General features: G+C 40.8%; 4 protein-coding genes across 5 annotated transcripts in view; all 4 read left to right on the top strand.

Moving 5' to 3' along the window:
• Positions 1-1,322: 1,322 nt before the first annotated feature.
• On the top strand, positions 1,323-21,167 carry LOC119745177. Its single transcript, XM_038221401.1, has 12 exons — positions 1,323-1,514; positions 14,173-14,320; positions 14,471-14,607; positions 15,024-15,159; positions 15,810-15,905; positions 16,371-16,501; positions 16,902-17,008; positions 18,127-18,283; positions 18,705-18,809; positions 19,690-19,848; positions 20,265-20,360; positions 20,967-21,167. The coding sequence occupies exons 1-12, from the start codon at positions 1,323-1,325 to the stop codon at positions 21,036-21,038; spliced, it is 1,536 nt and encodes a 511-aa protein (XP_038077329.1). The 3' UTR covers positions 21,039-21,167.
• Positions 21,168-25,188: 4,021 nt separating this feature from the next.
• On the top strand, positions 25,189-39,741 carry LOC119744868 (uncharacterized protein YqhO-like). 2 transcript variants are annotated; one of them, XM_038221050.1, is made up of 12 exons: positions 25,189-25,492; positions 32,372-32,519; positions 32,701-32,837; positions 33,265-33,400; positions 34,313-34,408; positions 34,868-34,998; positions 35,431-35,537; positions 36,613-36,769; positions 37,194-37,298; positions 38,182-38,340; positions 38,757-38,852; positions 39,469-39,741. In XM_038221050.1, exons 1-12 carry the CDS (start codon positions 25,262-25,264, stop codon positions 39,538-39,540), a joined length of 1,575 nt encoding a protein of 524 aa, XP_038076978.1. In that variant the 5' UTR covers positions 25,189-25,261; the 3' UTR covers positions 39,541-39,741. The 2 variants fall into 2 exon arrangements, with proteins under 2 accessions (XP_038076978.1, XP_038076977.1); XM_038221049.1 differs by lacking the exons at positions 25,189-25,492; positions 38,182-38,340; positions 38,757-38,852; positions 39,469-39,741 and adding an exon at positions 29,660-30,138 and having other exon boundaries at positions 37,194-37,403.
• A 7,741-nt stretch (positions 39,742-47,482) lies between these two features.
• On the top strand, positions 47,483-52,672 carry LOC119744871. The gene is made up of 3 exons (XM_038221056.1): positions 47,483-47,698; positions 51,277-51,424; positions 51,854-52,672. Exons 1-3 carry the CDS (start codon positions 47,510-47,512, stop codon positions 51,886-51,888), a joined length of 372 nt encoding a protein of 123 aa, XP_038076984.1. The 5' UTR covers positions 47,483-47,509; the 3' UTR covers positions 51,889-52,672.
• Positions 52,673-62,787: 10,115 nt separating this feature from the next.
• LOC119744870 (uncharacterized protein YqhO-like) overlaps positions 62,788-72,089 on the top strand; it is a 13,053-nt gene continuing 3,751 nt past the window's right edge. Inside the window, 7 exon segments of the mRNA XM_038221054.1 lie at positions 62,788-63,069; positions 69,024-69,171; positions 69,325-69,461; positions 69,840-69,975; positions 70,627-70,722; positions 71,188-71,318; positions 71,713-71,819. Coding sequence (XP_038076982.1) covers positions 62,878-63,069; positions 69,024-69,171; positions 69,325-69,461; positions 69,840-69,975; positions 70,627-70,722; positions 71,188-71,318; positions 71,713-71,819 — 947 coding nt within the window. The 5' untranslated portion in view covers positions 62,788-62,877.

A 72,089-nucleotide genomic window follows, 5' to 3' on the forward strand; every position in this document is an offset into this window, starting at 1 on the left:
AATTTCGAAGGACGAACTATATATATGTGTTCGTGACGCACCCTGTCAGCATTATGAGCCGCCTGTATTGGACGTATACATAGCGTACTTGCAGCGCAGATGCAACGCACGCTGGACGGCGAGCGGCGGAAATGCGGCGGGAATACGCTCAGAAGTGCGTGAAGCATGCGGTCGGCATAAGTCGGGTGCGTCCGGAATACGCTCGGCATGCGCACTTCATACTGACCTATTCGCAGCCCGAAAAATAATGTTGTGCACTGCATACGGAACTCATACGCATCTCATACGCAATGGATGCGCTGAATTCGTTACTTGTACGCTAGATGTGCGTTGCACATAAGTCAAAGTGATCAAAACATTTCGACGTTAATTGAGCGTACGGCTGCGTATTGAAAATTTTTGATAAGGAACTCATAAGAAATTAGGATACGCAAAGGTGTGACAGGGGCTTTACGTTACAGCTGCGCTGTCTGAAATTTCACTGTAAAAACTACAAGTAGGCCTAAAAACACATACGTACCTGAAAAATACGGCTAATCTCATGTCTTCCTCTCTTAAAGAAAGGCGTTTAGTCACTCTGCACAAAACAAAGTTGTCAATTCCATACAATTCTTCACACACACACAAAAACAGCACAAAGGTGACTATGATAGACAAAGTAAAGTAGGGGGCCTAAAGAGAGCAAATACAGCAAGTACAGTAAACATGTGCATGCCCGTCATAATCCATGGTCGCGCATGAGTTCCCGCCATGCCCCGTGGACAGGTTTTTTTTCAAAGGAAACAGCCGCGAGACACTTTCTGACGAACTCGGCCGCACTCAGGTTTCCTTGGGCTTAAACTAGTAACAGGTTTCGTTTTTGCTTTTCCTGTTACCCTTTTTTCATTTTTGTTTTGGCAAAGAAAACGTTGTCTTAGTTTTTAGTTGTTTGTGTTTCAGTGAAACAAAATGAAACAGATATGAGTGTGCTGCGTTTATTTACATAATGTTAACTATATACAAAGGAAAACAATTGATGATTTTGTTTTATACGCATCAAAAACGAAATGCTGTAACTCGATGCGTTGTCCCTTTTTCTGAACACAGACTCAAAAATGGTGTACGGTAGAGAGTCCGTGTACATACCGTCCAATCAGTTACCATAGTGTGACGTCATAGCAATGGTTTATTGTTCCGAAACAGCGAGCATGCACAATTGGCCTAGATGTAGTAAAAACGAACCTTTCGACGGTGGCACCCTCATCTATCCCGCATTGTGCGTGTTGGATTTTGGACACGTCAGCTGTATTTTACTCTTGCAATCAACTTCAAACACTGTCAATATGGGCCAGTCAAGTTCAAAGTACGGGGAAATTGCCAGTTTGGCAGTCTCTCCAACTTCTTCCTCGGCCCCTGACTCACCGATTCTCACGGCTGAACAGAAGGAGGAACTCGGAGGATATGACTTCCCCTATGATGGTATCGTGTTGGAGGGCGGAGGGAACAAGGGCCTATCAGCAACTGGGGCGATTCGGGTCAGTATGTGTTTTTCGGTTGTGCCTATATATACGTTTGATCGCATTCAGATATTGTAACCATTGCAACCAAGTGTGATTCCCGTAATCCCGCTCCATTTGCATTGGCGTAGCCAGCAGGGGGAAGGGGGTACTTAACCCCCTCCCCTCATTTCTTTGAACGGATATTCTTTGAACTGATTGAGCAATTTTAGTATTTTTTTTTTCATCTAAAAGTAGCTCATGAAATTGGCTTTCCAGTCATTATTTTTGGTGCTACATTTGTTTTTTTAATATATGAACTAGAATTTTGGGGTTTGGATTCTGCTTTTTTGACTCACCCTGTACAACCATGGGTCCTAAACGTGACATTGCTTAGTTAAACGTGTATTTACTAAATTAAAATAACCACATGCACAAAGCACGCACCATAATAGTCCGAACATTTTGTGTATTGGAGTCCCAAAACTTAAGGCATGAAAACCTGCAATGCAAGAAAATAGACTAGCACCTGAAACAACCTGTCCAACATCGCTTCAATACTGCATAAATCAACTGTCGGCTGACTGTGCCAAAGCAAATATCTAGGATGTCGGTTACTAGGTCACTATTTATACACATTTCTCCATAGTCAGGCACCAGACTAATGACAATGAATGAAGAATTCAGTCTTGTCAAACAATTATTGGCCCATGGATGGACATGTAGAAGTCTAGTCTTTAACCTCATTTTGAAATCAATTGACCTCCCTCTCTTGTGCAAGCCACTGCCAAATATTGAAGAAAATCTCCTTTACAAATGTATGAGTCTTAAAACGTGGTTGGTGAAATACTGAGGACCCTTTCTTTGCCGAATGCCAGTTTTGGAGAAGTTTGCTGGCTGAAGAGTGAGTGAAGTTGGCCTGATCTTCTTTTGCATCGTTTTTGAGCACTCAAGGTCCCAGTCTGGCACCATTAGGTTGTTTATCCTCCTAGCAAACCTAAACTTTACGTAACTGTCACTTATGCTTGTGACATTGCACTGCCGCTGGAACAAACTTTTGTCAGGGGGTGCTGGAATGTATAAAGGACGGACAAAATTAATACGAAAACGGAGCGCAAAGCCCTTACGTCGTGGCTCAATTTCGAATATGGATGCTCTGTGGTGCAATCTGAGGCGATTCTTGGCCACTTTCATTTGACTTTTTTAGCAAAAGTTTTTTGCGATTATCAAACAATGTATTTTATTATTTTGTTTAGAGATACTGTACGTTGCTCTTAAAACGTTTAACTTGACTGAAAAGTGGAGAACCCTGTATTTTCATCTCTATTTTTGGTTCCATTTAATTCTGCAAAAAGAATTATATAATTACGCATGACATCGCATGTAAATATTATTGTTGCAAGGCTGCTTTCTTACATTTAGTACATTCCGTCGTGTATGTTTTGTTTATTTTCCGAGCCCTTACGGCGTGGGGCCACATTCCAGCACCCCAATCCAAATAGTTGGGGGTGCTGCTGCACCCACAGCAACCCCCGTTCCCGCGGGCTTGAATATCGTATGTAGGCTAGGTGTACCTCGTGTACATGTAGGCAACACGTAGATAATTATGGGCCTGAAATGTGCTAGGCCTACCCAGGCGCGGTTCTAGAACCAATATTTGGGGGGGGGGGGGCTAGCACGGTGGATCCGAACGGGGGAGACCGTTCGCATGTACATCACAATCCTTCTTTTTGCTAATGCAATTTTTTTTTTACGGAATTTATTTTGGGGGGGCTAGACAAAATTTGGGGGAGCCCCCCCCCCCCCCATAGAACCGCGCCTGGTCCTACCCCCATCATGCGACAATTAGCATTCTGAATAAACTCATACATAAAAGTTATCTCAGCTTCTTAACTATATGGGAAACACGAAAACCGATTTCTTACCCAAATGTGTACCACTCAGGTCCGACAGCCCCCATTCGCTCAACAAATCTTCCACTGCCGTGACTAATATCGCGAACCAAAAATGCCCACAACACTTCACTGCAATGTTAACAAAAAGTGCCCTCTCTAGTGTAAAATTTCCCAACATTGTGGGGACAAAGTTATTTTGCTCAACATTTTAGTAAGTTTATCAAACTATTAAATAGATACCCAATAAATGGACAACGTTTACCCAAATCATAGAAATTATAATTTGACCAATGTTGGTCAACTGCAAATTGCATCCATTTGTTGCGGTGAAATTGTCCAACAACTGCCGAAATGAAGTTGCCCAGCTTTCATTTATCCAGCATTTTTTGTAGTGTACAACATACGTATTTTGGAAATTACCCGACGTGCTGCAATATTGTAGGCCATTTTTTTTCGCTTGTAAATGTGCCATAGGCATAGACAGCAATATTTTGTAAAGATTGCCCTTTTTCCATTCAAATGCCCTTTTTTTCACCAGCGCTTATTTGTAAAGATATTTGAAAAGAGTGCAATGCTTTTGTTAACAAGTGCCTTTTTCTCCGAACAAGTGCCATTGCGCACGTGTTGACCTGAAAAGCCCCATTTAGGCTATTGTCAGTTGTAACAATCACATCCGTGCTGAAATGTAGACAGTTTTTTCCCGGACACTTGGCCTCCGGGTTGTGCACACTAAGGTAGTGTGAATAGGCCTAAGCCTACACAAGTTCAACCCTGCACGCCATCCTTTTTTTCTCGTAACCATAACTGTAAACCATTTCACAAATTGTCTGTCTGAATCTTTAATAGCCTATACAACATTTATTTTTAGCTGCACCACCGGGATCGTGAATCAAGCGCTGTCAAACCAAAAGGACATAAGTCATTCGCATTATTGTTAAACCTAAACTGCGAGGGAAATTTCAGCAGTTTCTGAATCTTTAATAGCCTATACAATATTTATTTTTAGCTGCACCACCGGGATCGTGAATCAAGTGCTGTCAAACCAAAAGGACATAAGTCATTTGCATTATTGTTAAACCTAAACTGCGAGGGAAATTTCAGCAGTTTCTGAATCTTTAATAGCCTATACAATATTTATTTTTAGCTGCACCACCGGGATCGTGAATCAAGTGCTGTCAAACCAAAAGGACATAAGTCATTCGCATTATTGTTAAACCTAAACTGCGAGGGGAATTTCAGGCGACGACTTTCTTTGATCTCATTTGCAGTTGGCTAGGCCACAAAAAAAGTCTCCGGTTTATGGTATGCGCGTGCGTCGCTGTAGCCATGCGCGTCGGCAAAATGAAAAAGGTTTTTTTTTCAATGAAAGATGATGTCTCAAAACCGCCAAACTCACTGGTTTGACTGGAATCCTGCTGCTGCACATTTTTAACTTAAAGAATAAGCTTTATGTGGCCTCTCTGAACTCCCAATCCCATATAGGCCTATTTGTACTCAGTTTAGTCGAGCACCATTTGAAGTCATCAGCCGACATTTGAAGCAAAAAAGTCGGGTAAAAACAAAAAAAAAGCCGCGTCACCGCAAGCTCCATACCAGAAACAGGAGACTTTTTGGGGGGGCCTTACATGCGATTGTATTGATGAAAGGATTTGCTAACAATTGAAAAACTACCACTTTCTTGTCACTTCCAACGAAAACAAGTTTTACGATCTTGTATGTATTGTTGCAACACATAATGTGCAAGAGAACAAGATGAGCTGAATTTCCACTGCATGTTTCCTTTAAAGTCTTGTTGGCATTTTAAAGTTTGTCTGTAATATGATTCTCACTAAACTCAATAGCTTCCAATGACATTCAAGGACAGCTATAAAAATGGGCTACGTTTGTAACACATGCATAACTTCTGAAAGCATTGGTAAATTTTTGTGATTCATTTTTTTCTTTAAATGAGTGGAAGAACATGCTCTTAAAGACATGCTTGATTGGTGTTGATTGTTTGCTTAGAAAACAAAGACAAGTTAATCTTTAATCGACTCTACGAGCAAGAACTCTGAAATGGGATAAAATGTCTTGGCATGTGTTTTTTTAATGTTCAACCAATTAGTTGCGGGTGCCCGCAACATGCGGGTCCACTAAGGGAACTCTAAGGGTGCTTCGTGAATACCACTTAACGCAAGTCTTACGTGCCCTTAACATCCACTTACGGGTCCCCGCAACGCAAACATTTACGGGTGCTTTGTGAATAAGCACCCTGATCCGGCAATTTGGCAAAAGGTGGATCAGATCCCCCAATTGGTGGATCAAGTGGGAACGGGGTACGCAGGCGTTTATGGTAAACATACATGTTTATATATAAACACAGTGCATGTTACCAAAGTGGCCTGAATAGTAGGATGTATTTTTTAGAGATGTGTGATGGAAACACAAGACCGATTTTTTTTATGATAGGAACACACATTGCAAATGTACTTTTTGAATTATGAAAATTTGTGTAAAAAAGGAGAAAGATTGCAAATTGCAAAGACTAAACAATTAATGAATTGGAGAAGTGCTGGCTATGCGCTGAAACATGTATTTTGATGGTCCTTCTGAGGGAAAATTATTTAATATACCAAGTGTTGCAGTTTGCTCTGAGTGCTGCACTTTTCTCTATATCGATTGTGATTAAATGTATTCACACGTGTTCGTTTTAAGTTTTTTTCTGTTGTTTTAAAAAATAAAATAATAATTATGTTACAGTTGTGTCAGTCAAACTTGATATTATTGCCGAAATCAATGTAAATAAAATTGTCTCTTTAATTAGGCCTATATCTCGGGACAAGGCTTTCCATTGAATTTGTGTTTTCGTGATTTTCATTGTAATTGCAGGGAGTCAAAAAGGGAAGTCAGTTGCATTTTCTCCTTTTTTTTGGGGGGGGGGATGAAGTTTATAGTTAACATGTAAATTCAGTATGTGTTTGGTCATCCGTGGGCCATGGGGTACATCCGTGTCGAAGATTGGGGGTGGATATGACCCCAAATCCTCCACTTGTGGAAATTCGGGGGCGAAAGGGGGGAGGCTGGACACACCAGAGGACGTTAGGGGGCTCTGTTCATGGAATATATAGATTTTCCCAGCCAATTTCCTGAAATGTTCATTCACTTCCGAAAATCGGTCATTCATTTTCATCTGAAATTGAGAATCGCTCTGAACACGCGTTTCATGCATTTTCGCTATCAGAGCATTCGATTTCATTTCCATTCAATCAATTAAGCACATTTCGTTTATGCTCATTCAGATTCGTTTACAAGACTTCCTTTTCGCTTTTAGAGGGCGATTTCAAAAATAAGTCATTTTATTTCACTTTTAGTTTCATGTTATGTGATGCAATCTGCTAAGTTTGAATGAGAAAAACGCACTTTATATTGCACATTCACGAAATTGTATTCCAGAACTCTGCGCGAAAAGGTATGCTCGCGTAAATGAATGCACAGGTAACGTAATTGGCCGTCTGTTTCTCAAAACCGAATGCACGGACAATGAAAACGATTGAACTTTCGTTGAATTGAAATGGGATTAAAGACGTGCATTCAAATTCAGACGAAAATGAATGACCGATTTTCAGAAGTGAATGAACATTTTAGGAAATTGGCCGGGAAAACCTATTATGGGCGCTATTTTGCTTATGTCGCACAAGGAACTCCTTGTCAAAAGTGCATATGAACAGTACAAACATAACTCCTTCAAAGTTACCCCCCAAAAAAGCTTTGAAACAACTAGTGGCGACTGCTAGTGTCCAAACAAGCTGTTTAACATGATAAGCAAGTAAAAAGTGGAACTTACTGCAAGAAAATAAAGAAAAGTTTGATATATATTTGTACACAAAGCTGTAGAGACACTTTTGTTCTGCTTTGAATGACATCACGCTTTGGCTCATGAATATGGAACTGTTCAATAGCATAAAAATTGAAATGTTGAAATTTCTCCCTTTTACTACTACAAAAGAAGGTTGAAAGTCATAGTAACATGGCAAGAAAGCTGTTTTTTTTATCTATTTAAGTAATACAAATTTTTTTGCAGGTTCCCTTTAATAATTGAACTCAAGACAGAAACCACTGTCAGAATGTGTGCATTCAGTATATAAGAAACAAGTTAGCTCTTTTTTTTAAAAATATTGATGGTGATTTTTGTATCCTTTCCCATGCTCTCGTTCATTCAGTGGAGGTGGGAAAGTCCACATTTCATTGTACTCAATGGGTGTTCAGTTTGCATCACGTGATGAGTGGTAAACAAGTTTGTGATCGTTTTATTGAAATAGACATAACTTAGGATTAGACTGTGCAATTTAAGTGAAATATTCACACTTAAAATCCCATAAGATGTACTTCGTCCCATAAAAAAGGGCGGCAGTTGCTTCCCAAAAGTGGAGGACATACCTATTACGGCATGGAGCGGGCCCCGAATTTTTGTTTGGATTCTAGATGGTTGCTCTGTGGTGCGATCTGAGTCAATTTCTGAGCACTCAAACCACTTTTGTGAGCAAAAGATAATGTTTTAAACATCATTTTTTGAGTTTGGAGTCATTGATCAGCTACTATAGAATCATTATGTAGCTACAATTTTTATTCGGGGATAGAAAAGTGTGTGTGTGGGGGGGGGGGGGGCAACGATATGACATCCGCCACTTAAAAAAAAGTGGGGGGGGAGGACTTGTCTCCCACCGATTGACGCCCGTGAAAATGGAACGCGCCAAATATTTTGAACACATTTTTCAAATTCGTTCACTTTCTTTTTAACTCATCCTATAGTTGGTTCAACCGGTCACGGAAGATGAACCGGCACGTCGATTCAGTTCGTAGATCCAAAATACATGCCAAGAGTGCCGCCATTGTGACAATCGAGATGATCCACGCAAGTTGTGGTGTGCTTGCGGGACGTCTGGATGTCCCGCAAATGTACGGGTGGTTTACGGGCACACGAAGGGGGCTTCGTGAATAACGCGCAAGTGCTTAAGTGAGGGTTGCGGGGAAGTTGCGCGCCCGCAAGCATTTACGGGTGCTTTGTGAATAAGGACCCAGATCCCCCAATTGGTGGATCAGATCCGGCAATTGTGTGTAGTGGGAACGCTAACCGTTATAAGGTGGATCAGGATCAGATCCACCTTTTCTGATCCACCTCTGGACCAGGGTCCTTATTCACAAAGCACCCGTAAATGCTTGCGGGCGCGCAACTTCCCCGCAACCCTCACTTAAGCACTTGCGGGTTATTCACGAAGCCCCCTTAAATCTGTGTGTGCCCGTAAACCACCCGTAAATTTGCGGGACCTCCAGACGTCCCGCAAGCACACCACAACTTGCGTGGATCATCTCGATTGTCACAATGGCGGCACTCTTGGCATGTATTTTGGATCTACGAACTGATTTGACGTGCCGGTTCATCTTCCGTGACCGGTTGAACCAACTATAGGATGAGTTAAAAAGAAAGTGACCGAATTTGAAAAATGTGTTCAAAATATTTGGCGCGTTCCATTTTCATGGGCGTCAATCGGTGGGGGACAAGTCCTCCCTCCACTTTTTTTTTTTAAGTGGCGGATATCATATCGTTGCCCCCCCCCCCCCCCCCCACACACACACTTTGTCTATCCCCGAATAAAAATTGTAGCCTACATAATGATTCTATAGAAGCTGATTCAATGACTCCAAACTCAAAAAATGATGTTATAAGATGATCTTTTGCTCACAAAAGTGGTTTGAGTGCTCAGAAATTGCCTCGGATCGCACCACAGATTAAGCATCTAGAATCCAAAAAATGTCGGGGCCCGCTCCATGCCGTAATAGGTATGTCCTCCACTTTTGGGAAGCGACTGCCGCCCTTTGTTTTTTATGGGACGAAGTACATCTTATGGGATTTTAAGTGTGAACATTTCACCTAAATTGCACAGTCTAATCCGAAGTTATGTCTATTTCAATAAAACGATCACAAACTTGTTTACCACTCATCACGTGATGCAAACTGAACACCCATTGAGTACAATGAAACGTGGACTTTCCCACCTCCACTGAATGAACAAGAGCATGGGAAAGGATACAAAAATCACTATCAATATTTAAAAAAAATAGAGCTAACTTGTTTCTTATATATTGAAAGCACACATTCTGACAGTGGTTTCTGTCTTGAGTTCAATTATTAAAGGGAACCTGCAAAAGGATTTGTATGACTTAAATAGATTTAAAACAGCTTTCTTGCCATGTAACTATGACTTTCAATCTTCTTTTGTTACTACAAGGGAGAAATTTCAACATTTCAATTTTTATGCTATTGAAACTTTCCATATTCATGAGCCAAAGCGTGATGTCATTCAAAGCAGAACAGAAGTGTCTCTACAGCTTTGAGTACAAATATATATCACACTTGTTTCTATTTTCTTGCAGTAAGTTCCACTTTTTACTTGTTTATCATGTTAAACAGCTTGTTTGGACACTAGCAGTCGCCACTAGTTTTTTTTTCGAAGCTTTTTTTGTGGGTAACTTTGAAGGAGTTATGTTTGTACTGTTCATATGCACTTTTGACAAGGAGTTCCTTGTGCGTCAAAAGCAAAATAGCGCCCATTACATGCGATTGTTTTGATGAAAGGATTTGCTACCAATTGAAAAACTACCACTCTCTTGTCACTTCCAACGAAAACAAGTATTACGATCCTGTATGTATTGTTGCGACACATAATAATGTGTAAGAGAACAAGATGGGCTGAATTTCCACTGCATGTTTCCTTTAAAGTCTTGTTGGCATTTTAAAGTTTGTCTGTAATATGATTCTCACTATTAACTCAATAGCTTCCAATGACATTCAAGGACAGCTATAAAAATGGGCTACGTTTGTAACACATGCATAACTTCTGAAAGCATTGGTAAATTTTAGTGATTCATTTATTTCTTTAAATGAGTGGAAGAACATGCTCTTAAAGACATGCTTGATTGGTGTTGATTGTTTGCTAAGAAAACAAAGACAAGTTAATCTTTAATCGAATCTGCCTGTCATTTTTACAACGAGCAAGTTCTCTAAAATGGGATAAAATGTCTTGGCATGTTTTTTTTAATGTTCAACCAATTAGTTGCGGGTGCCCGCAACTTGCGGGTCCACTAAGGGAACTCTAAGGGTGCTTCGTGAATACCACTTAACGCAAGTCTTACGTGCCCTTAACATCCACTTACGGGTCCCCGCAACGCAAACATTTACGGGTGCTTTGTGAATAAGGACCCGGATACAGATCCCCGATTGGTGGATCAGATCCGGCAATTGCCGGATCACGATCAGATGGGAACGCAAAAGGTGGATCTGATCCGGCAATTTGACCTGTTAACATCCGCCCGGTGCATGAGTGGCGCGAAAATGTTGCGGTCTCATGAACGAAGAAACACGCTTTCAGGCGTGTAGCTCATGTGAACATTTCCAGCGTATACAACATGCACAATAAACAACCGCTGAACTACGGGCTAGCACCGCGCATGCAAAAGCGCACGTGGTATCCTAAAACTACACTATAGGCCTTATTTTTGTTGCGTGTTCGTCCATTACTAAACCTTTTTCATTCCTGAAATTTTACTTATTTTTCCATCCATAAATGACTCTTAGTCCCCACTCACCAAAAGACTTCACTTTGGCACAGAATCATGGAAAAGCTTACGAGTATGCGATGAGAATAGTGCCGATAACGCGGTACGTACGTACGGAGGTGACAAATCTGAAGGATTGATTATAGAAAATTGGAAAATGATGTCGTATACATCATGTGACCGTTTCTAACCAATGAGAAGCTTCAGAACAAGGGAATCCCTTATCGATGCATTGGTTTCTGCCGTGATGTCACACAATGAGCGGCTCTGTTGGATTTCACCTGTTAATTTATGCACGCACGGATCCTCTACGGATCCGTGATTTATGTTGGTGAATTCGCGTATTTTTTGTGTGTGAATTCTGATAGTGCTGTTTGAAAACTGACGCATGCTGGCCTCAGTGGCGTCACCAGACTTTTCAGTCTGGGGGGGGGGGGGGCACAGGGGGGGGGGGCACCAGCATTTGATGGGGGGGGGGGCACTCAGGTGGATACGGATCGCCGTCCTGGGGGTGCCCCCCTCCCCTTTGGAAAATTTTCGCATACGGAGGATGGGCTAGATGCAAAATGGTGCCACATTTGATGCTAAATTCGATCTGAAGATATCTCCAGAAATTGCTATTTTTGAGGTAATGATTTTAACAACGCGCAGAATTTTGCAGAGGATAGGGGGGCACCAGCATTTGATGGATAGGTTTTCCAGGGGGGGGGCACGTGCCCCCCTGGCCCCCCTTGGCGACGCCACTGGCTGGCTTAGCATGCAACCATGCAACAATGGCACTCCCACAGAGCGCGCTTAATTCCGAACTCTCAGTGACCTTTCGGACCCAACATTTCCGTACGAAAAGGTGGATCAAGCATAAGTGGGAACGCGACTTGCGGTTTCGTTGCGGTAAGATAACGATCACACCAAAATGCCGGATCTTGATCCACCTTTTTTCCAATTCAAGTGGGAACGCGGTGCAATAAGTGCGCGCGCAATGAGTCCATAGTTCATGTAGTCCAACAATATTCACGCTATACCGGACGTGGGGCCACATTCCAGCACCCCAATCCAAATAGTTGGGGGTGCTGCTGCACCCACAGCACCCCCCGTTCCCGCGGGCTTGAATATCGTATGTAGGCTAGGTGTACCTCGTGTACATGTATGCAACACGTAGATAAATTATGGGCCTGAAATGTGAGGCTAGGCCTACCCCCATCATGCGACGATTAGCATTCTGAATAAACTCATACATAAAAGTTATCTCAGCTATATGGGAGACACGAACACTGATTTCTTACCCAAATGTGTACCACTCAGGTCCGACAGCCCCCATTCGCTCAACAAATCTTCCACTGCCGTGACTAATATCGCGAACCAAAAATGCTGACATGCCCACAACACTTCACTGCAATGTTAACAAAAAGTGCCCTCTCTAGTGTAAAAATTCCCAACATTGTGGGGACAAAGTTATTTTGCTCAACATTTTAGTAAGTTTATCAAACTATTAAATAGATACCCAATAAATGGACAACGTTTACCCAAATCATAGAAATTATAATTTGACCAATGTTGGTCAACTGCAAATTGCATCCATTTGTTGCGGTGAAATTGTCCAGCAACTGCCGAAATGAAGTTGCCCAGCTTTCATTTATCCAGCATTTTTTGTAGTGTACAACATACGTATTTTGTAAATTACCCGACGTGCTGCAATATTGTAGGCCATTTTTTTCCGCTTGTAAATGTGCCATAGGCGTAGACAGCAATATTTTGTAAAGATTGCCCTTTTCCATTCAAATGCCCTTTTTTCACCAGCGCTTATTTGTAAAGATATTTGAAAAGAGTGCAATGCTTTTGTTAACAAGTGCCTTTTTCTCCGAACAAGTGCCATTGCGCACGTGTTGACCTGAAAAGCCCCATTTAGGCTATTGTCAGTTAGTGTGCACAACCCGGAGGCCAAGTGTCCGGGAAAAAACTGTCTACATTTCAGCACGGATGTGATTGTTAGTGCGCGCGCAATGAGTCCATAGTTCATGTAGTCCAATATTCACGCTATACCGGACAGACATTAATGTTAACTAGATTTATGTTTGTGGACAAACACAGGGTTGTTTCGGTAATTTTTTGTGACGTGTGACATGTAAAGTTTCAAGTATAAGTTCCATCAAGGAAGGATGTGTAGTTCTGTTTATAATAAATGGTGGCATATAATATGTGATTACATTCTCAAAGGACTTTGAATTATGACGTCACATGTCAAGTGATGACGTCATGATGATATCACATCAAGTTTCAATGTTTTCAAGATGAATAATTAAGATTTGGACCTGATGTCGCATTGAATGCAGCAGCAGTGGTTATGTTGAAGGTAACTGTATAAAACTCGACGGCTTTGGTTACTTGCGTAAATACGTATAGGCCAACTTGTACAGAGCGCCGGTGTCACATGAAAATCCTACTCCTATGAAAATCGGACCCCTATTTCCCTATTATTGGTTGATCCCTCGCACGTGACAGGTCACTCTCCCGAAACGATCCTAAAAATAGCATAGTATCGTACTCACGCGTGCGCAGTAATACCAATGAGTCCACATTTCATGGAGTCGGATATTCACGCTACACCGGTACCCGTGATTAGACGCTTTTTACTGCCATTGTCACTGCTGTGAATTTGAATAGACCCTTCTACGCTTGGTTGGCAAACTGCATTTTTGCCAACCACGGGTTGTAAAACTATGCAAGGTCAAACACTACAAAATAAAGAAGTTATTACAGACATTTGATTGTTGGAAATACAACATTGTCAATAAAGCTACAACATAATTCCCAGACATGCCTTTTTACTTTGTATTAAGGGCGTTTGGGGGATTTTTTGGGGGGTAAAACATGTTGCCAACCACGGCTTCAATATATGCGCTTGCGGCAGCCCATATAAAATGGCGCAAATGTTTACAAACAAAAGAATTTAAGGTCTATAACCAAAACCTGTCGACAGTGAGGGCGCCCTTTGCAAGCTCTTTATGAGGGCCGCTCAAGTCAAAGTTTGTACTCGGTTATGACTTGTGTTAATTATAAAAATGTTCATCCTTTGACAAACTAAATTGAAAATGTGTCCCTGCATGCAATGGAAAACTTACAGAGTCTGGGATATTTATATTAAAAATGCACTATATGGACATAATACAGTTGTTCATTAAAAATAGAATTTCTCCTTGTATCACATGCAGGTTCTTGAGGAGCTTGGCTACTGGGGAAACATCAAACGTTTTGCTGGGGCCAGTGCCGGTTCAATGGTTGCTGCACTGATGGCTGTTGGATATAACTCGCATGATATCGAGGCATTCCTGAGTGGCGATATTTCGAAAGTCTTCCTTGGTGAGTAGGCGGAACCCAGTTGCAAGAGCGGGGGGGGGGGGGGGGGGTCTGAGGAGGAGGGGGGGGGGCTAATATTTGTGGTCATCCTTGATATTTTGGGCGGTTAATACGAGCGAATGTACAGAATGATGGTTTGTGGTTTGATTCCAGATGCCAGATTTGGCAAACTCAGCTTTCTTCCTAACATGCTGTGGAGCTACGGTTTGCATCCCGGCAAGAAGATCTCTGATTGGTTCGGTGAGCAAATCAAAGCTAAGACGGGCAAACCAGACCTGACATTTAAAGAGGTGGGTGCAAAGGTCATGAGAAGATGCAAAGGTCTGCCCTTTTCCATTCAAATACCTTTTTTCACAAGCGTTTACCCCCCCCCCCCCTTTTGTAAAAAGTGCCTTTTTTCTGAACAAGTGCACGTTTTTCCCCCTGAACAAGTGCCTTTTTTCTGAACGAGCGCCCTTTTTTCTGAACAAGTGCCCCTTTTTCTGAGCAAGTGCCCTTTTTTACAAAAAGTATTATATGGCATCTAGCAAAGTATGTGCATAACATACATCGCGGTGGCCATTTTGGACTTTTATAAATACCCTCCCAAACAATTTTCAGGTGTCACCCCTTCTAAATGAAATTGTACGACCCATAGTCGGACACTATTCCACACACAAACCACCCGACTTTGAACATAACTCTTCTTCTTTTTTTACCCAACCAGTTGTATCAGCTAAATAAAACGGAGCTTTGTATTACCGTGACCAACATGAACACCATGGACTGCACGTATTGCCATGTCAAAACCACTCCCGATATGCCTATCAGAGAAGCAGTTCGGATGTCCGGCTGTATTCCAGGTATAGACAATGCAGGTCTATTGTCTTGGCTAAATAGGCCTTCTTTTATTCTTTTACATCAAGCTAATTTGTTTTTATATTACCCGATTTCTGCAATTATAACACATCATCACTTTTGGATTTGTTTTTACAACAAAGTTTGTCTATAGAGTTTCAATGTAGTCCTAACAAGGTTCGTTCATGAGCATCTTCAGTGTAGGGCCTATACGGTCAGTGTTGTAAGTCTGGAGTTTAAAACTTTGATATTTCTCTAAAACTCGTAAAGGTCCAATTTTGTTTTTATTATCCTGACGATGGAAAATGGAGGGAATGGAATGTCATTTGGCAGTAAAACGTCTCCCTGGCCCTATGAACCACTACAGAATATGAGAACATCCTGGTTTTATCTTAGGTCATAGAAAAAATTGCAAAATATCTTGATGTCGATCAATGGAAAATGACCTCTCCTTGTATGTCTCGCCTTCTCTTTATGTGAAAGGTGAAATATACTCACTGGCTGAGTTGGGGTTGTCTGTTCTTGACAAGGGTCTATATTGCCTTTTTACGAGGGTTTAATGTAATACCCCGCATGGATCCTCATGCGACACTTTAGAGTAATACATTTTGCATGTAACATGCAGCAAACGGTTACACTTGTTTTCTCTTTGCAGGCTTTTTTTGCCCTGTGGAAGTAAAGAGCGGGAACACAACGGACTACTACGTAGATGGAGGACTACTCTGCAACTATCCAATACATTGCTACGACGGTAATGCTATCACTACTTTCTTTTCTATTTTTGTGGTGATGGCGTCCGCACCGGTACCCCAACATTCACTCACGAAACCTCGAACCAAATGTGCTGTAATTACCTATACAATTTATAATATTGCTTTGTAAAACTTCTATATCCTGTGCAGCTTATTCATTAGAGTCATTATTTTTGGTATATAAATCTCAATTGGGTGGGGTGGACAAATCCCCCCCCCCGGCCCATCCTCGAAAATAATTATGATAAATTGAGAATATGCTGGAGAAAGTACAAGGATTTGGAGAGCTCTGCCTACTTCTGTAAAAAAAATCCTGGCGACGCCCATGATGAACATGTGCACTTATGTAAATGAAATTGTGTTTCATCCATAGGACTTGCATTATCGATATAGGGTAAACTACGTATTCATAATCACAGAAACATATATTGTTACATTTTCAATTGTTTCATTTTCTGCTTCAGGCTGGTATTTGTCCATGAAACCCGATGATTCCTTTCTGAAACGTCTTCAGCCATTTGAGCAACTTCCAAAACTCTGGGACCCCAACAAACGCTTCTCTCCTAAGGACGAGAACACATTGGGGATCCTACTTGTAAGTAACAGAAAGCACTTGATGACAATAGTTATTATGCACAGAAAATTCCGCATCATATTATTCATAGCCTTCAGTGATTTTTAAATGTCTGCCTTTTGAAATCCGAGCTAATTGATGCCACAACATCTAACATCAGTACATCAATCTCTTCAAAAAGAGTCCAATTATGTGACAATGCCGCTAATACAATTTTCATGCCTCTAATACGTTTCTCTTAAGTTGTTCTTCGGTCTACAAACGATTTGAAGTATACCTAGAGTTTGGTAGTTTCATCGCTTGTGAAGTATCCATCAGGGACGTTAACTAAACAGTATCAGCCTATCTGATCCAATTAGGTCTATGGACAAGCACCTTTACTATATAGTTCTTACTTCCATGTTTGTGTGATCTCATTCAGTATGCCAACGATGAGAGGGAGATTATGAAGGACGACCTGATGAAACGTTTTGAGAAGCATATCACATCATCTGAAAAGCCGGTTGTCCCTAACACCCCTCTGGCCATGTAAAGTCCCTTTTCTTTTTTGTTTAACGACATCATAGCATAATAACTCATCCTGGTCTCGTCATAAACGAAACGTAAATACATAATATTATAATAACTTGGTTTTTTTTTTTTGCAATGGCCCATACGTGATGAAGATGTATATTATGGGCACTTGTGTTTATTGTAGTCGATCTTTGTATAATTCCTAGTTTCCAAATGTGTTATTCTAACTTCAGGTGTACTTCGTGTACCTCCAATTGTTGTGACTTGAATGACTGTGGTTAAAATCTTCCTTCTGCTCGGATCAATGGTGCAGGTCACAGTTTCATTGTGGTTTTCTTCTAGTTTTTAGAGTCTTTCTTGTGAACACGTTTCTTGTGAACCAGCATTCTTATGAGCCAACACATCAGACTTTCAAAGGTTTACAAGTATACGAAGCAAACATTTCCCAGGCATCGGGCGATTCACAAACTAGTGCGCCACCAAGAGTTTGCCATGGAGAGCTCATATTTCCTAGTTTATTGTGGGAGATGGTCGAAATTCGCAGCGCGGGAAATTTGAAATTGTTCGTTTTTCCGGTCAGTAGTTTCGTAAGCGTATGATTCAAGTATATGTTTGCCCTTTTCTTTCCTTTTCATCAATATGGTGTTTTCTTCTGTAGGGTGGCAGAACGCCATGCCCCAATCTACAACAAATTAGCTCAAGTTGTCTACTGACACTCATTCAAATGGGTCATGCTTTGTCAACCGTAAACTTTAAACTCTCCACAGCAAAATCTTTTTGGCGCACTTCATTGTGAATCGCTCGAAATGGTCCTGATGGTTGTACAATTTAATTACATGTATTCGAATACAATTTCTTAATTTCTGATTCAATTTTTTTCACCCTATTCCTGCCTCCTTAAGGCAAGGTTCTAGACGATTCATTCCATCCTTGCTCAATAAATATATTTTGCGACCAATATTGTTCAATTATTACAGGGCTAACTGGGATTAATCTGTTGAATTTAAAAAGGCAATGATACATGATGCTGCCTATAGTCTCATCAAGAAATTCTTTTCATGCCAAGAAAACAAGATAAACAGTTTCAAAATTGACTGATAACAGTGCAAAATTAATTATCTTATGGTATACAGAGCCCGGAAAGAGGCAATGGAGGGAATACAGAAGAAGAGGACCGAGCATCAAACACTTATGACATCGTTTTCCAAGTTTCTCAAGGTACTTCGGGACAGCGACATCGACCACAGCGGGACTATTAGTGAGCAGGAATTCGAGATGGCCATGAACAAGGTAGGCTATTCAACACGGAATTCAGTCTGAGTGCATGACCTTAAGGATGGGCGTTGAATTAAAGAGACCCGCTAGACAGTCATGTTTGGGGTCAGATTCTCTCTCCTTTCCCAAACATGTTGTTCGTGACTTCATTCACCTCATTACTTTTTGGAATTAAGAAGATCGACTTGGTTAGTTTAATCAGACAGTAAAGAAGTTTTTACAGGTCATTGTAATTCCATGGTAACATTTGCGTTCATTATAACACCACTTTTTCAGAAGAAAATGTTTAACGAGGTCAGGCCATGGGACAAATCATTGTTTGTTTCATCGCATGATTTGTTTAATATTACCTGCACCAGATTTCACTAAGCACTGCGACGCGTCGCAATCCCAGTTACGACGTGTGACATCATTTGCTTACTTCTCTCCTTCACAGCCAAACTCGGAGTTTACAACCGAAGACAAGAAGCAGCTATTTGGGCAAGACTTCATTGACGCAAAGGCATTTTTCAAACAACTGGACACGTCAAAAGATGGCAAAGTAAGAATTGTGAACCCTTTTTAAAGTTACTTTATGTACGCCTGCAAAAGCACCTTCTTCTTCTTTAGGAAGCAATCCACAAACTTGTAATCACATGCGTGCGACGGTCCGGTTAAAGGACAAGACAAGGTTACCCCCCAAAATGCAGCCCTTAAACATTTGCCTTTTAAAAAGAAATGGATTGGTGGATTTTTATGTTTTGGGTATCAGATTAAAGCTGAGAGCTTTTTCTTTCAAATCATGAAAATAGCAATTTGGGTTGCTGACAATTTCCAGTTATGTAAAAGAAGTCATGTTTAATCTTGTACACAAATACTTCAAACAGTGAAGCATTTTACTGCAAGCCTACTGTGCAACTATCCTTCATTTTGTGCAATGTCTTTAATATTTTGACTTATTTATGTCGCTGAAAAGGTTCAAAATAGGACTAAAAAGGATGAGATACCTGTTCAGGTGGAAAATAAAAAGGTGTTTGCATCAAATTCATTTGTACTCTTGACATATCATGTGCCGTGTTGATTGTAAGGATTAGGATATGCACAAACCTGCAGTACAGTGACGATCCCTTACTGTTGTAGTTTTTGGTATACAGGATGGAAAATGACTACTTTTACAAAATTGGCATTTTTTCAGCAATCCAAAGTGCTATTTTCATGATTGTTTCAGTAATCTCTCAGCTTTAATCTGATACCCAAAACATAAAATCTACCTATCCCTTTTGTTTTAAAAGGCAGACTTTTTATGGTTGCATTTTTTTTTGGGGGGGGTGGTCACCCTGTATGTTCAGTGGATGAAAGTCAACAATTGGCTGACGTTTGAAAAAATGAGTGCTTTCATTTAAGGACATGAACTTATTTTTTTGGGATTTTGTTTCTCGAAGTTAACTATACACGAACTGATGGCGTTTGGGGAGAGCAAAGGCTTGGAGATTATGGACCATTTCCGTGGCTACAGCCGCAAGGAAATCGCTGGTCTTGGGAGCTACTTCAGCAGTATTCTGGACACCTTGCTCCTCAATATGAAGAGAGTCTTCGTTCAGGTAATACTGATCTACAGTTTTATATATAAAGAAAATGTTGAGGATTCAAAAAAAAAATGTCTTCCACTTCGTTCTTAATCTCTATTTTCGGAGGTTCAACACTATGTAAAAACCCTTGTACTGAACTTTGTCTCCTCTTTCCACTTACGTGACTTGGTTTTATGTGGTATTTTTCTTCGTGGACAAAATTGAATTTCCACTGCGATCTACGATAAGCGGTGACTGCTCTATGTTCCGACACCCCTATGTTCCGAAAACTCGCACATAAGAATGTGTTAATAGCCCGTTTAGGGTTAGGGTTAGGGTTAGGAACAAGAGCAGTCGGAACACAGGAATGTCGAAACATAAGTGTGTCGGAACATAGGTGTCTAACCATGATAAACTAGTTAACGAAAGCCATCTCGTTGCCTGTACAGGGCTCTGATGTGCATCGTACGATCGGTATTAACACCGGTTACCTGGATACTCTGGACTTCAACATGGAGGAACAAGACCAAAGTTACATGGTTCAGGTAAGTCTCATTTGCGTTTGTTTTCAAGCTGCAAAGCAACATGTTGTTTTTGTTAAATGTACATGAAACTCATCACAACAAATTAAAAACAATAATTTTGGGGAATCAACTGGTCGAGTCAGGCTGAATGTTTTGGTCTCTTGTATTTCGTATAAGAACTACATTGAAGAGAAGTTCCATAGCTTTTCCCCAAGTGCTGCATCTCTTTGGATTTCCTTGCCTGCCTGGTGCTTGTTTCCCTCCAACCTAAGGTTGTCCTGTTCCTGTTTCAAGAGGAATGTTAATTCCTACCTTCAGTTTCCCTTAGGGTTAGAGAAAGGTTTAGGGTTAGGTTTAAACTTCTTTTAATTCCTTTTCTAGCCATGTACCTTGAGTGGCTTTTAGCCTTGTTGAGGGCGAATAATTCATAAAGTATCCCCTGTCTTACCATAGCAAAAATGTGGATCGCAATGAAGTACGTTATTTAGTACAACTTTGTCAGAATGTTCATAGTTATTAGCGTCTACGGAGTCCTATTGTGCCATAGTACCCAAGTTAAGCTTCTTCGTTGTTTGGCTCAGACATCTAGTATTTTAATGTTTTGTTCCATTTTTGTCCCCTTCTCAGCAAGGCAAGGTTGGCTGCATAGCTTTTCTCCGTGAACGCATTGCTGAGAACAAGTTGGTGCGCAAGACATGAACTGCACGGTGGTAGATCATGGTCAATCATCCATGTTACAACTGATAATGTAGTAACTATAACTGATAACGTATCACTTACCGATAATGTCACACAAATTGACCGATATTGTATCACTAACCGATAATGTAACAACAATTGACTGATAGTGTAGTACATTTTACTACACTATCGGTCAATTTTGTGCTACATTATCGGTTAGTGATACAGTAGTGGTTAATTTATGTGACATTATCGGTCGGTGATACATTATCCGTTGGTTACTACATTATACTACCTTATTGTGTTAAAGCTTATTGAAACGCCAACCAGTTTAGCTTTTCTCTGAGCTAAGTTATAAGCGAGGACGATGACACTTATCATAGAGGCTATGAAACGCGTGGTGAACTTGATCTTGTACGTTAGTTTTGACAAGAGTGCTCCTACACAAAGTCCCACGCAGTGTAATTTTACGGAAACGATTTTGGTTTTTAAGGACTCAATTTCTTTCGCAGTTAGGTAAAAGTTTACCGCGATATTCTTTCAAAGTTAAGCATTCTGCTTAAATTCAATAATTATAGTTTTTTCAGTAACGTCATTTGTATCATCACGATTTATTGACAGTAAAATGTAAAGTACATGTACTTTCAAATTGGTATACTAATGGTATTGGGCTTCATGGAGTTGTAGTTTTTTTTCTGTAAACATGTATAACACTGGAGATGTAATCTTAATTTCTCTGATGACACATGTGTTACAACTGATAATGTAGTAACCAACGGATAACGTATCACCAACCGATAATGTATCACAAATTGACCGATATTGTTACTACATTATCAGTTGTAACACAACTTGTCTTGTTTACAGACGTTTTACAAGGAATATTCAGAGTAAGTGGTGAAGCAGTGGCGCACAAAATGGGGGGGGGGGGGGGTTCACGGGAGGCTTGAGCCCTCCCCCCCCCCCCCCCCCCCCGAGGATGTAAATTTGTTAAAATATTTTTTGGGGTTACTTTTTTTTTTTGTAGTCCAACGATTTGACCGTGGTGATAATGTATGTGGCCTATTTTCGAGTAGTATAATAGGGGTGTAAATGGCGCCACCAACGTCAAAATAATCCGCCCCAAAAATTCAAAAAAACCCTTTTTTTTCCTGCGCCCAAACATTTTGGGCAACATTTTATAAGGAAATTCAAATTTCTAAAAAAAAAATTGTGAGCCCCCCCCCCAGCTAAATCCTAGGTGCGCCACTGTTGTGAAGTAAAGTTGAATATTGAATACCGTGCTTATAAAGCGGGGCATGTAGTATACAAATATAAAATGGTTTGAGGGTGGACAGTCGGTATTCTCTCCCCGAGGTATTGGAAGTTCGCCTCGGGAACTAGTTTGTCAACTTCCAATATCGAGGGGAGCTAATATCGACTGTCCACCCGAAATAAACCATGTTATATTTGTTTTACTATACCTCATACATATTCAGTTGCCGATTTTTCCCGCGGTATGCATCCGCAAACAAAATCTTCGGAGAAACTTGTCCAGCTCACCAGAAGAAAAATATTGTTCAAACTCCAAAAATGTCAGTTTGTTTGCAATACAGTAACTGCGGTTGTCAGTACAATTGTTTGTGGACACCTTTTTTTTAGCACATACATCTTTGTAATTGTCCACGATATTCTCCAATTTGGCATCACTCAGCTCGGGAAAACGCTTATCATCATTTACTTGGCAACCATCGTTTCATGTGTAGCTATACTAGGGCGATGTTCGCGCGTGCGTGTGTGGCAGGGCCAAGTTTTACTTGTAGTTTTTCAATGTATTTTTGTAGTGCTTTAGTATAGGAGTAGATCCCTGAATAAATCACCCCTTTTTTATTAGATGTCCCCTACTCTTTCATAGAAGTGTGTACCCCTGATTAACTTTTCCCTCTTCCCCAGTAACATGACCCCTTAGAACACTGAATTGCCCCTTTGATAAGACCATGTGCTCTGCCACCCTGTAAGACCACAGACCCCTCACTTAGCAGACCAGCGGCACAGAAGAGAGTTGTGTTTTATTGGCGAGTTATTTCCTCTCTTTCCCCTTTTCTTGGGAGCGCCTGCCCTGTGTGTTTTTGAGCTGCTATAGTCACCTGGTTTCAGTCAGAGTGCATTTAAGGTCCATTATTTTGACGCTCTGTGTTGGTTTAAGTTGGTTTTACTTTTGGTTATAGTTTATTGTTATAGGGTTTAGGTTTAGGTTTATCAGGTTTTTTTGGTTTTGGTTTATTTTTTTTTTTATCTCAGTTTTGTAGTTTTAACTTTGTTTTTTTTTTGGTCTCAAGTTTGTTTCATTTTAAAATCCTTTTCTTAATAAATAGTTCGCGACTTGTTCTTAGATCCTGGTCTTGTATTAAATTCTTTGTGTCGAGTTGAATCCCCAAGTGTGTCAATTTTCTAGGTTACATGTGCTTCACCCGTGCGACAGTTCAACGATTGCTTCGTAAAGCGCATGCGTAGTAGACTGTCGCACGGGTAACCCGTTGTCACGGTCTCACTTCTCCGGCGTGCCAGCTTCTCCGGGTGGATTCGGCGGATAATTGAGCACGTTACAGTGCACGTTACATGAGCACGATTCATGCTCATGTGTCCGCTGTGCTTACTTTTCCTCGGGCTGTATTCTGAAGTCGACCAAGCCATTAGTAACACAGTGAGGGACACCCAAGAATGTGTTATGTAACACTTCCTGTGAGTCAAGTCATTCCATGGTCTTGCAAGCATTCTGATTTGTGTTCCCAGCGTCATGCATGTGTGTGTTCATGGAGGAATAATTAAGAACGAACTCCTTGGTCCGTGTTCCTTGCTCGTTCGTGGTCCATTTTGTCCTTATTTTTGCAACCACGGCCTAAAATAAATGTGCATTTCAAGTCTTATTGGGAGTTAATAGTGCGCGCCACGAAAATTCTGGATTGGACTGGTACCCTGTAACATATATGCATACAAATATCTTAATATCTTACCATGGAGGAATAAGAACACATTCCTCCATGATCTTACGTACACAAGTACAACTACAAGTACAGCCCCGAAGAACTCAGCACACTAATACAGTGACGAAACTGTACACTACTGCGCAATTTTGTGCATGCGTGTTGAAGCGAAATTTCCCTTTTGGAGAAGCTAGCACGCCGGAGAAGTGAGACCGTGACACCGTGCGACAGTCTACTACGCATGCGTACTTAGCCTGTGCATGAATATTCGCGTGCGCGTTTGGTAAACAGCAAAAATAACATCTGGCACGTGATGGTGAATGGACCAGTGAGAATTCGGCTTTCGGTCATGAATATGTATGAGGTATAGTAATTGGATTTATACAATTATATCAATTTAACTTTGCTTTTGTTGGTTTATTTTATTATTACTGGAATTCTGAAATAATAAAGTTTGTTGTTTTCCTTTTTGTAGACGTCCTTGATTTGTATTTCTTTGAGGTGTACTGACAATATGGCGGGGAATTGTTTAGCCTTGGCGGAGGTTTGCGCTCACTGAGTGCTTTCTAGTTTCTGTGTTATACTTATCTTTATTTTCTAAAAGCCATAATGAATCACAATAATTTATATTAATTTAAAGTACGCATTTCTTTTTCTGTGCCTTGGGATGAAATAAAGTAAAAGTAAAGTAAAATTTTCAAGGGTAAATTTGTTTGTTTGATTTGTTTAGCTCCATGGGCTTGACCAACGTGTGAGTGACAGCGGTAGGCAAGTCATAGTGTGTTTTGCATCTTGGCATCAGTGGCGCACCCAGGATTTGGTTTTGTGGGGGCTCACAATTATTTTTTTACAAATTTGTTAAAAGTTAAACTTTTTTTCAAAAAGAAAAACATTGGGGTTTCTTTTTGGGGACGGCCTATTTTGACGTTGGTGGCGCCACTTACGCCCCAATTATACTACTCGAAAACAGGCCACATTCATATCACCATAGAGCAAGGACAGACCAAGGCCAAATCGTGGGACTAAAAAAAACACACACACACAAAACCTTGGCAGGTAGTTTCAATACAGTTGATCTTTGTTCCGGAACAGCGAGCATGCACAATACGGGCCTAGATCCAGTAGCACCGCGGCTTTTGATGGTGCGGCCCATCGTCTGACCCGCAACCTAACAGCTTCAACCGGGCTGGACGCGTGCAGTGTAGCGCATTGTGTGTGTGAGTTCTTGACACTTAGTTGCATTTTACTGTTCTTGCATTCGAATTAAAGCTGTCAATAATGAGCTCAAATTCAAAGTACGTGGAAATTTCCCAACAACCTGATGGCAAGACAGGTGATGGTGCCAACGGGATGAGTACGGCAGTCTCTCAAGCTTCTTCCTCGGCCGCCGACTCACTGATTCTCACGGCTGAACAGAAGGAGGAACTCGGAGGATATGACTTCCCCTACGATGGTATCGTGTTGGAGGGCGGAGGGAACAAGGGCCTATCAGCAACGGGGGCGATTCGGGTCAGTATGAGTTTTAGGTTGTGCCTACGTTTTTGATCACATTTTTATAAATCCCCAGTAGATGAGACATTGGAACTATTGCAACCAAGTGTGATTCCTTGTTCCCGCAAGGAAAAAAATTCATACTGGGCCACCACTCATATTCCAGAATATGACCTGAAAAGTACCAAAAATTGTAAATCTGATGACGAATCACTGTTTAAGGTGAGCAAAAATTCTTTGATAATAGTTTAAAATGTTCTGTCATGGCCCATAGACTTTGTGCAAAAGCTCCGAGTGGTGGCCCAGTATGAAATTTTCCCTCCCTTAATCCCGCTCCATTTACATTGGCGTAGCGGGGGGGGGGGGGGGGGGGGGGGGGGGGGGGGGGGGGGGGGGGGGGGGGGTTAAGGGGTATTTAACCCCCCCCAAAAAAATAATTGTAAAGACTGCCCTTTTCCCATTCTGCCTTTTTTTCATCAGCGCTTACTGCCCCCCCCCCCCCCCCCCATATTCATAAAGCGTGCCATTCTTTTGTTAGCAAGTGACCTTTTTCTGAACAACTGCCCTTGTAAAAAAAAAATCGTTCCCTTTTTTGTGCCATTGCGCGGGTGCCTTCGCGCATGTTTCGCCCTGAAAAGCACTCCCGACTTCGCTCCCATAGGAAATCGCATATGTAAACAAAGCCATTGCGTCTCAGGTCCATTCATTTATTTATTTATTTCTTATTTCAACTGCGTGGCCCATTCAGTTGAACCACTCGTCTTCCATGTGTCCCAGCATTATTAAAAGACAATATTATGAACCTGTATCGATATCATGATCGTAGAGTAAACTAGTGTCATCAGCAAATAAACAACAACATATGACACTTGAAGAATAACTGAACATGATCAATAGGAAGGGGCCCAACACCGACGTCATTTTTGAATAAGAATATTATGGTTAACCGTACCATAAGCTTTAGACATGTCTTAAAAATACCCCTACAGAAATTTTCTTATGTTCTGTTGCGTTAAATATATTATTTTCAACAAGAAGTACGTACCGTCATTTCAGTCGATCTATTTCTCTAAACCCGAATTGGCAATCTGTGGGAATGTTTACAAAAAAAATCAAACTTTTAACAAAAAAGGTATAACCTTGCCAACCCTAAGCCCATATGGAAAGACACCTGAAGCGACGGATTTGTTTTAAAAAATCAAGTATCTAAACCAATACAATCCCATCCCAATACAGGGAGGCCTTCTCAATAGAAAGTGTGTAGACAATAATTATTGTGCTCAAATTTATATCCTTGTGGAGACACGCACACAATAGGGAACAAAACATTGCAAAGGTCTCCACAAGGCAATTTCTATAGATGAATAGGTCTCCACAAGGTTTTCACGAAATAGATATATGGATTTTACTCAAAAACAAGGAATTTCCAAGGTGGGTTTATTCGTCGCAAATGGAAGAGTTTTAGAAAAAGGATATTAAGTCCGAATTTCAGCCAAGGAAATTAGTTCTGGTTAAAATAAGAGCATTTTGAAACTTCACTTTCAAAATTGAAAACTTTACTACACGAGAACAAAGAAATTAATGTCTCCACAAGGATACAAATTTGAGAGTGTGTGGGTGTTGGGTGGTATGTATAAAAACTAGTAAATGCTAGGAAGAAGCATTTACTTTGGAGTACAAGCATTAAGGACAAGCGCTTAAGCAAATGCTTGATTCCGTATGAATAAAAAACTTTCCTTTACTGTACAGCATTTACTAGACAACATGTAGCAATTGCTTCTTATTGTTTTCATGGACGAATGATTGTCAACAATAGGGTGTGTTGCGTGTGTACGAACTGTTTAAACGTAGGGTAGTACAGCCATATGTAAGATTTGAGGCTTTGCATGGTGGGGTATCGGTATCGTTTCGGTTTTGCGGTAACACCATGTGGTAATAACTACTGCTTAGAAGATATTAGTTCTGAGAGGACTGTTCTAAACAGAACAAAAACTACTTAGCAAGTTGATAATAAGCAGGACAAGTTCTTCTCAGAACTAATATCTTCTAAGCAGTAGTTATTACCACATGGTGTTACCGCAAAACCGAAACGATACAGCCATATGGTTGCGAAGGGTGATTTTAAAGGTTACGTAACACTTTATTTTGAAGGAAACTACATGTACACAGACGTGGTCACGTTGACGGGTGAATTATGAAATCTTTGAAAATTAATTTATCCAGTTTGGAAGACCGTATCTTCATGCAACTTTCAGGATTTATTTCCCTATAATGATCCAAGTATGTGCTAAAAGTCGTTGTGATATGTTCATTACTTTTCGTTGAAATCGGAAAAATAGGCCTCGCTACGTGCATTTTGAAAATTGTAACACTGGCGTGCGCAATATCTATCAATCTTTTCAAGCCTCACTAATATTCCGGTGTGCAGTAAACAATGGGATAAAAGCCTCCTTCAAAAGTTGTTAATTAACAAATATCACCCTTTTTGCCGGCTTCCATTGGTCAATACCGAGACCCACGCCCTGTCACGCCGAGTGACGCTAATGAATATGCTAATATGCCCGTCATCATCATTTGTGTGCGGGGCCAAAATCGGTCAGCCGTAGCGCCTAGACGGCGCTTTGCTGAACAATGCACATGGGTTGAGTGGGTTGGCAAATAATTTTTTTGATTTTCTTCGAAATTTTCCATGGAGATTGTTCACGTTGTAACACTAGCCTCCGAAGAAACAGATTAAGCTGAAATTCGGACTATACTTAGATGATATGAGTGTTAATTTTTTCGTGAAATAACAAGTGGGATAAATTCCTAGAAATTGGGATAAATACATACATTGGGGAAGTTTTCGAACGATTTCTTCCAGACTTGAAGGTCAGCTTTGACAGTAACCAGTATTGAGGTTTCGGCATCAATGACGGCGATTTTTTTTTCACTGACATTTAGTTTAGGATTTCTTCGTCAGTTAGAATGTAACATTTCAATCATACCGAGCATATTTTCTGAGAATCACAACGTTCAAAATGCCATGTTTTGGGGGTTGCATGAATTTCACTGCTGCGATATAGCGTCTAAGTACGTAATCGGATTAGTTTTGCCTAATAACGGCGACGCTTTGCGGTTAACAACCATATGGCTGAGTAGTCCAATTCAAGGTGAAGCATACAGTACATGTAGTAGTACATAATCCAGCAAAACTTATGAGACGTTTCGCCAGCTGTAGAATACATAAAGTATACTTTCATCATTCCTGAGAATTGTAAAGGTCCTCAGTGTCCAATGGCATAAAAATCACAGCATCTCACCGGGAAGAAAATAATCAAAAGAAACGTCAGGCGTTAGCATCTTGCTTGCGACATTTTCACCAAAATTTACAAAATAATCATTAAATACTGGGAAGCGATCACTGATACCGGTACATTTGTAATAAGGATCCCAGAACAGCGATCTAAAAAAATCATCAATAATTCTAGCAGGTTCAGTTATCGTTTTGGGTAGAGAGTGTTCACTATAAACAATTGCCCGTAATATATAACGGTAAAAGCACCACCTGGAAGCACTGTTAAACGGGTTGCCAACAAAAAAAACCCCGTAAAATTACGGTCAGTTACGGGTTTCCTAAAATGACGGCTCGTAAATGTAACGGTTATTTGCCGTAAAGTAGCGAAACAAAGTGGGGTGGCGTCGGGGCTGGCTGCAAGGGTAGGGAGGGGGTAGGTTCCAGTTGCGGCAGCTGGGACGATTGTGCTGAAGCATACGTTTTACAACTTGTCTTTTACACGCGTGATGGTTTTCATATCGTTTTAGGTGAAATTTTCCAGTGTAATTCACGAATATAGCATTCTGATTCGTCTAAATGTAGGGAAATTCGTCTCATGGGGAGATGGGCGTTGAATTGAAAAAGCACATCGTGTCTTAAAAGAAAGACAATAAACAGTGAAGCATTGTGTACATTCGTATGCCTCTTTGTAAAGCCCGAATAATCTGAATGAGTCTGTGACTGGATATTACCGTTCGCAGCTGTACCGGTTAGGCCTAAGTAAAGTTGGCGCTCTTTCGATTTCTGGAATATTTGCTCATGGTGCTCATTGTGTCTTGGCTTGCGTTAACATAACTGTTCAACTCGGAATTCTCGTCTGCAATTTGTGGTTGGATGGACAACTAGAACACAGCCATTTCGTTTGTCAGTGGTCACGGTGATGCTATCGTCATGATATGTGCGGCTAACACGTTAATCAAGGAATGCTTAACGCTGCAAAATGTACAAAACTTTCTCTATCAACGCGTACAAGAATTTATGCACACAGTTCCCCAATACCTTTCATGTTTTCTACACAAAACAAAATACTCATAATAAAATAACATTAATAAGTGATAGATCGAGGTTCACACACGCAAACTACACAGTCGCGATCAGCTCCGGAGCAGAATGGTACTCGTCCGTTCAAAGACAAGGGGACAATGTGGGTCTTGCTGTCAAGTCGACCCTTGGTGTCAAGTCACCGACTCGGCAGAAGTTTCCGGTGCTTTACTCTTCCGTTGCTACTCCATCGGAGTTTCTCACAGTTAGGCAGAAAGATGAATTTGTGGGATATGACTTCTGCTTCGACACCATCGTGTTTGAGGGCGGAGGCAACAAGGGATTGGCGGCAACGGGGGCCATTCGGGTCAGTACAGTGCCACATACACTAAATGCACAAATAAACAGGTAGAATTCAGAATCCTCACATCGCATTTTTGTCACCATATTTTACCTTAAAAGTGCAGTAGCGGGTCGGGCGGGTTAGACACCCCCTTTTTCAGCCGCTGACTTGTGTTAACACTACTAGTAAAATGGGGCCAATAATAATAAATGGAATTCTTAAGTTTCTAAATGTACATGTATTCTTAAATTGCTTTAGGTAGTTCAAATTGTCATCGTAGATTTCAAACTAGTGCCTTAGCCCTATCACATTATTTTATCTGTTAATTCAAACTTTAAGAAAGACATCATTTTAAAGAGATTGTGCTAGGAATTAGAACTAACAACACAAATTTCGATAATGTCAACCTTTTCATAATAATTGCATCTTGTACTATTTTCAAATGTAGGGTCATCAACACACACAATTCTAAGCAAATTCTTAACCTCGGGTTTCTTTGGATGACATTTGTAAATGAACTTATATGTACTGAATCCCTCTTACCAAATTTCAATGTATCTGTCTTTTTGTGATTTAAGTTTGTAAAGTATTATTTCAATGTGTAACTAAGTAATGCTTTTGTTAATATTTAATGCTGGAGGAATATGCGAATAATAAAAGACCTGGAAAGGCAAAAGAGAAAACAAAATAATAATACAGGACTTGTTATGTAAAGGCTCAACTCTCTACTGTGAAATTTTACAGTAGAGAGTCTCTTATAAAACAAAATCCTGGCTCGGATTTACAATTTATCTGGGCACGGATGACAGAGCACTACCCCAGCTTATTGACGGCTCATTGAAACAGATTCGAATCTTATTGATGAGAGTCTGTGTTTTTGTTCTCATCTTGATTCTGTTTCATGACTTGGCAAACGGCAAATTGGAGCTTACGGGAGTTATGCAATTACGGGCTGATTTCGGGGTTTGGTTGCGATGTCGGCATACCGTCCCCTTCCGTCTGAATAATGTTAAGTAATGTGCTCATTCTTATGTCGACAACCTCCTTTCCCCTCCGTGATTCAACAACTCGGAAATTCTTTTTAGATGAGAGTTTTGAGAGAATGAGCCATTCTGGGGTCGAAACGTTTACGCAATCATTGTAACTTGGAAAAAATTCCAGTTATCGTGTAGTAAGCGCGCGAAAAAAATTCCGGGGGTAAACCAAATTTTGTTCCAAAAATCGTCGGTTCTTCAGTCACACATGTTACTTTGGACCTGATGTCGCATAGCCTTTAGTCAAGACCCACGCGCCTATACCCGGACCGCCCGGACCGGACCATCCGGACACGTAACACACCCCGAATGCTGGTACGTTAAAAGACTAGCACGAGCGGCGAAGCCGCGAGGGCCTTTACTATCTCGTCGAACTAATCACTTATTCATTTTTTTTTCACGTAATATAAATCAAGCAGTATTAACCAATCATCTAACGGTGGTTTGCGGTTACCAGCAACAGCACGCGCGCCATGGCGCGCGTGCTATCTGGCGCCAGACGACGGCTGAATTACGTTAGTAATTCTGCATTTTCATTGGTCAATTCACAACGGATAATGCATTATGCATGTCTAGCAATACGTATAGGCCAACTTGTACAGAGCGCCCTCATGTCATTGCTCCTCTGTGATACGACGCTTTTTACTGAGTTTGAATAGACCTTTCTACGCTTGGTTGGCAAACTGCATTTTTGGCAACCACGGGTTGTAAAACTATGGAAGGTCCAACACTGCAAAAATAAAGAAGAGTCATTACAGATTATTATTATATATTATAATTATTATACATTACAAATATTATTTGATTGTTGGAAATTCAACATTGTCAACAAAGCTACAACATAATTCTCAGACATGCTTTTTTACTTTGTATTGAGGGCGTTTGGGGGAATTTTTTGGGTAAAACATGTTGCCAACCACGGTTTCAATATATGCGCTTGCGGCAGCCCATATAAAATGGCGCAAATGTTTACAAACAAAAGAATTTAAGGTTTATAACCAAAACCTGTCGACATTGAGGGCGCCCTTTGCAAGCTCTTTATGAGGGCCGCTCAAGTCAAAGTTTGTATTCGGTTATAATAGTCATCCTTTGACAAACTAAATTGAAAATGTGTCCCTGCATGCAATGGAAAACTTACAGAGTCTGGGATATTTGTATTAAAAATGCACTATGGACATAACACAGTTGTTTGTTAAAAAATACATGTTCTCCTTGTATCACAGGTCCTTGAGGAGCTTGGCTACTGGGGAAACATCAAACGTTTTGCTGGGGCCAGTGCCGGTTCAATGGTTGCTGCACTTGCGTCTGTTGGATATAACTCGTATGATATCGAGACATTCCTGAGAGGTGATATCACCAAAGTCTTCCTTGGTGAGTAGGCGGGACCCAGTTTCATTGTCGGGGGAGAGCCGGGGGTGGGGGAGGGGGAGGGTGGCTGGTGAGGAGTGACGGCGATTGGGGAGGAGGGGGGCTAATATTTGTGGTCATCTTTGACCCTTGGGCGGTTAATACGAGCGGATGTACAGAATGATGGTTTGTGGTTTGATTCCAGATGCTAGATTTGGCAAACTCAGCTTTCTTCCTAACATGCTGATGAGCTACGGTTTGCATCCCGGCAAGAAGATCTCTGATTGGTTCGGTGAGCAAATCAAAGTTAAGACGGACAAACCAGACCTGACATTTAAAGAGGTGGGTGCAAAGGTCTGCCCTTTTCCATTCAAATACCTTTATTCACAAGCGTTTACCCCCCCCCCTTTGTAAAAAGTGCCCTTTTTTAACAAGTGCGCGTCCCCCCCCCCCCAACAACAAGTGCCCATTTTTCTGAACAAGTGCCTTTTTCTGAACAAGTGCCCCTTTTTTCTGAGCAAGTGCCCTTTTTTTTTTTTTTTACAAAAAACACATATAGCATATAGCAAAGTATGTGCATAACTTATGCATCGCGGTGGCCATTTTGGACTTTTGTAAATATCCTCTCAAAACCTATTTCAGGTGTCACCCCATCTAAATAAAATATGCTTTGTATGACCCATAGTCGAGCACTGTTCCACACTTAAACCACCCGACTATGAACAGATCTTGAGGTATTAAACATAACTTCTTCTTTTTACCCAACCAGTTGTATCAGCTTAATAAAACGGAGCTCTGTATTACCGTGACCAACATGAACACCATGGACTGCACGTATTGCCATGTCAAAACCACACCTGATCTTCCTATCAGAAAAGCAGTTCGGATGTCCGGTTGTATTCCAGGTATAACAGCAGGTCTATTGTCTTCGCTAAATAGGCCATCTTTAATTCTTTTACATCAAGCTAATTAGTTTTTGAACTACTCGATTTCTGCAATTAAAAAAGCATCACTTTTGGCATTGTTTTTACAACAAAGTTTATTATCTATAGAGTTTCCATCTAGTCCATATACAAGGTTCGTGCATGAGCATCTTGTCAGTGTTGTTATAAGTCTTGAGTTCAAAACTCTGATATTTCTCTAGAACTCGTGTAAGTCCAATTTTGTATTGTCTCGACAATGGCGCAAAGGGCAAGGTTGATCAGGGAGGAAATGGAAAGTCAATTTAGCAGTAAAATGTCTCTCCCTGGCCCTATGAACCACTACAGAATATGAGAACATCCTGGTTGTAAGTTAGGTCATAGAAGAAATTGCAAAACATCTCGATGTCGATCAATGGAAAATGACCTCTCCTTGTACGTCTCGCCTTCTCTTTATGTGAAAGGTGAAATATACTCACTGGCCGAGTTGGGGCGGTCTGTTCTTGACGCGGGTATATTGTTTCGTGCAAAACCCGACGGATAGGTGGTGTGCGGATCCTGTTCCGAGTGCGCGTTCGAGCGCGAGAAGAGTTTTATACCCGTGTCAAGAACAGACCGCCCAACTTGGCCACAGCGTCTGTCAGGATATCTTTGTTCTTGAACAAATTTTCATTTAAGGCTATCATGAGGTCACTTTATGAGGTCACTGGAAGTCGAAATTGTTCATGTTGATAACATATTTTGTGTGGATTGACCTTAACTATCAAACAAGAGTCAGTATTGCCTTTTTACGAGGGTTTAATGTAATACCCGCATGGAATCCTCGTGCAACACTTTAGAGTAATGACTTTTGCATATAACATGCAGCAAACGGTTACACTTGTTTTCTCTTTGCAGGCTTTTTTTGCCCTGTGGAAGTAAAGAGCGGGAAAACAAAGGACTACTACGTAGATGGAGGACTACTCTGCAACTATCCAATACATTGCTACGACGGTAATGCTATCACTACTTTCTTTTTTATTTTTGTGGTGATGGTGTCCGCACCCCAATATTCACTCACGAAACCTCGAACCAAAATGTGCTGTTATTACCTACACAATATTTATAATATCGCATTTGAAAAACTTCTATATCCTGCGCAGCTTATTTATTAGAGTCATTATTTTTGGTATATACATTTCAATTGGGTGGGGTGGGCAAATCCCCCCCAGCCCATCCTCGAAAATAATTATGATAAATTGAGAATATGCTTGAGATAGTACAAGGATTTTGAGAGCTCTGCCTCCTTCTGTAAAGAAAAATCCTGGCGACGCCCATGATGAACGTGCACTTATGTAAATGAAATTGTGTTTCAGCCATAGGGCTTGCATTATCGATATAGGGTAAACTACGTATTCATAATCACAGAAACATAAATTGTTACATTTTCAATTGTTTCATTTTCTGCTTCAGGCTGGTATTTGTCCATGAAACCCGATGCTTCCTTTCTGAAACGTCTTCAGCCATTTGAGCAACTTCCCAAACTCTGGGACCCCAACAAACGCTTCTCTCCTAAGAACGAGAACACGTTGGGGATACTACTTGTAAGTAACAGAAAGCACTTGATGACAATGGTTATTATGAACAGCAATTCCGCGGCATGTATTTATAGCCCTCATTGACTTTAAAATTTCGGCCTTTTAAAATCCGAGCTAATAGATACCACTTGTGCTACTTGTAGGCCTAAACACCCTTATCGCCTCTCTCTCTTACATACAATCTAAAATCAGTACATCATTCTCTTCAGAAAAAAAGTCCAGTTATGTGATAATGCCGCTTATACAATTTCCATGCCGCTAATACGTTTCTCTTAAGTTGTTCTTGAATCTACGAACGCTCTGAAGTACACCTAGAGTTTGGTACATGTAGTTCCATTGTTTGTGAAGAATAGTAAGCAGTATCAGCATATTGGGTCCATGTATGGCCACTAGCACTTTGACTAGTTCTTACTTCCATGTTTGTGTGATCTCATTCAGTATGCCAACGATGAGAGGGAGATTATGAAGGACGACCTGATGAAACGTTTTGAGAAGCATATCACATCGTCTGAAAAGCCGGACTTCCCTAACACCCATCTGGCCAAGTAAAGTCCCTTTTCATTTTTTGTATAACGATAATATAACATAACAACTCATCCTTGTCTCGTCATAAACGAAACGTAAATACATATTATAACTTGGCTTTTTGCAATGGCCCATACGTGATGAAGATGCATATTATGGGCACTTGTGTTTATTGTAGTCGATCTTTGTATAATTCCTAGTGTCCAAATGTGTTATTCTAACGTCAGGTGTACTTTGTGTACCTCAAATTGTCGTGACTTGAATGGCTTCCTTCAGCTCGGGTCAATGGTGCAAATCACAGTTTCATTGTGCATGGTTTTCTTCTAGTTTTTAGAGTCTTTCTTGTGAACACGTTTCTTGTGAACCAGCATTCTTATGAGCCAACACATCAGACTTTCAAAGGTTTACTAGTATACGAAACAAACATTTCCCGGGCATCATCGGGCGATCCACAAACTAGTGCGCCACCAAGAGTTTGCCACATGGAGAGCTCATATTTCCCAGTTTATTGTGGGAGATGGTCGAAATTCGCAGCGCGGGAAATTTGAAATTGTTCGTTTTTCCGGTCAGTAGTTTCGTAAGCGTATGATTTGAGTATATGTTTGCCATTTTTTTTTTATCAATATGGGTGTTTTCTATACAAAAATTAGCTCAAGTTGTCTACTGACACTCATTCAAATGGATCATGCTTTGTCGACCGTAAACTTGAAACTCTTGGTGGCGCACTGCATTGTGAATCGCTCGAAATGGTCCTAATGGTTGTACATGTACAATAAATTAGTTACATGTATTTCAATGTCATTTCTGAATTTTTGATTCAGTTCTTTTTCACCCAATACCTGCACCCGATTCCTGCCTCCTTAAAGCAAGGTTCTAGACGATTCATTCCATCCTTGCCCTATAAATATATTTTGTGACCAACATTGTTCAATTGTTACAGGGCAAACTGGGATTAATCTGTTGAATTAAAAAGTCTATTCTAGATAATGCTGCCTATAGTCTCATCGACAAATTCTTTTCAAGCCAAGATAAACAGATAAATAGTTTCACAATTGACAGATCAATGTGCAAAATTAATTATCTTATGGTTTACAGAGCCCGGAAAGAGGCAATGGAGGGAATACAGAAGAAGAGGACCGAGCATCAAACACTTATGTCATCGTTTTCCAAGTTTCTCAAGGTACTTCGGGACAGCGACATCGACCACAGCGGGACTATTAGTGAGCAGGAATTCGAGATGGCCATGAACAAGGTATGGCTATTCAACACGGAATTCAGTCTGAGTGCATGACCTTATAAGGGTGGGCGTTGAATACAAGAGACCCGCTAGACGGTCATTTTGGGGGTTAGATTCTCTCTCCTTTCCCAAACATGTCCGTGACTTCATTCACCTCATCACTTTTTTGGAATTAAGAAGATCGACTTCTTTATTTTAATCAGACAGTAAAGAAGTTTTTACAGGTCATTGTAATTCCATGGTAACATTTGCGTTCATTATAACACCACTTTTCAGAAGAAAATGTTTAACGAGGTCGGGTCATGGGACAAATAAAAACTGTTTGTTTCATCGCATGATTTGTTTAATATTACCTGCACCAGATTTTACTAAGCACTGCGACACGTCGCAATCCCAGTTACGATGTGTAACATCATTTGCTTACTTCTCTCCTTCACAGCCAAACTCGGAGCTTACAATCGAAGACAAGAAGCAGCTATTTGGACAAGACTTCAGTGACGCAAAGGCATTTTTCAAACGACTGGACACGTCAAAAGATGGCGAAGTAAGAATTGTGAACCCTTTTCAAAGTTGCTTTATTTACGCCTGCGAAAGCCACTTCTTGTTTTGTAGGAAACAATTCGCAATCTTGTAATCACATGCGTGTGACGGTCCGGTTTAAGGACAATTGAGGGTGACCCCAACAAATGCAGCCCTATAACATTTGCCATTTTAAAAGAAAAGGATAAGTAGATTTTTATGTTTTGGGTATCAGATTAAAGCTGAGAACTCTTTCTTTCAAATCATGAAAATTCAATTTGGGTTGCTGAGAAATTGCCAATTATGTAAAAGTAGTCATTTTTAATCTTGTACACAAATACTTCAAACAGTGAAGCATTTTACTGCAAGCCTACTGTGCAACTATCCTTCATTTGTGCAATGTCTTTAATATTTTGACGTATTGATGTCGCTGAAAAGGTTCAAAATAGGACTATAAAGGATGAGATACCTGTTCAGGTGGAAAATAAAAAGGTGTTTGCATCAAATTCATTTGTACTCTTGACATATCATGTGCCGTGTTGATTGTAAGGATTAGGATATGCACAAACCTGCAGTACAGTGAAGATCCCTTACTGTTGTAGTTTTTGGTATACAGGATGGAAAATGACTTCTTTTACAAAATTGACATTTTTTCAGCAATCCAAAGTGCTATTTTCATGATTGTTTCAGTAATCTCTCAGCTTTAATCTGATACCCAAAACATAAAATCTACCTATCCCTTTTGTTTTAAAAGGCAGACTTTTTATGGTTGCATTTTTTTTTGGGGGGGGGGGGTGGTCACCCTGTATGTTCAGTGGATGAAAGTCAACAATTGGCTGACGTTTGAAAAAATGAGTGCTTTCATTTAAGGACATGAACTTATTTTTTTGGGATTTTGTTTCTCGAAGTTAACTATACACGAACTGATGGCGTTTGGGGAGAGCAAAGGCTTGGAGATTATGGACCATTTCCGTGGCTACAGCCGCAAGGAAATCGCTGGTCTTGGGAGCTACTTCAGCAGTATTCTGGACACCTTGCTCCTCAATATGAAGAGAGTCTTCGTTCAGGTAATACTGATCTACAGTTTTATATATAAAGAAAATGTTGAGGATTAAAAAAAAAACATGTCTTCCACTTCGTTCTTAATCTCTATTTTCGGAGGTTCAACACTATGTAAAAAACCCTTGTACTGAACATTGTCTCCTCTTTCCACTTACGTGACTTGGTTTTATGTGGTGTTTTTCTTCGTGGACAATATTGAATTTCCACTGCGATCTACGATAAGCGGTGACTGCGCTATGTTCCGACACCCCTATGTTCCGATAACCCGCACATAAGAATGTGTTAATAGCCCGTTTAGGGTTAGGGTTAAGGTTAGGAACAAGAGCAGTCGGAACACAGGGATGTCGAACATAAGTGTGTCGGAACATAGGTGTCTAACCCGATAAGCTAGTTAACGAAAGCCATCTCGTTGACTGTACAGGGCTCTGATGTGCATCGTACGATCGGCATTAACACCGGTTACCTGGATACTCTGGACTTCAACATGGAGGAAGAAGACCAAAGTTACATGGTTCAGGTAAATCTCGTTTGCATTTGTTTTCAAGCTGCAAAGCAACATGTTGTTTCTGTTAAATGTACATGAAACTCATCACAACAAATTAAAAACCAAATTTTTTTTTGGGGGGGGGGGATCAACTGGTCGAGTCAGGCTGAATATTTTGGTCTCTTGTATTTCGTACAAGAACTACATTGAAGAGAAGCTCCATAGCTTTTTCCCAAGTGCTGCATCTCTTTGGATTTCCTTGCCTGCCTTGTGCTTGTTTCCCTCCAACCTAAGGTTGTCCTGTTCCTGTTTCAAGAGGAATGTTAATTCCTACCTTCAGTTTCCCTTAGGGTTAGAGAAAGGTTTGGGGTTAGGTTTAAACTTCTTTTGATTCCTTTTTTAACGATGTACCTTGAGTGGCTTTTAGCCTTGTTGAGGGCGAATAATTCATAAAGTATCCCCTGTCTTACCATAGCAAAAATGTGGATCGCAATGAAGTACGTTATTTAGTACAACTTTGTCAGAATGTTCATAGTTATTAGCGTCTACGGAGTCATATTGTGCCATAGTACCCAAGTTAAGCTTCTTCGTTGTTTGGCTCAGACATCTAGTATTTTAATGTTTTGTTCCATTTTTGTCCCCTTCTCAGCAAGGCAAGGTTGGCTGCATAGCTTTTCTCCGTGAACGCATTGCTGAGAACAAGTTGGTGCGCAAGACATGAACTGCACGGTGGTAGATCATGGTCAATCATCCATGTTACAACTGATAACGTAGTAACTATAACTGATAACGTATCACTTACCGATAATGTCACACAAATTGACCGATATTGTATCACTAACCGATAATGTAACAAAAATGACGGATACTGTAGTAAATGTTGCTACACTATCAGTCAATTCTTGTTACGCTATCGGTTATGACTGATAATGTAACAACAATTGACTGATAGTGTAGTACATTTTACTACACTATCGGTCAATTTTGTGCTACATTATCGGTTAGTGATACAGTAGTGGTTAATTTATGTGACATTATCGGTCGGTGATACATTATCCGTTGGTTACTACATTATACTACCTTATTGTGTTAAAGCTTATTGAAACGCCAACCAGTTTAGCTTTTCTCTGAGCTAAGTTATAAGCGAGGACGATGACACTTATCATAGAGGCTATGAAACGCGTGGTGAACTTGATCTTGTACGTTAGGTTTTGACAAGAGTGCTCCTACATAAAGTCCCACGCAGTGTAATTTTACGGAAACGATTTTGGTTTTTAAGGACTCAATTTCTTTGGCAGTTAGGTAAAAGTTTACCGCGATATTCTTTCAAAGTTAAGCATTCTGCTTAAATTCAATAATTATAGTTTTTTCAGTAACGTCATTTGTATCATCACGATTTATTGACAGTAAAATGTAAAGTACATGTACTTTCAAATTGGTATACTAATGGTATTGGGCTTCATGGAGTTGTAGTTTTTTCTGTAAACATGTATAACACTGGAGATGTAATCTTAATTTCTCTGATGACACATGTGTTACAACTGATAATGTAGTAACCAACGGATAACGTATCACCAACCGATAATGTATCACAAATTGACCGATATTGTTACTACATTATCAGTTGTAACACAACTTGTCTTGTTTACAGACGTTTTACAAGGAATATTCAGAGTAAGTGGTGAAGCAGTGGCGCACAAAATGGGGGGGGGGGGGTTCACGGGAGGCTTGAGCCCTCCCCCCCCCCCCGAATGTAAATTTGTTAAAATATTTTTGGGGGGTAATTTTTGTTTTTTTAGTCCAACGATTTGACCGTGGTGATAATGTATGTGGCCTATTTTCGAGTAGTATAATAGGGGTGTAAATGGCGCCACCAACGTCAAAATAATCCGCCCCAAAAATTCAAAAAAACCCTTTTTTTCCTGCGCCCAAAAATTTTGGGCAACATTTTATAAGGAAATTCAAATTTCTAAAAAAAATATTGTGAGCCCCCCCCCCCCAAGCTAAATCCTGGGTGCGCCACTGTTGGGAAGTAAAGTTGAATATTGAATACCGTGCTTATAAAGCGGGGCATGTAGTATACAAATATAAAATGGTTTGAGGGTGGACAGTCGGTATTCTCTCCCCGAGGTATTGGAAGTTCGCCTCGGGAACTAGTTTGTCAACTTCCAATATCGAGGGGAGCTAATATCGACTGTCCACCCGAAATAAACCATGTTATATTTGTTTTACTATACCTCATACATATTCAGTTGCCGATTTTTCCCGCGGTATGCATCCGCAACAGAATCTTCGGAGAAACTTGTCCAGCTCACCAGAAGAAAAATATTGCTCAAACTCCAAAAATGTCAGTTTGTTTGCAATACAGTAACTGCGGTTGTCAGTACAATTGTTTGTGGACAACTTTTGTTTAGCACATACATCTTTGTAATTGTCCACAATATTCTCCAATTTGGCATCACTCAGCTCGGGAAAACGCTTATCATCTTTTACTTGGCAACCATCGTTTCATGTGTAGCTATAGGGCGATGTTCGCGCGTGCGTGTGTGGCAGGGCCAAGTTTTACTTGTAGTTTTTCAATGTATTTTTGTAGTGCTTTAGTATAGGAGTAGACCCCTGAATAAATCACCCCTTTTTTATTAGATGTCCCCTACCCGTTCATAGAAATGTGTACCCCTGATTAACTTTTCCCTCTTCCCCAGTAACATGACCCCTTAGAACACTGAATAGCCCCTTTGATAAGACCATGTGCTCTGCCACCCTGTAAGACCACAGACCCCTCACTTAGCAGACCAGCGGCACAGAAGAGTTATTTCCTCTCTTTCCCCTTTTCTTGGGAGCGCCTGCCCTGTGTGTTTTTGAGCTGCTATAGTCACCTGGTTTCAGTCAGAGTGCATTTAAGGTCCATTATTTTGACGCTCTGTGTTGGTTTAAGTTGGTTTACTTTTGGTTATAGTTTATTGTTATAGGGTTTAGGTTTAGGTTTATCAGGTTTGTTTTGGTTTTGGTTTTAGTTTTTTTTTATCTCAGTTTTGTAGTTTTAACTTTGTTTTTTTTTTGGTCTCATGTTTGTTTCATTTTAAAATCCTTTTCTTAATAAAATAGTTCGCGACTTGTTCTTAGATCCTGGTCTTGTATTAAATTCTTTGTGTCGAGTTGAATCCCCAAGTGTGTCAATTTTCCAGGTTACATGTGCTTCACCCGTGCGACAGTTCAACGATTGCTTCGTAAAGCGCATGCGTAGTAGACCGTCGCACGGGTAACCCGTGCGACAGTCTACTACGCATGCGTACTTAACCTGTGCATGAATATTCGCGCGCGCGTTTGGTAAACAGCAAAAATAACATCTGGCACGTGATGGTGAATGGACCAGTGAGAATTCGGCTTTCGGTCATGAATATGTATGAGGTATAGTAATTGGATTTATACAATTATATCAATTTAACTTTGCTTTTGTTGGTTTATTTTATTATTACTGGAATACTGAAATAATAAAGTTTGTTGTTTTCCTTTTTGTAGACGTCCTTGATTTGTATTTCTTTGGGGTTTACTGACAATATGGCGGGGAATTGTTTAGCCTTGGCGGAGGTTTGCGCTCTCTGAGTGCTTTCTAGTTTCTGTGTTATACTTATCTTTATTTTCTAAAAGCCATAATGAATCACAATAATTTCTATTAATTAAAGTACACATTCATTGGGATGAAATAAAGTAAAAGTAAAGTAAAATTTTCAAGGGTCAAGTTTTTGTTTGATTTTTTTAGCTCCATGGGCTTGACCAACGTGTGAGTGACAGCGGTAGGCAAGTCATAGTGTGTTTTGCATCTTGGCATCAGTGTCGCACCCAGGATTTGGTTTTGTGGGGCTCACAATTATTTTTTTACAAATTTGTTAAAAGTTAAACTTTTTTTCAAGAAATTTTGCCCAAAATTTTTGGCCGAAGAAAAACATTGGGGTTTCTTTTTGGGGACGGCCTATTTTGACGTTGGTGGCGCCACTTACGCCCCAATTATACTACTCGAAAACAGGCCACATTCATATCACCCAAGGCCAACAAAATCCAAAAAAAAAAAACCTTGGCAGGTAGTTTCAATACAGTTGATCTTTGTTCCGGAACAGCGAGCATGCACAATACGGGCCTAGGGTAGCACTGTGGCTTTTGATGGTGCGGCCCATCGTCTGACCATGGTCTGACCCGCAACCTAAAAGGTTCAACCGGGCTGGACGCGTGCAGGGAAGTGCATTGTGCGTGTGAGTTCTCGACACTTAGTTGCATTTTACTGTTCTCGCATTCGATTTAAAGCTGTCAATAATGAACTCAAATTCAAAGTACGCGGAAATTTCCCAACAACCTGATGGCGAGACAGGTGATGGTGCCAACGGGATGAGTGCGGCAGTCTCTCAAGCTTCTTCCTCGGCCGCCGGCTCACTGATTCTCACGGCTGAACAGAAGGAGGAACTCGGAGGATATGACTTCCCCTATGATGGTATCGTGTTGGAGGGCGGAGGGAACAAGGGCCTATCAGCAACGGGGGCGATTCGGGTCAGTATGAGTTTTACGTTGTGCCTACGTTTTTGATCACATTTGTATAAATCCCCAGTTGATGAGACATTGGAACTATTGCAACCAAGTGTGATTCCTTGTTCCCGCAAGGAAAAAAACCCATACTGGGCCACCACTCATATTCCAGAATATGACCTGAAAAGTACCATAATTGTAAATCTGATGAAGAATCACTGTTTAAGGAGAGCAAAAATTCTGTGATAATAGCTGAAATGTTCCGTCATGGCCCATAGACTTTGTGCAAGAGCTCCGAGTGGTGGCCCAGTATGGAATTTTCCCTCCCTTAATCCCGCTCCATTTACATTGACGTAGCCGGGGGGGGGGGGGGGGGCGGGCGGTTAAGGGGTATTTAACCCCCCCCCAATAATTGAAAAGACCGCCCTTTTCCATGTTGCCTTTTTTTCACCATCACTTACTCCCCCCCCCCATATTCACAAAGCGTGCCATTCTTTTGTTAGCAAGTGACCTTTTTCTGAACAACTGCCCTTGTAAAAAAAAATCGTTCCCTTTTTTTGTGCCATTGCGCGGGTGCCTTCGCGCATGTTTCGCCCTAAAAAGCACTCCCGACTTGTAAACAAAGCCATTACATCTCAGGTCCATATTTTTTTATTTATTTATTATTTCAACTGCGTGGCCTATTCAGATGAACCCACTCGTCTTCCATGTGTCCCAGCATACATAAAAGACAATATTATGAACCTGTATCGATATCATGATCGTAGAGTAAACTAGTGTCATCAGCAAATAAACAACAACATATGACACTTGAAGAATAACAATTGTCATAGATGAACATGATAAATAGGAAGGGGCCCAACACCGACGTCATTTTTGAATAAGAATATTATGGTTAACCGTATCATAAGCTTTAGACATGTCTTAAAAATACCCCTACAGAAATTTTCTTATGTTCTGTTGCGTTAAATATATTATTTTCAACAACAAGAAGTACGTACCGTCATTTCAGTCGATCTATTTCTCTAAACCCGAATTGGCAATCTGTGGGAATGTTTACAAAAAAAATCAAACTTTTAACAAAAAAGGTATAACCTTGCCAACCCTAAGCCCATATGGAAAGACACCTGAAGCGATGGATTTGTTTAAAAAAATCAAGTATCTAAACCAATACAATCCCATCCCAATACAGGGAGGCCTTCTCAATAGAAAGTGTGTAGACAATAATTATTGTGCTCAAATTTATATCCTTGTGGAGACACGCACACAATAGGGAACAAAACATTGTAAAGGTCTCCACAAGGCAATTTCTATAGATGAATAGGTCTCCACAAGGTTTTCACGAAATAGATATATGGATTTTACTCAAAAACAAGGAATTTCCAAGGTGGGTTGATCCGTCGCAAATGGAAGAGTTTTAGAAAAAGGATATTAAGTCCGAATTTCAGCCAAGGAAATTAGTTCTGGTTAAAATAAGAGCATTTTGAAACTTCACTTTCAAAATTGAAAACTTTACTACACGAGAACAAAGAAATTAATGTCTCCACAAGGATACAAATTTGAGAGTGTGTGGGTGTTGGGTGGTATGTATAAAAACTAGTAAATGCTAGGAAGAAGCATTTACTTTGGAGTACAAGCATTAAGGACAAGCGCTTAAGCAAATGCTTGATTCCGTATGAATAAAAAACTTTCCTTTACTGTACAGCATTTACTAGACAACATGTAGCAATTGCTTCTTATTGTTTTCATGGACGAATGATTGTCAACAATAGGGTGTGTTGCGTGTGTAGGAACTGTTTACACGTAGGGTAGTACAGCCATATGGTTGCGAAGGGTGATTTTTAAAGGTTACGTAACACTTTATTTTGAAGGAAACTACATGTACACAGACGTGGTCACGTTGACGGGTGAAATCTTTGAAAATTAATTTATCCAGTTTGGAAGACCGTATCTTCATGCAACTTTCAGGATTTATTTCCCCTATAATGATCCAAGTATGTGCTAAAAGTCGTTGTGATATGTTCATTACTTTTCGTTGAAATCGGAAAAATAGGCCTCGCTACGTGCATTTTGAAAATTGTAACACTGGCGTGCGCAATATCTATCAATCTTTTCAAGCCTCACGAATATTCCGGTGTGCAGTAAACAATGGGATAAAAGCCTCCTTCAAAAGTTGTTAATTAACAAATATCACCCTTTTTGCCGGCTTCCATTGGTCAATACCGAGACCCACGCCCTGTCACGCCGAGTGACGCTAATGAATATGCTAATATGCCCGTCATCATCATTTGTGTGCGGGGCCAAAATCGGTCAGCCGTAGCGCCTAGACGGCGCTTTGCTGAACAATGCACATGGGTTGAGTGGGTTGGCAAATAATTTTTTTGATTTTCTTCGAAATTTTCCATGGAGATTGTTCACGTTGTAACACTAGCCTCCGAAGAAACAGATTAAGCTGAAATTCGGACTATACTTAGATGATATGAGTGTTCATTTTTTCGTGAAATAACAAGTGGGATAAATTCCTAGAAATTGGGATAAAAACATACATTTGGGGAAGTTTTCGAACGATTTCTTCCAGACTTGAAGGTCAGCTTTAACAGTAACCAGTATTGAGGTTTCGGCATCAATGACGGCGATTTTTTTTCACTGACATTTAGTTTAGAATTTCTTTTTCAGTTAGAATGTAATATTTCAATCACACCGAGCATATTTTCTGAGAAACACAACGTTCAAAATGCCATGTTTTTGGGGTTGCATGAATTTCACTGCTGCGATATAGCGTCTAAGTACGTAATCGGATTAGTTTTGCCTAACAACGGCGACTCTTTGCGGTTAACAACCATATGGCTGAGTAGTCCAATTCAAGGTGAAACATACAGTACATGTAGTAGTACATAATCCAGCAAAAATTATGAGACGTTTCGCCAGCTGTAGAATACATAAAGTATACTTTCATCATTCATGGAAATTGTAAAGGTCCTCAGTGTCCAATGGCATAAAAATCACAGCATCTCACGGGGAAGAAAATAATCAAAAGAAACGTTAGGCGTTAGCATCTTGCTTGCGACATTTTCACCAAAATTTACAAAATAATCATTAAATACTGGGAAGCGATCACTGATACCGGTACATTTGTAATAAGGATCCCAGAACAGCGATCTAAAAAAATCATCAATAATTCTAGCACGTTCAGTTATCGTATTGGGTAGAGAGAGTACACGATAAACAATTGCCCGTGATATAACGGTAAAAGCACCACTTGGAAGCACTGTTAAACGGGTTGCCAACAAAAAACCCGTAAAATTACGGTTAGTTACAGGTTTCCTAAAATGACGGCTCGTAAATGTAACGGTAATTTGCCGTAAAGTAGCGAAACAAAGTGGGGTGGCGTCGGGGCTGGCTGCAAGGGTAGGGAGGAGTTAGGTTCCAGTTGCGGCAGCTGTGACGAGTGGGGTTAAGCATACGTTTAACAGCTTGTCTTTTACACGCGTGGTGGTTTTCATATCGTTTTAGGTGAAATTTTCCAGTGTAATTCACGAATTTAGCATTCTGATTCGTCTAAATGTAGGGAAATTCGTCTCATGGGGAGATGGGCGTTGAATTGAAAAAGCATGTCGTGTCTTAAAAGAAAGACAGTAAACAGTGAAGCATATACATTGTGTACATTCATGCCTCTTTGTAAAGCCCGAATAATCTGAATGAGTCTGTGACTGGATATTACCGTTCGCAGCTGTACCGGTTAGGCCTAAGTAAAGTTGGCGCTCTTTCGATTTCTGGAATATTTGCTCATGGTGTTCATTGTGTCTTGGCTTGCGTTAACATAACTGTTCAACTCGGAATTCTCGCCTGCAATTTGTGGTTGGATGGACAACTTGAACACAGCCATTTCGTTTGTCAGTGGTCACGGTGATGCTATCGTCATGATATGTGCGGCTAACACGTTAATCAAGGTATGCTTTAAATAACGCTGCAGAATGTATAAAACTTTCTCTATCAACGCGTACAAGAATTTATGCACACAGTTCCCCAATACCTTTCATGTTTTCTACACTGAACAAAATACTCATAATAAAATAACATTAATAAGTGATAGATCGAGGTTCACACACGCAAAATACACAATCGCGATCAGCTCCGGAGCAAAACGGCACTCGTCCGTTCAAAGACAAGGAGACATGTCGACCCTTGGTGTCAAGTCGCCGACTCGGCTGAAGTCTCCCGTGGCTTACTCTTCCGTTGCTGCTTCATCGGAGCTTCTCACAGTTAGGCAGAAAGATGAATTTGTGGGATATGACTTCTGCTTCGACACCATCGTGTTTGAGGGCGGAGGCAACAAGGGATTGGCGGCAACGGGGGCCATTCGGGTCAGTACAGTGCCACATACACTAAATGCACAAATAAACAGGTAGAATTCAGAATCCTCACACCGTATTTTTGTCACCATATTTTACCTTAAAAGTGCAGTAGCGGGTCGGGCGGGTTAGACACCCCCTTTTACAGCCGCTGACTTGTGTTAACTTCACTACTAGTAAAATGGGGCCAATAATAATAAATGGAATTCTAAAGTTTCTAAATGTACATGTACATGTATTCTTAAATTGCTTAAGGCAGTTCAAATTGCCATCGTAGATTTCAAACTAGTGCCTTAGCCCTAAAAGGGCCGGGGCGGAATCCAACACCCCCCCCCCCTCATTTTTGATAACAAAAACATATAATTCGAACCACGGATTGCCGGGCCGCGCAGCGAGAAAAATTACGTGAATTTCCCCATACGTAGTGTACACAAAGCAGAATTACCGTTTTTGCGCATGAATAATTAATTAGTTATAATTCCAAAACCCTTTGACATATAGTCATTAAATTGTTATGGTATGTACCTCATAAGTTGTTCTATGCTAGCCCCATAAATGTGGCCAATTTACTGGACTACCTCCGTAAATAAAGGCCACACTTCCACCATGTACAAAAACATGTCGATACGCAAACGTGTGCAAACGAATCTGGAAATTTCACGAAAAATAGACATCTGAAAAAGGCAGCACTTTCTGATTAGCCTATAAATTTGGTTAAGCATGCTTCTAAAGTAAAAATTAACTACAAACTAAGCCTAAATGTGATAATCACAATTTGACTAAGTTGTACATGTTGTTGTACATGCTTTTGTACATGGTGGAAGTGTGGCCTTTATTTACGGAGGTAGTCCAGTAAATTGGCCACATTTATGGGGCTAGTTCTATGCATATTGAGTTTCATAATTTTTCGTCACTCGATGGCCGAGATCTTAAGGGGGCGTAATCCCCCCCCCCCCGGCTGTGAGATGGTCAAAATAACCCGGCCTTTTTTATTCAAATCTATCCTGGCCGGCCGCTTCATATAAGAATCCCGCCCTTCGTCACTTGCAATTATGTTCGAAAACATTTACGTGAGACTGAGAAACATTTGGAATTTGGTTAGATCACGTTAGTCAAGTCCCTGGAAAAAAAAACCCAGCATAATTATGATGCTGCATGTACACTGCGCCGTTCTCAGATATTGGGGGAGCCGACAGACAAAACAGAACTGTGTTAGGCCATCAACCTAGGGGTTTGGTCAGTGTCAAATGAGGGGAATATTGTGATTTATTTTCAAGGTATGCACCCTTTTAGTTGGAAAATATGTGATAGCATTACAGCGGTGGCAGCTTTTTGGGTGCTATCACTTTTTTTGTAAAAATGGCGGCCAAAACATGCTTGTTACCACATAAAATTAAATCCGGTAACAAGCATCTTAGCGGCCATTTAAAAAAAAAAGATAAAATTCCATCTCATGAAAAGTGATAACACCAAAAAAACTGCCACCGCTCACACTGCAAAGCTTTCTCACATTTTCCAACTCCATATACCTTGCAAAAAATCGCTTTAAACATTTGATGCCGATTGCCCAATTTTTGGGCCGAAGCTGATAGCCTGTGGTGATTTGCCCTGTAGTCAAAGCCATGCATGCGCAGAAGCGACTTCAATGAATGCATGTAAGGATCAATTTGTTTTGATGTGTCGAAACGTCCAAACAATAGTTACATCATACAGGACTTCGCCGTATTCAAGACATTATTGATTTGCGCTTGGATAAAGAAACTGAAGAAGCCATTTTTTTCTTAGACTTCAGAAAAGCGTTCGACACAATTGAGGTTAACTTCAATAAGAAAGCGTTGGGGTTTTTCAACTTTGGTCGTCTCTATTAGAGTGGACAAATGTGTTGTACAGTAACATAGAGAGTTGTGTCACACAAAATGGCTGGTTGTCAAACTATTTCATTGTTTCTAGAGGCATCAGACAAGGCTGTCCTCCATCAGCATTATTGTTTATAATTGCAGAAATTTTGGCTCTGTAGATTAAAGCTAACAGAAACATCAAAGGTATCCAGATAGATCAAAATGGTAACCTAACGGAAATTAAAACCGCCCAAAATGCCGATGACACGACCATCTTTGTTAGAGAATAAACTCCGTCATGGATGTACTAAATGAAGTTGGTGTTTATGAAAAGGTGGCCGGTTTAGAGATTAACCTCAATAAAACAGATGGTCTATGGCTAGGCAAAGGTAATAATAATTGTGATCTTGCCGGTATAAAATGGCCAGTGGACCCTATTAAGTGATTTCGGCAGAAACCAAGAGAAGTTGAGAGAGCTGTATTGGGACAGTAAGGTTACCAAGTTAAAAAGAATCTTGAATGCTTTGAGAACTGTCTTCTGTGATTTAAGTTTGTAAAGTATTATTTATTATGTCACTAAGTACATGTAATGCTTTTGTTAATATTTAATGTTGGAGGAATATGCGAATAATAAAAGGCCTGGAAAGGGCAAAAGAGAAAACAAAATAATAATACAGGACTTGTTATGTAAAGGCTTAACTCTCTACTGTGAAATTTCACAGTAGAAAGTCTCTTATAAAACAAAATCCTGTCTCGGACTTACAATTTATCTGGGCACGGATGACAGAGCACTACCCCAGCTTATTGACGGCTCATTGAATCAGATTCGAATCTTATTTATGAGAGTCTGTGTTTTGTTCTCATCTTGATTCTGTTTCATGACTTGGCAAACGGAATCGGAGCTTACGGGAGTTATGCAATTACGGGCTTCGGAGTTTGGTTGCGATACCGTCCCCTTCCGTCTGAATAATAAGTATGAGCCTTATGCCGACAACCCCCCCCCCTTTCCCAACCCGAGATTCAACAACTGAACAATTCTTTTAAGAGGAGAGTTTTGAGAGAACGATCCCTTTGGGCTCGAAATGTGCTTATCACGAAATGATAATACTGTAGTGAAAAAGATCGTTAAAAAGTAGAATTTGAATGTTAACGCAATCATTGTAAAGTAACTTGGAAAACTTTGCCGGTTATCGTATAATGGGCCTACATGTAAGTGCGCGAAAGAATTTCCGGAGTAGACCTATACCAAATTTTGGCCAAAAAATCGTCGGTACTGATCAGTTACACTCGTTGCTTTTCAAAATGTTTTAAAGTTGAATAAGATCGGACCTGATGTCGCAGTGAACACGGCACCAGTATTATATTGACGGTTATGTACAAAACTCGACGGCTTTATTTACTGCTGGAAATACGTATAGGCCAGCTTGTACAGAGCGCCCTCTGGTCATTGCTCCTCTGTGATACGCGTGAGTAGACGCTTTATACTGTCATTTTCGCTGAGTTTGATAACAAAACCTGTCTAAAGTGAGGGCGCTCTTTGCAAGCTCTTTATGAGGGCCGCTCAAGTCAAAGTTTGTACTCGGTTATGACTTGTGTTAATTATACAAAATAACCATCCTTTGACAAACTGAATTGAAAATGTGTCCCTGCATGCAATGGAAAACTTACAGAGTCTGGGATATTTATATTAAAAATGCAGTATGGACATAATACAGTTGCTCATTAAAAATAGATTTTCTCCTTGTATCACAGGTCCTTGAGGAGCTTGGCTACTGGGGAAACATCAAACGTTTTGCTGGGGCCAGTGCCGGTTCAATGGTTGCTGCTCTTGCGTCTGTTGGATATAACTCGTATGATATCGAGACATTCCTGAGAGGTGATATCACCAAAGTCTTCCTTGGTGAGTAGGCGGGACCCAGTTTCATTGTCGGGGGAGAGCCGGGGGTGGGGGAGGGGGAGGGTGGCTGGTGAGTATGTTTAGGGTAATAACTGACTGGTCGAGTCAGGCAGAATCTTTTGGCCTCTTGAATTTCTTACAAAAACTACATTTAAGAAAAGTTCCAATAGCTTTTTGCCACGTGCTGCATTTCTTTGCAATTCCTAGCCTGGTGCTTGTTTCTCTCCAACCTCTGATCCGCTCTGTTCCAAAAGGAGTGCTAATTCCTACCTTCAGTTTTCCTGAGTACATTTAATTTAGTGCAACTCCATTAGAATTGTGACAGTGTTTTGGTCGTAGGTATTATGCTGTAGTACTCGAGTTAAAACTCGTTTTCGTTTCGTTTAGATATCTAGTATTTTAATGTTTTGTTCCATTTTTTCCCCTTCTCAGCAAGGCAAGCTTGGCTGCATGGCTTTTCTCCGTGAACTCATTGCTGAGAACAAGTTGGTGCGCAAGACACGAACTGCATGGTGGTAAATCATGGTCAATCATCCGCCTTTTTGCGTTAAAGCTTGTTGAAACGCTCACCAGTTTAGCTTGTTCTAGGCTATGTTATAAGCGAGGACGATGACACTTATCATTGAGGCTATGAAACGCGTGGTGAACTTGATCTTGTACGTTAGGTTTTGACAAGAGTGCTCCTACATAAAGTCCCACGCAGTGTAATTTTACGGAAACTATTTTGGTTTTTAAGGACTCAATTTCTTTCACAGTTAGGTAAAATTTTCAATGTTTTTCCTTCAAAGTTCAATAATTAGAGGGTTTTTTCTTTAAAATCATTTGTATCATCACAATTTATTGACAGTAAAATGTAAAGTACATGTTCTTTCAAATTGGTATACTAACGATACTGGGTTTCATGGCTTTGTAGTTTTTTCTTTATATAGCACTGGAGATGTAATCCTAATTTCTGTGATGAAACTTGTCTTGTTTACAAACGTTTTACAAGGAATATTCAGAGTAAGTTGTGTAGTAAAATTGAATATCGTATACCGGGCTTATAATTCGGGGCGTGTGGTAAGATTTATATAATTATATCAATTTACTTTTGCTTTTGTTGGTTTATTTTATAGGTTTTCCCGGTTATTTTAACATAAGTATCACACGAATTCCCTCGATACTTTAATTTCGTCCCAGAACATTGCCAAGCTCACTTCTTAAAAGCCACCACTAAATTTCATTCAACGTTCAATATAATTCAAATTTTAAGCATACCGATTCGTCCAAAATCTTTGAAGTTCGTCTCTTGTAGCAATCGGCGTTGAATGACAAAGCAAATTCGTTTTTGTCATTAACTTTAACGTTTTGGTCATTTTAATTCTGATCGTGCACTCTCCTCATTCTCTAGCCCACGAAGTCCTATAAATTTCGGGGTATTTCTGAGTTGTCTTGACACTCGTTGTTGAGACTCGGTCTGGAAAAAAAAGATGGCTACCAGTGGAGGGCTTCAAAGAGGTCGATACAATTAGGTTTCAAACGCGGACAGAGGTCGCATCATACATAGACGCTTTCGAAGGAGATGAACACGACTATCTGACCGTTGCTGACACTCTTGGCGTGAAGCGCCAAACTGCTCGCAGCATCGTCTTAACTTACCTTCGTGAGAACAGAAGAGATGCTCTACCAAGAGGAGGGAGAACACGTTCAGAAACGGATCAAGAAATGCAGAATTACCTTCAACAGTTACTGGATAAAAACCCCTTGTTAACCTCGGGCCAACTAAATACGACAACGGCTCCCTGATAAACCACGTATTGCAATAAATACATTAGCACGGACTATAGTCGGCATGTTGATCACGCTCAAGCTAGCTCAGAATGTATCTCAAGCCCGTACGCTGACAGAGTGATCCTACAGCGACAAGAATATGCCAAGTGGTTCTTAAGACAAGGCGTCGTTGGTCACTGCATCTCCATCGATGAATGCGGATACAACATTTGGACGCGACGTTCATATGGGAGAGCAGTTAGAGGACAACCCGTTCGCAGAGTGTTGCAAAACCAACGTGGAAAAACTGCATCGTTACATTTGCCATATCTCCTGAAGTCGGACTTGTCCATCATGCCATAAACCTGCACACCACAACACGTGCGTCAATTGAAAAATTTCTGCAGGAAAAAGTTGAAGCCTGCCAGGAAATGTTTCCCCAAGAAGAGCACTTGTACTTCATCTACGACAACGCAAGGCCTCATGTTCTTGCTGAACTGCCACCCTGCACCAGGGAATGAGAACATTGAACTGACGCGGCTTCCCCCCATACTCCCCATTTCTCAATCCTGTTGAAAATGCACACTCCTGCTTCAAAGCTTGGGTAAAAAGACTCTTACGACTTACCGAATGGCAAATAAGGATATCTGACCCCCAGGCTGCTGCGAATGAAGGCTTGACCATACAGGGATGGAGGGTATATACGCCTACTGGTGGAAGCTGCTCAACATAATGTGGATGAGATAACACCCAACAAGTGCCAAAGATGGTACAATCACTCCCAAACCAAGATGCATGGCCAGAGAGGAGATTGAAGGCTGAAAAATGGCATTATGAAGATATCGTTTAAGTTTACGTTTCTAAGTGTCGTGTAACAATGCAAATACTGATAAAAAATGAACATAAAATTGTCCTTTGTCTCTATATAAATATATAATGAATAAAACCACAGAAGTTAGGTTTGTATATATCAAAGAGCAACAACGAAGTTGTTTGATCTTAATGCTTAATTTTCATGCCATGAGTAAAGAGCATTAATATGACAGATCTATTCCTGATTCTAATGTTAATTGTGAAACACAGAAAAGAAGATTCTAAAACAGAAGCTTGGCTACTTTTATTTACATATAAGGAAATCTATGTTGAAATTACAATTTTAGTAATGCGCACACTTCTTCCAATAAGTCCAAAGATTGGACACATTTTTTAATCGTTATGTTAATTGTGAAACACAGTAAAAGAGATTTTACATTTATAGCTTGACTACTTTTATTTACTCATATAAGGAAATAATTATATGTTGAAACTATAATTGTAGTAATGCGCACACTTCTTCGAATAAATGCAAAGATAGGACACAGTTTCTAATCGTAACGTTTAAGTCACTAGAAACGACATGTAATGACAGCGACAGCGATTTTGGACGAATCGGCATGCTAAAAATTTGATTTATACTGAACGTTAAATGAAATCTAGTGCTGGTTTTTTGAACTTCAAATTGAGAAGTGAGCTTTGCAATGTTCGTGGACGAAATGAAAGTATCGAGATCGGGAATTCGTGTGATACAGATGTTAAAATAACCGGGAAAAACTATATTACTGGAATTCTGAAATAATAAAGTTTGTTGTTTTCCTTTTTGTAGACGTCTTCGATTTGTATTACTTTGGGATGAATATAAGCCCTGAAAACCTTACAATGCGCCCTGAAAATGGGCACATAACCGCACATTATTCGTAGTTTGCATAATGGCCGGTTTTGAAGAGCGCCACCTATTTTGGGAAATGGGTCCCCGTTGCCCCCCCCCCCCCCCCCCCCCCCCCCCCCCCCGATCCGCCCTTGAGTTCACATTTCTTTTTTCTATGCCTTGGGATGAAATGAAGTAAAAGTAAAGTAACACGTTCAAGGACACACGTTTTTGTTTGATTTTGTTTAGCTCTATGCCTTGACCAACGGGTACGTGACAGCGGGTGCGCCACTCAGGTCCGTGTACATACCGTCCAATCAGTTACCGTTTGAAAATCGTCAAAAGAAAAAAGGAAAACGAACCCTTTACCGTTTACCCAATTATAATCTTGGTGTAGGAACAGAAAAAGCAAATCGTTTACCAGTTACCGGTTATGCGTCTGGAAAAGGAAATCAGAAAAACGAAATTCTTTTGCCTTTTACCATTTTTGAATCTGTAAACAGAAAATGAAAAAGCATACCCTTTTCCAATTTTTGGTTTTGAATATTTGATACCAAAAATGAAAAACCAAACCCTTTATCAGTTTTTGAATTTTTGATAAGAAAAATGAAAAACCAAACCCTTTACCAAATTTTGTTTTTGAATTTTTGAAAAGAATAAAGAAAAAGCAACCCCTTTGCCAATTTTTGTTTTGAAATTTTTGAACAAAAAAAGCAAAAGCAAACCCTTTACCCTGTTTTGGTTTTGAATTTTAAAAAAAAGAAAAAAAAAAAGCAAACCCTTTTCCAGTTACTGTTTTTGAATTTTTAAAAAGAAAAAAGAAAAAGCAAACCCTTTACCGGTTACCGTTTTGGAATTTCAAAAAGAAAAAAGAAAAACAAGCCCTTTATCGTACACCGTTTTGGAGTCTGTGTTTAGAAAAAGGGACAACGCATCGAGTTACCGCATTCCGTTTTTAATGGTATGAAACAAAATCATCAATCGTTTTCCTTTGTATACAGTTACCATTATGTAAATAAACGAAACACACTCGTTTTTGTTTCATTTTATTTCACTGAAACACAAACAACTAAAAACTAAGACAACCTTTTTCTGCCAAAACAAAAACGAAAAAAGGGTAGCAGGAAATGGAAAAACGAAACCTGTTACTAGTTCAAGCCCAAGGAAACCCGAGTGCGGCCGAGTTCGTCAGAAAGTGCCTCGCGGCTGTTTCCTGTGAAAAACCTTGTCCACGGGGCGTAACGGGAACTCATGCGCGCCCGTGGATTATGTCGGGGCTTGAACATGTTTACTGTACTGTTGCTGTAATCGCTCTCTTACTTAGTGAGGCCCCCTACTTTGTCTTATTCTTTGCGCTGTTTTTGTTTGAAGAATTGTTTGGAATGGACACCTTTGCTTTGTTTAGTGCCAATTAACGCCTTTCTTGAAGAGAGGAAGACATGAGATCAGCTGTATTTTCAGGTAGTTTGTTTAGGCCTATTTTGTTTCCAGTAAAATTGGCTATGGGGGGGGTTCGTTTTAATATTTATATTTTATGAACTGCTATTGTAGAAAAATCAAGACAGAGCTGTGGGTGGGGGTGACCTCTAATTCCCCCTCTAGATCCGCGCCTGGGAAAGGAGAGGGCCTTAAAGGTTCTCCATTATACACATGTATGTTTTATTATTTTATTCAATTCCAGAAAAGGCGAACCCCAAATTTATAGGCATTATGAAAAATAGAATCCCCCAGCGGCATAGGAAGGATTTTTCCAGTGGGAATTGGGAGGGGGGGGGCTGGCGGGGAGAACCAGCATTTTATAAGGGACACCCATAAGGCCAAAAAAAAATAGTCTCCGGTTTCTGGTATGCGCGCGCGTGGCCGTAGCCATACGCGTCGGCAAAATGAAAAAGTTTTTTTTCAATGAAAGATGATGTCTCAAAAAAACTCACGTGTTTGACTGGAATTCTGCTGCTGCACAATTTTAACGTGTTTTTAGATGGGGTTATGATCGAGAATAAGCTTTATGTGGCCTCTCTGGTCTCCCATAATATTTGCACTAAGTTTAGTCGGGCACCATTTGCAGTCATCAGCCGACATTTGAAGCAAAAAAAAACAGGTAAAAAAAAAAAAAAGCCGCGTCGCCGCACCACTTTTTGGGCAAGCTCCATACCAGAAACCGGAGACTTTTTTGGGGGGCCTAAGACATCCTTTTTTTGTTGGGGGCGGACACCTGGTGGCGCTGGAAGTTAATGAGCCGGGCACGTGCCCCACAAGCCCCCCCCCCCCCCTCCGCCACTGGCTATATCACTGCTGTCCTCTTTCAGTCGAAATGATATTCAACATGTGAAAAAACGTTATTATTAGGCCTAAACCGCATTAGAAAATATACAACGGTGCGGGTTTTTTTGGAGACCGTATATAGTCTGAATAGGAAATTGTCATTAAAATTTGGATTTTTGTTTTGTGCACATTGATACTGCTCGATTTCTGTTCAAATATCACAATTTTTGAAATCATAATTGCCACATGCCTTGATTGAAATAATGACAAACTGAACAAGATTTGACTTGACAGCATTTAATCATATCAGTTCTGCCCTTTTGGGGTATGTAAAAATAATCACACTTAAACTAAAGCGAATACATTTCACTCACAGTCTAAAAAAGCATGCATACATTTTTATTTGCATGGTTTGCCGATTCCAACAGACTCTACACAACTTTTAAATCATTTGTTGTAGTTTTTTTCTACAAAACCACATCAAAACCAAGTGTAGGAAATATATTTGAAAATAATAGTTAGGCTCCATAGCATTGATTATTGTTCATAATTTTAGTACTAGGGCCTAGGCCTGGGCTCGGTGTAGTACTGCTTTTTTTATAAATAATATATATTACAGACTGCCCTACTGGTTTTGATCAACAAAATAGAAGAAAGAAATAATAATTAATACAAGCTTTGCTTAAAGTTGTCAAAACAATACAAATGTTAAAAAAAAGGTACAGAACTTGCTTCTTCTACGGGTGGGGGAGGGGGGCGTTACGTCACACGCCCTCATCCCGGCATCATCGCCATCCCCCCTCCCATTCAGCAGACTGCTCACTTAAAGCCAAAGCCATATGAGGGCCCTGTCACACTTCTGCGTATCCTAATTCCTTATGAGTTGCGCATTGACATTTTTTTCATACGCAGTCGTACGCACAATACGCACCTCATATGCATCTCTATCGTTTTGTGTAGGTTTTATGTACGCAGATGTACGCATGGTACGGCCCAGTACGCAGGATAGTTTTGGGCATGCACAAAACTACGCTGCGTACGCTGTTACGCAGGTCATAAGTTATAAATACGCAGCGCATCGGTCCCGCATCGGTCGAGTGCGTTACGAGTACGCTACTCCGCGATGCCCCTAATAGACCTATAGACCGCTTGCAGACGCGTTCGATAATCGACGCGCGAAGGCGCGCGACGCCATGTTGTGGGACAAGCGCATATCTATCCATGCACATTTTGTCCCACAACATGGCGTCGCACACCTTCGCGCGTCAATTATCGAGCGCGTCTGCAAGCGGTCTATACGAAGAACTGCACTCGTTGGCAGAGAGCTCGCCAAATACAACATTGACATAGCAGCACTTAGTGAAACTCGTTTTGCTGAGAAAGGTCAACTCAAGGAACTTGGTGCTGGTTACACCTTTTTCTGGAGTGGTCGTCCCAGCAATGAACGTCATGAAGCTGGTGTTGGATTTGCCGTGAAGAATCACATCGTAGATAATCTTGAAAATCTACCAGTGGGTATCAACGACCGCTTAATGACTTTGCGTCTGTTACTCACAGCGAAACAACATGCCACCATAGTCAGCGTGTATGCACCTACCATGACAAACCCGGATGATGTCAAAGACAAGTTTTATGATGATCTGGAACAAGTAATCTCCCAGGTTCCCACGAAGGACAAACTCATAATTCTCGGCGACTTCAATGCTCGTGTTGGCTCTGACCATCATACATGGCAGGGCATAATAGGGAACCACGGTATTGGAACATGCAATTCAAATGGTCTCCTTCTCCTCACAAAATGTGCAGAACACAACCTCACCATCAGCAACACTTTGTTTCGACTTCCAAATAAAAACAAAACGTCATGGATGCATCCCCGTTCAAAACATTGGCACCTGATTGATTATATTATAATCAGGAAGAGGGACATTGCAGATGTGAAAATCACCAAGGCTATGAGAGGAGCTGACTGCTCGACTAACCATCGACTCATCCGTGCGAAGTTCAACTTCAACATCAAACCACTCAGGAGACCTCAGGGCAAGAAGCCACCAAAGAAGCTCAACGTTACCAAATTAAAGACCGCCGCTGTAAAATGTGAACTGTGCAGCGCAATGTACCAGCAATTCATCTCTGCTGACTTGGTCTCAGGCGACATTGAAAAGGACTGGAAATGCTTCAAAGATGCAGTCCACACAGCAGCTTTCGAAACTTTGGGCCCTGTTGTTCGGAAACACCAAGACTGGTTTGATGAAAATGACGAGGAGATCAAGAAACTTCTTGAAGAGAAACACCGCTTACACCTATCCATGATCAATGATGAAAAATCCGCATCGAAGAAAGCAGCCTTCCAGAGCATCCGTAAGACACTGCAGGCCAGACTCAGAGCTATGTGCGACTCATGGTGGAGCAAAAAAGCGGACGAGCTCCAGTCCTACTCAGACTGTAAAGACATGAAGAAGTTCTATGATACGCTCAAGAAAACTTATGGGCCAAAATCATGTGGTTCTACCCCCGTCATGAGGTCTGATGGAACCACACTAATCACAGAAAAGAACCATATCGTGCACCGTTGGGCTTCTCACTTCGAAAATCTGTTAAACAGAGACTCAAACATCAGCACTGAGGCATTAGATCAACTGCCTCAGAGCACTGTCAATGTAGCCCTAGCTGAAGTGCCCACTACCTCCGAGACTGAAGAAGCCATTGATGTACTATCCACGGGTAAAGCAGCTGGTTCCGACTCAATTCCCGCCGAGATATACAAAGCAGGAGATGCTTCGTTCGTGCAACGCCTCACAGAGCTATTCCAACTGATGTGGATCAAAGGAGTGCTTCCCCAAGAGTTCAAGGATGTCTCCATTGTCCACATTTATAAGAAGAAAGGCAACCGTTTCATTTGTGACAACCACAGAGGAATCTCCCTGCTGGTCATTGCTGGTAAGATCCTCGCCAGAATCATGCTTAATCGCTTCACAACACACATTGCCAACACATTTCTACCCGACAGTCAGTGTGGTTTCAGAAAAGGAAGAGGTACAGGCGACATGATCTTTGCAGCCCGGCAGCTACAAGAGAAATGCAGAGAGCAGAATACCGACCTCTACTGTGTCTTCGTCGACTTGACAAAGGCATTCGACACCGTCTGTAGAAAAGGACTCTGGAAACTCCTGTCCAAAATTGGCTGCCCTGAAAAGTATACCGAGATGGTTAAGCAGTTTCATGATGGTATGATGGCACGAGTAACGGACGATGGGGAGTCTTCAAAACCCTTCCCAGTATCAAATGGAGTTAAACAAGGCTGTGTCCTTGCCCCAACGCTCTTCAGTGTCGTGTTTGCTAGCATGCTCCTTGATGCTTTCCGTGACATCAACATCGGCGTGAAGATGAGATTCAGGACTGATGGTAAACTCTTCAATCTGAGAAGACTTCAAGCAAAAACAAAGGTATTCGATGAATTAGTTCGTGAACTCCTATATGCCGATGACTGTGCTCTTGTCGCCCACACCCAGGAAGACTTACAACTCATCATGGACTGCTTCGCAACGGCTTGCTCACGCTTTGGACTTTCAATCAATCTGAAAAAGACAGAAGTGATGTTTCAACCTGCTCCAAGTAAGCCATATGTTCCACCCGTTATCACCATTGGAGATCACATCCTTCATTCTGTTGACAAGTTTACATACTTGGGCAGCACCCTGTCAAGAGAGGTCAACATAGACCAGGAAATCACAAATCGGATATCCAAAGCCAGCTCAGCTTTCGGAAGATTTCGTGAGCGTCTGTGGAATAGGAGAGGCATAAGCTTGAAAACAAAGCTGCGTGTGTATCAAGCTGCAGTCCTGACTTCCCTGCTGTATGCCTGTGAAACTTGGACAACCTACAGCCGCCACATCAGAAAGCTGAACCACTTCCACCTTTCCTGCATGCGTAAGATCTTGCGCATCAGATGGCAAGACAAGGTCCCAGACACTGAAGTCCTCAAGCGAGCGGAATTGCCCAGTGTAGGTGCTTTGATCATGAGAGCTCAACTTCGCTGGTCAGGTCATGTAGTACGGATGCCTGATGATCGACTCCCCAAAAAGATCTTCTACGGTGAACTAACAACAGGCAAAAGATCGGCTGGTGGTCAATTCAAGAGATACAAGGATTGCCTTAAAGCAACCATGAAGCAATGCAACTTCAATGTGAGTAGCTGGGAAGAACTTGCCCATGATCGAACGGCATGGAGAAGATTATCACACGAAGGTGCATCAAGCTTCGAAGCCCGTCGCATCAGGGAGGCTGAGCTGAAACGACAGCAACGAAAATCTCGTCAGCTAGATGCTTCCCTACGTGTCCACCCCCACCCCCAACCTAGTGTGTCCAGTGTAGGACTGTAGCTTCCTGGCTAGAATTGGACTTATTAGCCATCTGCGAACACACAACACCAACTAGTATGAAGATGTTGGTTGTCATCTTCGAATTTCGAAGGACGAACTATATATATGTGTTCGTGACGCACCCTGTCAGCATTATGAGCCGCCTGTATTGGACGTATACATAGCGTACTTGCAGCGCAGATGCAACGCACGCTGGACGGCGAGCGGCGGAAATGCGGCGGGAATACGCTCAGAAGTGCGTGAAGCATGCGGTCGGCATAAGTCGGGTGCGTCCGGAATACGCTCGGCATGCGCACTGCATACTGACCTATTCGCAGCCCGAAAAATAATGTTGTGCACTGCATACGGAACTCATACGCATCTCATACGCAATGGATGCGCTGAATTCGTTACTTGTACGCTAGATGTGCGTTGCACATAAGTCAAAGTGATCAAAACATTTCGACGTTAATTGAGCGTACGGCTGCGTATTGAAAATTTTTGATAAGGAACTCATAAGAAATTAGGATACGCAAAGGTGTGACAGGGGCTTTACGTTACAGCTGCGCTGTCTGAAATTTCACTGTAAAAACTACAAGTAGGCCTAAAAACACATACGTACCTGAAAAATACGGCTAATCTCATGTCTTCATGTCTGCACAAAACAAAGTTGTCAATTCCATACAATTCTTCACACACACACAAAAACAGCACAAAGGTGACTATGATAGACAAAGTAAAGTAGGGGGCCTAAAGAGAGCAAATACAGCAAGTACAGTAAACATGTGCATGCCCGTCATAATCCATGGTCGCGCATGAGTTCCCGCCATGCCCCGTGGACAGGTTTTTTTTCAAAGGAAACAGCCGCGAGACACTTTCTGACGAACTCGGCCGCACTCGGGTTTCCTTGGGCTTAAACTAGTAACAGGTTTCGTTTTTGCTTTTCCTGCTACCCTTTTTTCGTTTTTGTTTTGGCAAAGAAAACGTTGTCTTAGTTTTTAGTTGTTTGTGTTTCAGTGAAACAAAATGAAACAAATATGAGTGTGCTGCGTTTATTTACATAATGTTAACTATATACAAAGGAAAACAATTGATGATTTTGTTTTATACGCATCAAAAACGAAATGCTGTAACTTGATGCGTTGTCCCTTTTTCTGAACACAGACTCAAAAATGGTGTACGGTAGAGAGTCCGTGTACATACCGTCCAATCAGTTACCATAGTGTGACGTCATAGCAATGGTTTATTGTTCCGAAACAGCGAGCATGCACAATTGGCCTAGATGGAGTAAAAACGAACCTTTCGACGGTGGCACCCTCATCTATCCCGCATTGTGCGTGTTGGATTTTGGACACGTCAGCTGTATTTTACTCTTGCAATCAACTTCAAACACTGTCAATATGGGCCAGTCAAGTTCAAAGTACGGGGAAATTGCCAGTATGGCAGTCTCTCCAACTTCTTCCTCGGCCCCTGACTCACCGATTCTCACGGCTGAACAGAAGGAGGAACTCGGAGGATATGACTTCTCCTATGATGGTATCGTGTTGGAGGGCGGAGGGAACAAGGGCCTATCAGCAACTGGGGCGATTCGGGTCAGTATGTGTTTTTCGGTTGTGCCTATATATACGTTTGATCGCATTCAGATATTGTAACCATTGCAACCAAGTGTGATTCCCGTAATCCCGCTCCATTTGCATTGGCGTAGCCAGCAGGGGAAGGGGGTACTTAACCTCCTCCCCTCATTTCTTTGAACGGATATTCTTTGAACTGATTGAGCAATTTTAGTATTTTTTTTTTCATCTAAAAGTAGCTCATGAAATTGGCTTTCCAGTCATTATTTTTGGTGCTACATTTGTTTTTTTAATATATGAACTAGAATTTTGGGTTTGGATTCTGCTTTTTTGACTCACCCTGTACAACCATGGGTCCTAAACGTGACATTGCTTAGTTAAACGTGTATTTACTAAATTAAAATAACCACATGCACAAAGCACGCACCATAATAGTCCGAACATTTTGTGTATTGGAGTCCCAAAACTTAAGGCATGAAAACCTGCAATGCAAGAAAATAGACTAGCACCTGAAACAACCTGTCCAACACCGCTTCAATACTGCATAAATCAACTGTCGGCTGACTGTGCCAAAACAAATATCTAGGATGTCGGTTACTAGGTCACTATTTATACACATTTCTCCATAGTCAGGCACCAGACTAATGACAATGAAGAAGTCAGTCTTGTCAAACAATTGGCCCATGGATGGACATGTAGAAGTTTAGTCTTTAACCTCATTTTGAAATCAATTGACTTCCCTCTCTTGTGCAAGCCACTGCCAAATATTGAAGAAAAGTCTCCTTTAAAAATTTAATTGAGTCTTAAAACTTGGTTGGTGAAATACTGAGGACCCTTTCTTTGCCGATTGACAGTTTTGGAGAAGTTTGCTGGCTGAAGAGTGAGTGAAGTTGGCCTGATCTTCTTTTGCATCGTTTTTGAGCACTCATGGTCCCAGTCTGGCACCATTAGGTTGTTTATCCTCCTAGCACACCCAAACTTTACGTAACTGTCACTTATGCTTGTGACATTGCACTGCCGCTGGAACAAATTTTTGTCAGGGTGTGCTGGAATTTATAAAGGACGGACAAAATTAATACGAAAACGGAGCACAAAGCCCTTACGTCGTGGCTCAATTTGGAATATGGATGCTCTGTGGTGCAATCTGAGGCGATTCCTGGCCACTTTCATTTGACTTTTTTAGCAAAAGTTTTTTTGCGATTATAAAACAATTTATTTTATTATTTTGTTTAGAGATACTGTTGCTCTTAAAACGTCTAACTTTACTGAAAAGTGGAGAACCCTGTATTTTTATCTCTATTTTTGGTTCCATTTAATTCTGGAAAAAGCATGACATCGCATGTAAATATTATTGTTGCAAGGCTGGTTTCTTACATTTAGTAAATTCCGTCGTGTATGTTTTGTTTTATTTTCCGAGCCCTTACGGCGTGGGGCCACAGGGCCAGGGGCCCGCTTTAAGGCCCCGGAAAATGTTGGATTCTGGATGCACTGTGATGAAATATACTGGTAGTATACTGAAACTTATAAAACCCGAAAGGATTTTTTTTTGGTTTAAGTTAAAACAATTGGTTCCACTGGAAGCGGACGAATTTCTGTTCATAAAAATATTCACATAGTTCTAACTCACCAAACGATGTGGCTCTCGATATATTTGCAGTGTTATTTGTTTGTTACAGGGACTGGCAAATATAAAAGACTAAAAGACCAAATGTATCTTTATGTTTATGATCGGTAGATGGCAAGTTTGGGGCTTTAGGCAATAATTTATCGGTCTACAGAGTTTTTATGAGCCATAGGCGTAGACAGCAATATTTTGTAAAGATTGCCCTATTTCCATTCAAATGCCCTTTTTTCACCAGCGCTTATTTGTAAATATATTTGAAAAGAGTGCAATGCTTTTGTTAACAAGTGCCTTTTTCTCCGAACAAGTGCCATTGCGCACGTGTTGACCTGAAAAGCCCCATTTAGGCTATTGTCAGTTAGTGTGCACAACCCGGAGGCCAAGTGTCCGGGAAAAAACTGTCTACATTTCAGCACGGATGTGATTGTTAGTGCGCGCGCAATGAGTCCATAGTCCATTGAATGCGGCACCAGTGTTATGTTGAAGGTTACTGTACAAAACTCGACGGAAATACGTAAAGGCCAACTTGTACAGAGCGCCAGTACCCATGAGTAGACGCTTTTTACTGCCATTGTCACTGCTATGAATTGTAATAGACCTTTCTACGCTTGGTTGGCAAACTGCATTTTTGCCAACCACGGGTTGTAAAACTATGGAAGGTCCAACACTGCAAAAATAAAGAAGAGTTATTACAGACATTAATTTTGATTGTTGGAAATACAACATTGTCAACAAATCTACAACAGAATTCCCAGACATGCTTTTTACTTTGTATTAAGGGCGTTTGGGGTAATTTTTTTTGTGCTAATGGAGCGGGATTCCCGTAATCCCGCTCCATTAGCACAGGCGTTGCCAGCAGGGGGAAGGGGGTACTTAACCCCCCTCCCCTCATTTCTTTGAACGGATATTCTTTGAACTGATTGAGAAATTTTAGTAATTTTTTTTTGCACCTAAAAGTAGCTCATGAAATTGGCTTTCCAGTCATTATTTTTGGTGCTACATATTTTTTTTTAATATATGAACTAGAATTTTGGGGTTTGGATTCTGCTTTTTTGACTCGCCCTGTACAACCATGGGTCCTAAACGTGACATTGCTTAGTTAAACATGTGTATTTACTAAATTAAAATAACTACATGCACAAAGCACGCACCATAATAGTCCAAAAATTTTGTGTATGAGAGTCACAAAACTTAAGGCATGAAAACCTGCAATGCAAGAATATAGACTAGCACCTGAAACAACCTGTCCAACACCGCTTCAATACTGCATAAATCAACTGTCGGCTGACTGTGCCAAAACAAATATCTAGGATGTCGGTTACTAGGTCACTATTTATACACATTTCTCCATAGTCAGGCACCAGACTAATGACAATGAATGAAGAATTCAGTCTTGTCAAACAATTATTGGCCCATGGATGGACATGTAGAAGTCTAGTCTTTAACCTCATTTTGAAATCAATTGACCTCCCTCTCTTGTGCAAGCCACTGCCAAATATTGAAGAAAATCTCCTTTACAAAATAATGTATGAGTCTTAAAACGTGGTTGGTGAAATACTGAGGACCCTTTCTTTGCCGATTGACAGTTTTGGAGAAGTTTGCTGGCTGAAGAGTGAGTGAAGTTGGCCTGATCTTCTTTTGCATCGTTTTTGAGCACTCAAGGTCCCAGTCTGGCACCATTAGGTTGTTTATCCTCCTAGCAAACCTAAACTTTACGTAACTGTCACTTATGCTTGTGACATTGCACTGCCGCTGGAACAAACTTTTGTCAGGGGGTGCTGGAATTTATAAAGGACGGACAAAATTAATACGAAAACGGAGCGCAAAGCCCTTACGTCGTGGCTCAATTTCGAATATGGATGCTCTGTGGTGCAATCTGAGGCGATTCTTGGCCACTTTCATTTGACTTTTTTAGCAAAAGTTTTTTGCGATTATCAAACAATGTATTTTATTATTTTGTTTAGAGATACTGTACGTTGCTCTTAAAACGTTTAACTTGACTGAAAAGTGGAGAACCCTGTATTTTCATCTCTATTTTTGGTTCCATTTAATTCTGGAAAAAGAATTATATAATTACGCATGGCATCGCATGTAAATATTATTGTTGCAAGGCTGCTTTCTTACATTTAGTACATTCCGTCGTGTATGTTTTGTTTATTTTCCGAGCCCTTACGGCGTGGGGCCACATTCCAGCACCTCAATCCAAATAGTTGGGGGTGCTGCTGCACCCACAGCACCCCCCGTTCCCGCGGGCTTGAATATCGTATGTAGGCTAGGTGTACCTCGTGTACATGTATGCAACACGTAGATAATTATGGGCCTGAAATGTGAGGCTAGGCCTACCCCCATCATGCGACGATTCGCATTCTGAATAAACTCAAACATAAAAGTTATCTCAGCTATATGGGAGACACGAACACTGATTTCTTACCCAAATGTGTACCACTCAGGTCCGACAGCCCCCATTCGCTCAACAAATCTTCCACTGCCGTGACTAATATCGCGAACCAAAAATGCTGACATGCCCACAACACTTCACTGCAATGTTAACAAAAAGTGCCCTCTCTAGTGTAAAAATTCCCAACATTGTGGGAAAAAGTTATTTTGCTCAACATTTTAGTAAGTTTATCAAACTATTAAATAGATACCCAATAAATGGACAACGTTTACCCAAATCATAGAAATTATAATTTGACCAATGTTGGTCAACTGCAAATTGCATCCATTTGTTGCGGTGAAATTGTCCAGCAACTGCCGAAATGAAGTTGCCCAGCTTTCATTTATCCAGCATTTTTTGTAGTGTACAACATACGTATTTTGTAAATTACCCGACGTGCTGCAATATTGTAGGCCATTTTTTTTCGCTTGTAAATGTGCCATAGGCGTAGACAGCAATATTTTGTAAAGATTGCCCTTTTCCATTCAAATGCCCTTTTTTCACCAGCGCTTATTTGTAAAGATATTTGAAAAGAGTGCAATGCTTTTGTTAACAAGTGCCTTTTTCTCCGAACAAGTGCCATTGCGCACGTGTTGACCTGAAAAGCCCCATTTAGGCTATTGTCAGTTAGTGTGCACAACCCGGAGGCCAAGTGTCCGGGAAAAAACTGTCTACATTTCAGCACGGATGTGATTGTTAGTGCGCGCGCAATGAGTCCATAGTTCATGTAGTCCAATATTCACGCTATACCGGACAGACATTAATGTTAACTAGATTTATGTTTGTGGACAAACACAGGGTTGTTTCGGTAATTTTTTGTGACGTATGACATGTAAAGTTTCAAGTATAAGTTCCATCAAGGAAGGATGTGTAGTTCTGTTTATAATAAATGGTGGCATATAATATGTGATTACATTCTCAAAGGACTTTGAATTATGACGTCACATGTCAAGTGATGACGTCATGATGATATCACATCAAGTTTCAATGTTTTCAAGATGAATAATTAAGATTTGGACCTGATGTCGCATTGAATGCAGCAGCAGTGGTTATGTTGAAGGTAACTGTATAAAACTCGACGGCTTTGGTTACTTGCGTAAATACGTATAGGCCAACTTGTACAGAGCGCCGGTGTCACATGAAAATCCTATTCCTATGAAAATCGGACCCCTATTTCCCTATTATTGGTTGATCCCTCGCACGTGACAGGTCACTCTCCCGAAACGATCCTAAAAATAGCATAGTATCGTACTCACGCGTGCGCAGTAATACCAATGAGTCCACATTTCATGGAGTCGGATATTCACGCTACACCGGTACCCGTGATTAGACGCTTTTTACTGCCATTGTCACTGCTGTGAATTTGAATAGACCCTTCTACGCTTGGTTGGCAAACTGCATTTTTGCCAACCACGGGTTGTAAAACTATGCAAGGTCCAACACTACAAAATAAAGAAGTTATTACAGACATTTGATTGTTGGAAATACAACATTGTCAACAAAGCTACAACATAATTCCCAGACATGCTTTTTTACTTTGTATTGAGGGCGTTTGGGGGAATTTTTTGGGTAAAACATGTTGCCAACCACGGCTTCAATATATGCGCTTGCGGCAGCCCATATAAAATGGCGCAAATGTTTACAAACAAAAGAATTTAAGGTCTATAACCAAAACCTGTCGACAGTGAGGGCGCCCTTTGCAAGCTCTTTATGAGGGCCGCTCAAGTCAAAGTTTGTACTCGGTTATGACTTGTGTTAATTATAAAAATGTTCATCCTTTGACAAACTAAATTGAAAATGTGTCCCTGCATGCAATGGAAAACTTACAGAGTCTGGGATATTTATATTAAAAATGCACTATATGGACATAATACAGTTGTTCATTAAAAATAGAATTTCTCCTTGTATCACATGCAGGTTCTTGAGGAGCTTGGCTACTGGGGAAACATCAAACGTTTTGCTGGGGCCAGTGCCGGTTCAATGGTTGCTGCACTGATGGCTGTTGGATATAACTCGCATGATATCGAGGCATTCCTGAGTGGCGATATTTCGAAAGTCTTCCTTGGTGAGTAGGCGGAACCCAGTTGCAAGAGCGGGGGGGGGGGGGGGAGGGGGTCTGAGGAGGAGGGGGGGGGGCTAATATTTGTGGTCATCCTTGATATTTTGGGCGGTGGATACGAGCAGATGTACAGAATGATGGTTTGTGGTTTGATTCCAGATGCCAGATTTGGCACACTCAGCTTTCTTCCTAACATGCTGATGAGCTACGGTTTGCATCCCGGCAAGAAGATCTCTGATTGGTTCGGTGAGCAACTCAAAGCTAAGACGGGCAAACCAGACCTGACATTTAAAGAGGTGGGTGCAAAGGTCATGAGAAAGTGCAAAGGTCTGCCCTTTTCCATTCAAATACCTTTTTTCACAAGCGTTTACCCCCCCCCCCCCTTTTGTAAAAAGTGCCTTTTTTCTGAACAAGTGCACGTTTTTCCCCCTGAACAAGTGCCCCTTTTTCTGAGCAAGTGCCCTTTTTTACAAAAAGTATTATATGGCATCTAGCAAAGTATGTGCATAACATACATCGCGGTGGCCATTTTGGACTTTTATAAATACCCTCCCAAAACAATTTTCAGGTGTCACCCCTTCTAAATGAAATTGTACGACCCATAGTCGGACACTATTCCACACACAAACCACCCGACTTTGAACATAACTCTTCTTCTTTTTTTACCCAACCAGTTGTATCAGCTAAATAAAACGGAGCTTTGTATTACCGTGACCAACATGAACACCATGGACTGCACGTATTGCCATGTCAAAACCACTCCCGATATGCCTATCAGAGAAGCAGTTCGGATGTCCGGCTGTATTCCAGGTATAGACAATGCAGGTCTATTGTCTTGGCTAAATAGGCCTTCTTTTATTCTTTTACATCAAGCTAATTTGTTTTTATATTACCCGATTTCTGCAATTATAACAAATCATCACTTTTGGATTTGTTTTTACAACAAAGTTTGTCTATAGAGTTTCAATGTAGTCCTAACAAGGTTCGTTCATGAGCATCTTCAGTGTAGGGCCTATACGGTCAGTGTTGTAAGTCTGGAGTTTAAAACTTTGATATTTCTCTAAAACTCGTAAAGGTCCAATTTTGTTTTTATTATCCTGACGATGGAAAATGGAGGGAATGGAATGTCATTTGGCAGTAAAACGTCTCCCCTGGCCCTATGAACCACTACAGAATATGAGAACATCCTGGTTTTATCTTAGGTCATAGAAAAAATTGCAAAATATCTTGATGTCGATCAATGGAAAATGACCTCTCCTTGTATGTCTCGCCTTCTCTTTATGTGAAAGGTGAAATATACTCACTGGCTGAGTTGGGGTTGTCTGTTCTTGACAAGGGTCTATATTGCCTTTTTACGAGGGTTTAATGTAATACCCCGCATGGATCCTCATGCGACACTTTAGAGTAATACATTTTGCATGTAACATGCAGCAAACGGTTACACTTGTTTTCTCTTTGCAGGCTTTTTTTGCCCTGTGGAAGTAAAGAGCGGGAACACAACGGACTACTACGTAGATGGAGGACTACTCTGCAACTATCCAATACATTGCTACGACGGTAATGCTATCACTACTTTCTTTTCTATTTTTGTGGTGATGGCGTCCGCACCCCAACATTCACTCACGAAACCTCGAACCAAATGTGCTGTAATTACCTATACAATTTATAATATCGCATTTGTAAAACTTCTATATCCTGTGCAGTTTATTCATTAGAGTAATTTTTTGGGTATATACATTTCAATTGGGTGGAGTGGGCAAATCCCCCCCCCCCCCCGCCCACCCTCGAAAATAATTATGATAAATTGAGGATATGCTGGAGAAAGTACAAGGATTTGGAGAGCTCTGCCTCCTTCTGTAAAAAAAAATCCTGGCGACGCCCATGATGAACATGTGCACTTATGTAAATGAAATTGTGTTTCAGCCATAGGACTTGCATTATCGATATAGGTTAAACTACGTATTCATAATCACAGAAACATATATATTGTTACATTTTCAATTGTTTCATTTTCTGCTTCAGGCTGGTATTTGTCCATGAAACCCGATGATTCCTTTCTGAAACGTCTTCAGCCATTTGAGCAACTTCCAAAACTCTGGGACCCCAACAAACGCTTCTCTCCTAAGGACGAGAACACATTGGGGATCCTACTTGTAAGTAAAAGAAGCAATAATTGATGACAATAGTAATTATGCACAGAAAATTCCGCATCATATATTCATAGCCTTCAGTGATTTTTAAATGTCTGCCTTTTGAAATCCGAGCTAATTGATGCCACAACATCTAACATCAGTACATCAATCTCTTCAAAAAGAGTCCAATTATGTGACAATGCCGCTAATACAATTTTCATGCCTCTAATACGTTTCTCTTAAGTTGTTCTTCGGTCTACAAACGCTTTGAAGTATACCTAGAGTTTGGTAGTTTCATCGCTTGTCCATCAGGGACGTTAACTAAACAGTATCAGCCTATCTGATCCAATTAGGCCTATGGACAAGCACTTTTACTATATAGTTCTTACTTCCATGTTTGTGTGATCTCATTCAGTATGCCAACGATGAGAGGGAGATTATGAAGGACGACCTGATGAAACGTTTTGAGAAGCATATCACATCGTCTGAAAAGCCGGTTGTCCCTAACACCCCTCTGGCCATGTAAAGTCCCTTTTCGTTTTTGTTTAACGATAATATAACGTAATAACTCATCCTTGTCTCGTCATAAACGAAACGTGAATACATAATATAACTTGGGTTTTTTTTTTGCAATGGCCCATACGTGATGAAGATGCATATTATGGGCACTTGTGTTTATTGTAGTCGATCTTTGTATAATTCCTAGTTTCCAAATGTGTTATTCTAACTTCAGGTGTACTTCGTGTACCTCAAATTGTCGTGACTTAAATGGCTGTGGTTAAAATCTTCCTT

The sequence above is a fragment of the Patiria miniata genome, unplaced genomic scaffold (genome assembly GCF_015706575.1).
Source record: "Patiria miniata isolate m_02_andy unplaced genomic scaffold, ASM1570657v1 HiC_scaffold_7, whole genome shotgun sequence".
NCBI lineage: Eukaryota > Metazoa > Echinodermata > Asteroidea > Valvatida > Asterinidae > Patiria > Patiria miniata.

Bases quoted from the DNA above. Each gene is read 5' to 3' on its own strand.
- LOC119745177 (XM_038221401.1), top strand. From the start codon at position 1,323: ATGGGCCAGTCAAGTTCAAAGTACGGGGAAATTGCCAGTTTGGCAGTC. The intron at 17,009-18,126 runs GTAAAGTCCCTT...TATGGTATACAG, and splicing joins CCTAACACCCCTCTGGCCAT to AGCCCGGAAAGAGGCAATGG. The intron at 19,849-20,264 runs GTAATACTGATC...TTGCCTGTACAG, and splicing joins TGAAGAGAGTCTTCGTTCAG to GGCTCTGATGTGCATCGTAC.
- LOC119744868 (XM_038221050.1), top strand. From the start codon at position 25,262: ATGAGCTCAAATTCAAAGTACGTGGAAATTTCCCAACAACCTGATGGC. The intron at 32,838-33,264 runs GTGGGTGCAAAG...TTACCCAACCAG, and splicing joins CAGACCTGACATTTAAAGAG to TTGTATCAGCTTAATAAAAC. The intron at 38,853-39,468 runs GTAAATCTCGTT...TCCCCTTCTCAG, and splicing joins ACCAAAGTTACATGGTTCAG to CAAGGCAAGGTTGGCTGCAT.
- LOC119744871 (XM_038221056.1), top strand. From the start codon at position 47,510: ATGTCGACCCTTGGTGTCAAGTCGCCGACTCGGCTGAAGTCTCCCGTG. The intron at 47,699-51,276 runs GTCAGTACAGTG...CTTGTATCACAG, and splicing joins CGGCAACGGGGGCCATTCGG to GTCCTTGAGGAGCTTGGCTA. The intron at 51,425-51,853 runs GTGAGTAGGCGG...TCCCCTTCTCAG, and splicing joins TATCACCAAAGTCTTCCTTG to CAAGGCAAGCTTGGCTGCAT.